Raw genomic sequence first — 72,089 nt, 5'->3', positions numbered from 1 at the left:
TTTAGCCCCCTTTCTGAGTTATAGACCCCTTTTCTTATTTTACATCCCTTTCTGTGTTTAGACCCCTTTCTATTTTTAGCCCCCTTTCCGAGTTATAGACCCCTTTTCTTAGTTTACATCCCTTTCTGTGTTTAGACCCCTTTCTGAGTTTTAGACCCTTTTCTTATTTTATATCCTTTCTGTGTTTAGACCCCTTTCTGAGTTATAGACCACTTTTCTTCTTTTACACCCCTTTCTGTTTTTAGCCCCCTTTCTGAGTTATAGACCCCTTTTCTTATTTTACACCCCTTTCTGTGTTTAGACCCCTTTCTGAGTTCTAGACAACTTTTCTTATTTTACACCCCTTTCTGTGTTTAGACCCCTTTCTGAGTTATAGACCCCTTTTCTTATTTTACATCCCTTTCTGTGTTTAGACCCCTTTCTAAGTTTTTGTGTTTTAGACCCCTTTTCTTAGTTTAAATCCCTTTCTATGTTTAGACCCCTTTCTGAGTTATAGACCACCTTTCTTCTTTTACACCCCTTTCTGTTTTTAGCCCCTTTCTGAGTTATAGACCCCTTTTCTTATTTTACACCCCTTTCTGTGTTTAGACCCCTTTCTGAGTCTTAGACCCTATTTTGTATCTTACAACCCTTTCTGCGTTTTAGACCCCTTTTTGAATTAACACCCCTTTCTGAGTTTTAGACCCCTTTCTGATGTGTATAGACCCCTTTCTGCGTTTTAGACTACTTTTTGGATTTTACACCCCTTTCTGCGTTTAGACCCTTTTCTTAGTCTTAGACCCCTTTTTGGATTTTACATCCCTTTCTTGGTCTTAGACCCTTTTTGACCCATGTGGCCGCCCATACATAGCAGCTCGCCGGAGTGCCCAGTCAAATGCACCGCGCGGCGGGCTGGATGCAAACTCTGAAAAGTTACATTTTCATCAAAATATCATCCTCCAATACTACTGGCAGCAAGAGGTAAGTTACCAGGATCTTAGCCGGATTCACTCCACCATATGTGGCGATTTAAAAGGTTGAAGCCACAGGGGATAGAATTAGCTCAAATGGATGACTCAGCTACTCGCTTCGGATTCAGATCAGGAGCACATTTTATTCGTGTTTCCCATTTTAGACAAGAAGTAAGAACTGCCACGATGATCCCTTTTTCCCAGGGAGCACAGCTCAGGAAGGGAGGGGGCGTAAGATCGTATATCCACACAATCAAGCAAAATGAGTTGGATGTCGGGAATATTGATTCTGGGATATAATCAATAATAGTATTCAACTTCCTTTGTATTATATTGTTCTGAGCAACACTAAAATGGTCATATTTCTGGAACTAAAAGTCTAATTATGATGGGGTTTTCAGCAAAATAAAGCTCTGAGAATGGCTCATGTAATACAATTGAAAACTGAATGTTGATTTTGATCTACATCAGATTCATTTAGCTCATTTTGTATCTCTGTTTTCTTTCAATTTACATAAATATCTCAGTAAACCTTCAATAAACCTACAAACTCGCATCAACTCTACCAATTCAATTACTAATGAACTTTTTTCTTTTATCATACTTCTTTTCCTTACTTGGATCAAGCCCATTATTATGGTCAAAATAAGAAGGTCATACTTACTTGCAAGTCTTGTTCAGATGGGTCTTTACTTTCCAATGTAGCTGGTTATATCTTACATGTAAAATCATCGAAAGTAAGCTTGTAAGTAGTACTTGCGAGTGTGATTACATCACGATCACCGACCGGTAGCCACACGGGTTACTCTGCCCCGGGCAGCGATTCCGTGAGCATATAGCACTTAGGGTGATTGCGTCATCGCAGACCCTGGGATTTATGCATGTGCTGTGGTTTTCATTGTGGTCTTTTGTGGTATCTATGGGTGTTAGGGTTCATTGCTCAAAGCAAACAGCATGTTACTACTTGCCAAATGGTTGATGGGTGATGTGAGGTGACATGAGCAGTAGAAACAGATCAGGTGATGAGTGATGTGGGTGATGCCCCTCCCCACCCTGTTTCTGCTGCTTATGCACCTCTGACCAAATCCTCTCAACAGTGGCGGCACAAGGATTTTTTTGGGGGGAGGGGCATTGGGGGAAAAGTGAATTTCAGGGGAAAAGAAATTGACGCGTAATTTGGGTTTTTTTTGTTTTTTGCCCCCCCATAGTGCCGCCACTGCCTCTTAAGGTGATTAAAGGCCTATTTGGTTCAAAAAGTGACCAAATTTCTAGTGGTCACTTTTTGAACATAATAGGCCTAGCGCCTTAATTCACCTTGAGAGGGTTTGGTCAGAGGTGCATAGGCAGCAGAAACAGGGTGGGGGAGGGGTGGGAGGGGGGACATCCACCTAAATGTTTCTCTTGTGGAGATGTCCCCCTAAAAATCCTGATAGAGGAAAAAATAAGGCAATAATTGCCTAGCTTTGCTCCAAAGCCAACCTATTTTCCATCCAATTGAAAGAAAAAATGAAAAACCATGCCATATGCCCTCTGACACTAATAGTAAAGACCAACTGCAGTGCATATTCCTTTTTAGCCTGAAAAACACAGTGTTTTGGGTCAAAACAGGGCAAAATGGTACAATTTGCACTCTTTGGGCTAAAATAGTCTGAAATTTGTAATTTTTTTAACTTATAATTTTTTAAACCGTCACAAAACATAAATTTTAATGCTTCTCCCACCACTGCAGAAGTGTCCTATGTGTTGCCTGCCCCCACCTGATGAAGGGGAAGCACAGAGCCTGTAGTATTTCGTAAAGGTTGTAATTGTAAAGCCTATAATGTATATTTGACAATGTACACACAGTACATACTGTCCCAATAATGCAAGAGTCAGATCTTTCACATTTAAACAAAGAGTAAAGCTGACAACATACCTTTGTTTAAGCTAAAAACTAAGTTTTACGGAGAATTTTATTCAGTGCATAGCACAATCAAAAGTTTAAATACTAGAAGATGAGTCATATCAGAATTTGCTTGGGCTAGGCATGCTTTATTGTCACTATGTTTGCACAAGCATACATGTTAAACTTGATTTGGATTTTTGCTATCCAATTCGCAATCAATGAAATACATTGGAATATCTAACTGTTGATGTCAATAATTGTAACAAACAACCTATTATTGTGCATTGGTGCATTGCAAGGTGGCAATTATCGTTTTAAATTATACTGAACTAGCGAACTTTGAAATGTATTAAATGCTTACCTAGATCTAAAATAGGGGATTTTCAAGAAAATATAAGTGAGCCTTAAATTTTTGCAAAACTCTATTTTCATAATCAGTCAGTACATTCTTATCGGTGACCATCAGTAAAATCATTTTCATTTTGACAAATTAAGCTAATTAGGGTTTATTTAATGTGTAGTCTGATATTCGATGCAAATTTAAAGCGGTGTGACCCAATCAACAGGCTCATACCCCATTTATCTTCATCAAAACTAAGATTTTTGTATCGGAAGAAAGCTCTTATTTTTCTCATTACCCCAGTTAAATGTAACACCCACGATATGTTTCATTTTGATGGTGTAAACAAATTTGTGGTGAATTGTGATAATCACAATGGAAGTGTATACGTATCATCACTCCTATGGGGCATTGCATGTTTGTTTCTCATGTATCAAAACCACTGGAGCAATACAATTCTATATGGAAACATTGTTTTAATGGTAGGCCTGAATGTAGGAAAAAAAAGGTCGGTCGGTCAAATTTTAATCTTTCATTACTGCATGACTTCATTCATGTTTTAAAACAGTTCAGAAGTGTAAAGAAACTGTGTAAATATATTTTCCTGATAGCTAAATTTCTGAAATTTTTTCCCACATTTTCAAAATAAGGGTTGATATACTTTTGTACAGTAAAAACTTTTTCCAGATTTTCAAGATAAAAGGTTAGTAGGTTGAGGACAACCAAACAGCTTTTTTGTTTTGGGTAAGATTGGCCCATGCCCATTTAATGAATAGCATGTCTGATTTATGATCATGAACACAATATAAAGATTAAACACTAATGCTTAGAAAAATAACCTCTATATAAATATCAAGATTATAAACAAATATTGCTTTAAGGGGTACTACACCCCTGGCCAATTTGTGCCTATTTTGCATTTTTCTCAAAAATTGTAGCACATTGGTGACAAGTAAGATATGTATATTATAGGGGCAAGGACTACAACTACTGTACTGAAAATTCAGCAACTCAAAGCAAGTAGTTATTGATTTATTGATCAAATATTGGTTTTCCCTCATTTTTGACTGTAACTTCACAACTATTGTCCGTGCTGAAATAAAATTTCCAGTGCAGTAGTTGCAGTCCTTGCCCCTATAATATACATATCTTACTTGTCCCCAATGCGCTATAATTTTGAGAAAAATGCAAAAATAGGCACAAAATTGGGCAGGTGTATACCCCTTAACTGCCTTCTCCAATGATTTTGATGGAAAATTTATTTTTGGCACTCTCTTTGAATAATGGTTGTCTTGTCAACTTCATGTGAAGGGGTATTAATTGTAGCAATTATATTATACATCTTTAATTATTCATATAAAATCTGTTTCTCCAGATTACAAAAGTTGTTGTTGTTGTTGTTGTTGTTGTTGTTGTTGTTGTTGTTGTTGTTGTTGTTGTTGTTGTTGTTGTTGTTGTTGATGATGATGATGATGATGATGATGATGATGATGATGATGATACATTCTTTGAAAGAGACAGAGGTGCCATTGAAGTTGGATCAGATAATAACCCTGTAAAAAAATAGTAAAAATACACTAACAACAAGTATTACATTCAATTCATTAATTCCTATTAAAATATTGTGCTGCTGAACTTATTCAATTCATCATTAGATACCAATGCCAAAAATGGAGACATCACAAGATCACATCCAGGGCCCAATATCACAAACAATTACATTCATATCTACAATTCTATACCTATTCAATTTGTGTAAAAAACTTTTATGAAAGAAATCACATCATTAACTGTTCACATATTTCTCATGCATACAATATGATAATAAACGAACCATATCATGCCACACTCTCCAAAAATGCACACACACATGTGAATAAGTTTCTACCAAAATGAATTTCTATATTCATGGTTACTATATCAAAATATTCCAACAGCGAAATAAGTACACACCTCTACTATTGAAAATGTTTTTAAAAAAATAGGCTGTGTACCAGCACTGAATCAAATACATAATTATTAGAAGGTTGCAAAGAAATTGTCTAGGTCCTGATTCCTGTTTATTTCTTGATTTTGCACAAGTTTATTATTTGTCTAGCAAAAATGAGCAATCCATTTAATTTGTTAAGCTTTAATGAGTAACCTTTCAAAATGTATTCTCATTCAGGATTTTGTATACAATAAGTCTATGATATCAAAACTATTTACATGTGTACACCCAGCATTTAATACACCATGGGTGCATTTTCTTTTGAGTTTTTAAATTAAAGAAACAAAGATTTTGCTTAAAACATATTTCTCATAATTAATCTATCAATCTGTAAATATAATTTTGTGCCTGCTCATCAGTGCCTGCTTGGCAGCAGGTTGCTGAACCCTAAAACTCCCAAGTACTTCAAATACTACTTTATATATGCACTGCGCGTGCATGCATCCCACGTGATGTGGTGATGCAATCACCTTTAGTGATATATATGCACACTTTCATTGGCCAGATCAGCGAAAGACCTGTGGCTACCAGTCGCCAACCTAGTGCGTGGCATGAGAGGGGTCTCAGGTTCAAATCCCACCCAGAGCAAAAAAATTCTTTGTTTGTTTTCTCTCTTTACTCCTTCCTTCTTTCCCTTCCAGTTGCCAAAAAGTTCTTGGGGTGTTAGGGTTAATAATATCGTCTGCTTGGTAGTGCTTGCTTAACTACATGTATACAGTACATCAAGCCGCCATATCATATACTACACCACACAAGTTTGATATAAAATTGGACGGATTGAGTGTGATACCTGAATTTATCGGTCGAGCTAGAGTTTTCAAATATCATGCGAGACGAAGTCAAGCGTGATATTTGAAAACTCTAGCGAGACTGATAAATTCAGGTATCATCTAAATTATCCGTCAATTTTATCATTATTATGTCTTCAGAATCTTTTTTTGGTCAAAAACATGATTTTTAGTAAAAAAACATGTCAAAAATGTGATTTGGTGAAAAATGTGATTTTTGATCAAAAATGTGATTTTTGGTCAAAAATGTGATTTTTGGTCAAAAATGTGATTTTTGGTCAAAAATGTGATTTTTGGTCAAAAATATGATTTTTTTGCTCATGGCTTGTCACATTTACAAAAAAAATCACACCAAAAGAGACTTTTACACATAAAGTATATGAACTATGCACTCTATGAAGAGGCTACAGATATGAAAAAACCCTGTAGCTCCAGATGACCGAGTTTTCAAATATCATGCGAGACGAAGTCAAGCGTGATATTTGAAAACTCTAGCGAGACTGATAAATTCAGGTATCATGCGAAATTATCCGTCCAATTTTATCATTATTATGTCTTCAGAATCTTTTTTTGGTCAAAAACATGATTTTTAGTAAAAAAACATGATTTTTGGTCAAAAATGTGATTTTTGGCCAAAAATGCGATTCTTGGTCAAAAATATGATTTTTAGTCAAAAATATGATTTTTGGTCAAAAATGTGATATTTGGTGAAAAATGTGATTTTTGATCAAAAATGTGATTTTTGGTCAAAAATGTGATTTTTGGTCAAAAATTTGATTTTTGGTCAAAAATATGATTTTTTTGCTCATGGCTTGTCACATTTACAAAAAAAATCACACCAAAAGAGACTTTTACACATAAAGTATATGAACTATGCACTCTATGAAGAGGCTACAGATATGAAAAAACACTGTAGCTCCAGGTGACCGATACACAAATTTATCAGACAGCCGGGTTATGTACAAAGGTATAGGATGCAAGATTCTGAAGACATAATAATGAAGTTGATCAGTTATTGCGCCCAAACGGACGGACAGCCAAACAACCAAGCAAACAGGCAGGCAAACAAACAGGCCTACAACCATTTGGGCGATAACATAAGCCCGACATACGTATGTGTGGGGCTTATAATATCATCCCTGGGCAGTACTTACTTAATAATATCATAATCTGCTTTGTTCTTACTATGTAATTGCAGGGTTTATCCATGGGAGGGCAGACATCTATAGAATGTAAAATGGTCAAAACTGCATTGTGGGATAAGTAAGTCTAAATTACCAGTCATTTACATACTACCTTGCAAACTTGTTACTCAACAACTTGAGTCATGAACATGCAAGTTATGGAAGTACAAACTGATGACAACTTTTAAGTTTCATTGTTTGCATATCAAGGGAAACAAATTAATTGATAACAGTTTCACAGACCTCAAAATGTCTGATTTTATAATTTTCTAAGCGTTTTAATACTAATTAATATTATATAACTTCACTATGAGTGACTGATCTCAAGTTGTTATTTTTGGGACCAAATTCAACTTGGCACCAAATACAATTAATCTGCTATCTACTGTAGATAGCACATGTTAAAGGTCACGGGGGTACTGAAATGGATCGAATTGAAATCAATTTGTTTAGAAATTGTTGATCCCCATCTGCATAATATTTGAGACATGAAATTAATATGATAATGCATGCAAACAAACAAACATACAGGCTGCTGGAGCTCATGAAATGGGCCCCTGGATCAGGTAAACTTACCTTGTATGTGTGTGTGTGTGGGGGGGGGGGGGTGGCATGTAGGCTAGGCTAATGATTTCACCAACATGGTCATAGACCCATGTAATTCAACACACATGCATAATTCATGCATTGCATTTGTGATCATGTTTTTTCTTCTTTTGTCATATCTGTGCATCTGTCTTGTTGTCTGACATAAATTTAGCCTACCCCCCCAACATAATCCAGGTTGATTTATAACAGTGCCACCATGCCGATGTTTTCTCCATCTCCAAATTGGCTGCCTGTCATAATTAAACTTAACCTACCTTCTCTCCCCTATCCACACACACCCCCCCACACACAAAAGGTAGGCTTACCTGTCCAGGTATTGACCTAACAGTGCCACCATACTGATGTTTCTCCAATCTTCAATATCGGGCCATAACTCACCTTAGCACTGGTATACTAGTAAATGTTGCTTTTTTCTGCAATTTTAGCTATAAATTATATGACTTACAATCAACAACACCTCATCAGTCAATATGCAAATACTAATCAAAACTTGTTTGGCACAGGGCTAACTTGCTCAATCAAAACGTCCTCCATATAGGCTCACACACGTGCGCTCCATTGTGCACAATACTTAGTGTTCAAAATGGCCTCTATTAAAATGGTTCTACCAACCTTACAAAGCGACTCAATTTTTCAAACTGATGTTTTCCTGACAGCATAGGCGTAGATCCCGGGGGATGGGGGGGGGGGATTAAATCCCCCCCCCCCAATATTTTGCCAGGGGGGATGGTCCATACAATCATCCCCCCCAATGTTGACGCCTGATAATGGGTTTCTGACCAAATTAACCTCATATTTGCCCATTTTAGCCCCAAAAGTGCAAATTTGTGCTCAACTTTTTTTTAATCAACTTTTACACCATATTTCATCAGTTTAGCTTCAAAATAGCAAAAATTTTCGCGCGCTTTGCGCGCATTTATATTATAAACTAATTCTGTCGCCAAAGGGTGCTGGATTGACTATACTTCAAGATTTTTTTCCAACTTCATCCCCCCCAATGTCAAAAAGAAATCTACGCCACTGCCTGACAGGCAAACAAACAAGCAAGTAAAAAAACAAAAATAAATATATTGGTGACCATTGAATTTTCAAGCTTCTGGAACACAAAGACTATAAACTTTGCTTGCCACATTTTCATTATAGACCCACTTTGTGATTTTACCTAGAAGCAGCCGGCTCGAGAAATACATGAAAAAATCTGAATAAAAACGCAGAATCTTTCTCAATCTTGGCAGATGCTTAGATTCAAGCCTACATTTTATACCTGGCAAATTTTTTCCAAAAATCTGCCCAATTTTTTTTTTATGTTGATTTATTAGTGCGTAACAGTATTCGCAATATAAAAACACTGCAAATCAGGACAAGAGCCCTCAAGTGACATTATTTGGTGATGTGAAATCTTCATAACATATGCTACACTCAGTGGCAGGTCCAGGCACCCCTACACCTGCCTATGCTCACCCCCATCTTTTTGTGTTCAATAAAATTGCCAGATGAGGTACTTTTGCTACGGATTTGTCAGTCACATACTCAATACACAAGAGATTGACTTATGAAAGAGGTACTGCATATTTTGTCATTATTCTTGAAAAAAACTAAATGACAACAAATGATGAACATTTGGTTTTTTCTTTCCATTACTATCATATTGTGAAATACCAAGTAGTAGCTGAGGTGTTGGTTCAATATGTTAGGAAAATATTTTACCTGATGACCCCTAAATAAGCTGTATTTTTGCTGGAAAGGGCCAAATTAGTGGCACTCAAAATAGACATGATGATGGTACAAATTCTGCAGGCTATAGCATAGTAAAGATAATGCAAAAAAATGCACAAAATGTAGAAACTATATTTTACAGGAAAATGAATGTATTTTTTTTAATGAAAAGTCACAGTGAGAGATTGCCCATTTAAAGGCATTTGCTGGTAAAATGCTTGTGTGCACTTTTTCAATGCAAAAAAGAAGTTTATTCTTTTAAATCTGATTACACTTAAAGCCCAAATGCCCCCTTAAAGGCATAGTGTGTAAACCATTCAGTAAAGCCACGATTTCTCCGTGATACGGAAAAACGGAAAAATTCACGGAATTCAGGGTTTGCTCACGGAAATTTGAAAATGCCACAAAGTAGTGAAAATCTGTGTAAAATGTCTAACTTTTGTGTTGATTTGCAAAAAAAAAAAAAAAAAAAGAAAAGTGATAATTTAGCAGTAATCAACCATTAAACAAGCCATTCTAGCATTTATTCTAGGCCTACGATGCAAGATTCTGTCCGATACAGCTATCGGAAGTACCCACAAGACAATTGATGATGCTTAATTTTAATGGGGATGTTGAGGGAGACTACAGTAAAAGGTACATATAATTATATAAGACAATACACTTTTAAAAACATGCTTGTATGGGAATGTATGCTCTTTTCAGTGCTTTATAATGTTAAACGGAAAATCACGGAATCATCCAATTTGTAACACTGAATTTAAATTTTGTAACACGGAAAAATCATGGCTTTACCATTCAGGGTGCCTCTTTAAATAATGCAATCAGCATATTTTGCATTCAAAAATAATGTATTTGGTATTTTTTTGGGAAAAAAGCAATTACAAGTCAAAGAATGACCCTTTAAAGGAATTTGCTGGGTAAATGATTGAGGACCATATTCCTTCAATATGTAATAAAAAAATTTAATCAAACCAACAAACATATTAATACCTCCAAATAGGACACAGTGTCCCTCTTAATTCAATATGTGCTGAAATCTACAATGGAATTCCATTACTGTTACTTGCTTATAAATTCAATCTATGCCAGTCTACCATGGCCAGAAAAAGTACCCGGTACATGTAAATAATTGCAAAATATTATTGAATATAATAAATAAAACAAAGATACAGAAAGTGAAATTGCAAAAATCACAACATTTTAAAGTTATTCAGCCATGATTTCAGAAAAAAACAGTTGGGTCATAGATTTCAAAAGTGAAATAAATAGAGCTAGAAATTCCCGCTTGGTACTCAATTTCTGCTAGCTACAACCCTGAAATACAGCATATAAAATGTTATGTACTGAATGACCCCATATTTTTGTAACTGTACATTTGACCTGAATGCCCCCTACTTTTAACATGTCCGAGGCACATCCCTGCCATTTCAAATAGGGAGGGGGGGGGACACACAGTAAGTTAGATCTAAAGTTTTGAAAGCAAAATTTGATTGTTTTCAATTGTTAAAAACCAATATGACTTACTGCTTCCTTCATAATCCCACTATATAACACTAAATATTCAATTTCTATTTTGACAATACTGTTTATTGCTGCATTATTATTCCATTGATCCATTTAACCATTTCTGACAAGTTTTGCCATTTTCGTGTGGAGCCAGGCCATGTGTGCCGTTCCGTAGATCAATATTCTTTTTTTCATCAGAAATCAGAGCATGTTTGTAAAAAGTGATATATGCATTTTGTAGGAAATTTTCGGAGAATTTCAATGACATTAAAATTTTGATAGGTCTGTTAGTTCTGAAGTTTTTAAAGTTGGCCAACATATAGAGAACTTGCACTTTTTTTTTCATTTTTACCGATAACTGAAGAACCGTAATACCTACTAAATTTGTAATGTTATTTTTGACATTTTCAGAAAGTTTCTGAAAAGAAATATGTGTCACTTTGTGCAAACAGATTTGGATTTTAGAGAAAAACAAGACAAATTGAGCAACAAACTGACAAACATTATTGTCTCCATTGGATAAGCATTGTGTGTGTTCAATCACCAGAATATAACCATTGTCAGATTGGAAATTCTATGAAGAAATGATTTCAATCTATCATCATCAACCATAACATAACAGAATATTATGGGGGTTTTCATCAAAATTTCACTAGTAATGAATGTGAAGAGCAAAGTTTAAAATTCACAATTTTCAACAAGAAACGCACATTTTTTGTTACCAGTTTTAACATGTCGCACTTGAGGTGTATTTTTTATTGTTCTTGTATGAATGAACATGTATCATGTTTGGTATCCAAATAAGTGCACAAATTTATTCTTTCTTCATATGTATTTTGATTTCCCCTTGGCAAATTCTATTGAAAGATATGATAGTTTAATGGTAACGCGACTTTTGGGACACCCTGTATATAACAACAACAAATAAATCGATCTCCCTTCAAATAATATGAGCCTAAGTTGCATCATTTTACCTAAAAATAAGCTGGAAAATGTGTATGTGTAATAAAGAAGCTTCAAAATGACATCAAAATGATTGAGATACATTGATTCTAGAGATATTGGCAAAAGAACTTTAAAAAATACTGAATGGTGTGACAGCATTTTCATAGTCCCCATATATGGTACATGACTTATATTTAGGGCTTTATTTCAATTTTGGCTTAGATTCACCCTACAAGCAGGGTTTACTTTAACGCAGGCACTTTTCCGACTCCTTCAAATCCATAGTCCCAAATTCTAATGCGTACAAAATCTTGAAAACGTACGTGTTCAGATATTGCAAGATTTGAATAGAGAAACACCCGATATTGTGCATTTATTCTCGGCTTTTGGCATTTAGGACCTACTCCCGATATGTAGGGCCCATCACATTTTGTCAGCATCGATCCATGTATGTTTGAGTGATTGCGAGTTTCCCTCTCAGGGGGGAACATCCTTCGCAAATTCTGTTCTACATGTCTTCACCGTACCGTACCCCCTCCTCCTTGGTTGCTGACATTGGCACCAAGGTATGTTTATTTTATCCTGCATGCATTGACTGTTTCTCCATCTATTGATTACTTTATTTGGTAATTTAGGTTACTTTTGTTTTTAGTGTACAGAAACTTTTTGTATGCAGTTTAATTAAATATATCCCCAGAATCACCATGTTATATTGTCATTTATGATATGAATGGGCATTTTTTTATCAAGCTTTGTATGAGAATTTACTAAATTTAATACACATGTAGCAAGTTCAGGTTTGAAAGAATCTACAGTGTTATCAAAATTCTAAATATGTATGAAGCGCGCTCACAAATATATTTCATTACACAGTCTGCATGTAATTTCTCAGAATATGAACTTTGTACAGTTAAACCATGGAAATTTCCATGGTTAATTATTAAACTCTACTTTCAATTTCTATTCACAAATCCTGGTATTTTCAGGTGACATTAAATTCAAAAAATTCTTTGACCTAGGTGCAAACAAAACATCAGGAATTCTGTGGGTGGGTGTCCTTGGTATAAAGTAGACAAAACACATTACATGGAAAAAAAAAGTTCAATCAAACATTTTATCTTTTAAATATTTTATCAAATGTAGCAGTTTTTGAGCAGTTGAAATTTGCCTGATGGAGCACTATAAAGACTATAGCAATAAAGAGACAAGCAATATGCAGACATTAAAACTCAAAACTTATCAATATTTTGATAGAATAGGCCAATAAGTTATGATTTAAAATAAAGCTGACCCTAGTACTGAATTCATCTCAAAACTGTTTTCTTCATTGTATTTCTAATTCAAATAGAGCACCCTCAAATAAATGACACATAACAGCCGTTCATTTTGCCATGTCTAGTAGGCCTGCAAGTATCATACAATGGTTGTGTTTTGGGGATTTTTTTCCCTTTTTTTCTCCTCAGTTGGATAAGTCATTCAAATCGTCATTTAGTATTTTTAAAATGAAAAATTTGGCAAAAAAAATGAAGAAAACAGCACTATTAACAAAGTTGAAGCCCCGTTCAAATACATGTAGCTAATTTATATACTGTCAGTATATAAATTACAGATTCATGTAAATGCCTTATTTTGTCTTAAATACACAGCTTTTGGCTGAACCACTAGCAGGCTAGCACATGTTAGCACATCTATAACAATGACCAAGGTACCAAAATCTGAATTTTTATGACTTTTACGATCGTCCAGATGAGCAAATCACTGAATGGGACTTAAAGGTGGGGAGTACAGGGTGGTCCAAAAAGAACTTTACCCAATTTCAAAGGTTAATTTTGCAGAGGTTCAGAACAGCTATTCACACTTTAAAGTCAGAGGGTCAAAATTACTTTGTCCACACATAATCCAATGGAATGTGTCGATTACCAACAGTATTGGGTTTGACATATGATTGGCAAACATCTTCAGCTTGTCATTGAAAATTGATACATGTTTTGCATGCATGAGTGAATTAGAATCCAAGATTTTAATCTTTACTAGTCATGGTAGATACTATTAGTTATTAGGTGAAGCGGAGGTATGGTACGGGAAATTATCGTGCGCGAAGTGTCATACTGGGTGAAGCCGAAGGCTGAACCCAGTATGACACTGAGCTGAACCTAATTACAAATTTATCATACCACTAAGTCATTCTAAATATTGAAATAATTATGTTTTTAAACATTTTAATTGCTGCTAAATAGGAAAAACATTACAAAAATAGATGACTGTTCCGCGTATTACAGATTGCGTGCATTTTACACGCCCGGTTTACGCGAATCGCCTTTATACGCGTACCTCGCCGTACACGCGTATCGGGCTTGCGAAATACGATCTCACTGACTAGATATAAAGCGTAAAATACGCACTCACTGACTAGATACAAAAATATATCAGGTTAGCGGTGTTCTTTGATGTTTCCCTTAGTGGTATGATAAAACAATGTACATGAACTTCTCTCTCATTGACAAAGAATTATGAAATTAACACAACAATTGCATTATTTATTTTTGAATGATTTTTTCACCAATACCCTAAAAAAAGATGTTCCTCAAGAATATACAACACAAATTTGAAACGTCTTTTGCAGTTGTTCGTCAACCCCGTCCTTTCAACATATTCAACACACTACTGTAGGGACTTTTCCTTCTGTACACATTTAGGTTTGTGCAGGACTCACACATTGTGGAAGCAAATTTGAAATTCATGCTGCAATTCCAAAAATCTCCCGGTTCTTAACTATACCTTTGCAAAAACGTCCTCCCTTGTGTTATAAATTGCCTCATCTTCAAACCTTGCAAATCTGTTTAGAAATCCAGAAATAAGCCATGTAGTCACAAAATGCACCTAGCCCTATTTCAAATTCACAAATCCAATTAAAAAAACCCCAATGTAATGCAGTTTAATTAGCTCGTCTAATGAAACATAATATTATCTCGCGACTGAAATTGCCTTCCGTAGTGAAGTCACGTTTCACTATTTTCCCGGTGGCGGAAATAGCCTTCCGTAAGGAAGTCACGTGATAGTTTCGCGGGCAAGGCTTCGCCTGGTTGCCGTTAGGTACATGTGTACCGGTTTTCATTCTATATCAGTCAAGCATTCGGAATCGGACGTAAAATTTTTTTCTCTCTATGTATCATGTCTATTGTACAACGAGGACGCCGATTTAAATCAGCAAGCTTATACAATACAGCTTTCTTCACATGGAATAAACTGTGACGGCAACAGATATTAAATCAAGATGTTGTCTGCATAGTTTTGTGTAAATTACTCGATAATACAAGTCAGTATACTGAGGTAATCAGGCGTTACGAGTGCAATTCGCTGTATGACGATAATCAAGAGTGTGTGCTGATATTCCGGGGCTGCTTATGCTTGAACATACATGTAATGGCAACGACCGACGGCTAACACAATTTCTGTAGTCGGCTTCAACGAGCAGAACAGGGGATAAATCGGTGAGATATTTGCTTTCAACAATTTGTCAAACTTTGCCGTTAATCAGTTTTATTAGCAGTGAATAACTGGGTTCTAGCCCATCTTTAGAAATTAGCCATGGAGAATAGCTCTAGATAACTACTTCTAAAATACAGGTTTACATTTCAATCTGACGTTATCTTGCTGTATATGGGTAGAAAACCTGGGTTAATGTTCTTAGAACAATCCAAATAGGCCTACATAATCAGATTGCGGGAGCACTTTCTTTGTCGCGGGACGGAAGTTGAAAATCGCCCGATTGGGCGCCCAAATCGCGGGTTTGGCAACCCTGCGTAATCTATTCATGACTTCAGGGACGCGCGACCTCTATGGTCATCAGTTCTATTCACCATGTTCATTGAAGTGACAAGAGAATTGAATAGATGCGTGTATGTAACATCAGAAAGTAATACAATTATTGGTACTCATGAATGCTAAAGATCGATGAATCATGCAGGTGGCCAACTGGCCATTTCTATAACACATCATAAACCGGGAAGAAGGAAACTTGTTTCTGTTCTGGTTAAATAAATTAAAAGTGACATTTATTAGTAAAATTCGGTTCAATTTTTGTTGTTGTTGTTGGTTCTGAATTGGAAAAATCTCTCTTGGTATAAAATGGCCATATGAGGGAAAGTTATTGTCAACACAAGGATATGTGCACTGGACACGTAATGCTCGAATTGGATAGTGTTCTGTGTTCCATTTTGACGAAACGAATCGTAACAAACAAACAAAATAAAAATAATAACAGTAATAATGATAACTTGAATATTGTCGTCAAAGAAAAAAGCCATTTTAATTGTGCATTTGACGCGATTGGCGGCCATTGGTATATATAGGTTTTCATAAATGAAATTTCAACTCAAGCAGGGATATTTTACATTTGGGAAAAAAAAAATCATGCTCAAAATTTATGTTCGGAATTGGAAAATCTCTCTGAGGATATAATGGCAATTTGAGCGAATTTTATTGTCAATTTCAAACATTTTATCGCAATCATTTTTTTTTTTAATTGTGGAAGCCATATTCGTGTTTCCGTTTTGGCATCAACTAGAATAAATTCATGAAGGAGTTGGAGTGTAGAATATATATGAGGCTCATAATATACAGACATGTATACAATGTATGACATAGGCCTACAGTATTTAGTGTAGGCTTTAAAAGTTGCAGACAGAATTTGCTTCCCTTTTCTTCTGTCTTTAATTGCAGGTCGTATGGATCTACGAGATGGGGGATAGAAGGAAGGACGATAGAAGAAAGAGCGTGAACTTCTATATGGGGAAAATTATGGGCCTACAACGGCTAACTACATTTAGTGCAGACAAAGAGACAAAGGATCTACATCTTCATTAAAATACAGTGTTTCCCTCAAATTGAGTAGTGTTGCATCTCGAATATTAACATATTATACAGTGCTTCGTGCGAGTAAAAATAGCATCAGCAATTGATTATGGAACTGAATTCTAACATGTCTATGGATGGGTAGGCAGTGAGGAATATCGGTTCACAGCTTGATGGAAAGGTCAACACTTTAATATCTGGTATCAGTGGAAGGAGCTTATACAATTCTTTGGCAATCTATCCAGGTTAAACAATTCAGGAAGCACAGTAAGGATACAGTTGGAGGAATGAAAGAATAATCTTGGGTGTCATCAATGGATCATTCAATTAATAAAAGTTTATACATTAAGCGCTGAACTGATCCGAAAGCAAGTAGCGAGTTTTATCTCGGTAGCAGCTAACCAAATATGTTATTGCATGAATTATCTTTGATATATTTGTACAAACAAGGGTCATTCCACATCGGACAACTTGACTTTGGCTAGTTGGACAAATAGCGACAAGCGTTATGGCAGAAATCAGATGGGATTGAAATATTACTCATCAAATCAGACGTTAGTGTGCGCAAATATTGATGCCTTGCCTTTTGATGCCTTGTCATTTATGTATTTTTGGATCTGTGTATCCATAAAGGGTGATGTACTAGCAACCTCTCCCCTTACCTCTTTATCGCATCGTCATTTTTAATAATAAGCGTGCAATGTGGCTTCTTCTTTGTGACGGGCCACGGATGTTTCTTCTGCTTTTATCGAAAACGCCGGTGGTTTTCTTTTTAACTCTATGGCATATGTTCATGTACATTGGTTTTTATGATGATATTGCTATAATTTTGTTTCAATATTACCTGCTTTATATAGTTTTGATGTGCTTATCATGCTTACTGTAGATTGATGTTGTTTTGAAAAGTAATTTTGTATATAAGGCCTATACGTTGTAAATCGCTATATCATAATCATGTTTGATGCTTGCTATAGTTTATGATATTTGATATATAATTTTGTATTTAAGGCCTATGCTTTGTAAATTGCTATATCATGTTTGATGTACTTGTAATTTGTTGTATAATTTTGTATTTAGGGCATGCTTTGTAAAGCCCTTAGCGACATCTGTTTTAGCGCTTCATAAATGTTTCTTTATTATTTATATATTATTGACTTGGTTCAGATAAATAAAACAAAAAAGATGAATTATGTTTACCTTTTGGGAAATTTAACAAATTTAAGGCAAATATTTTCTTACCTGTATCTATCAAACGAAGACCAGATCTCTTCACGATCATTAAGTTAAACAAATTTATAGTATTACAGGTCTTTCTTAATTGTAACTATCAAAAAGGGCTATTATATAGGCCTATAGACTTGGCTAGTTACTTAGAGGGCAGCATAAAATTCATAGTAACATATTATATATAGTTAATGGCTAAATGTAGTAGAGCGATTATTACGCAACAAATGGAAGGTAAATAGTTTCCTGAGTTGGAGCTATTAAATTAAGTCCAGAATTCATCCTTATTATCAAGTTATGGTAAATTATGCTCTTATTTATACCTATCAAACAAAGAACAGAAATTTTCACCGCAAGTTGGTAAGACAAAGTTGTGGTTTTAAATTGTATCTATTAAATGAAGGCAAATTAAATCTTTGCATAAGGCATATTGCATGGGTTCTTGCTTTTTTGATCGAAATTACTGTTGCATTTACGTTGTGCAATATGTACTGTGTGCATTGTTTGCTATTTTGCGTGTTTTATAATGTTTATATTTCTCAGTTAATTGCATCTTGATCAATCGTGTCCTTTTAGGCTTACGCTGTGCAATATATTGTTTGTCTTTTTAAACTAGTTTTAATATATTTGCTCGAACTCTTTGTATGTTCTAAAACATAACGATGGCTAATACATTGGTCAATTGAACCGTCAATCATTTTCTTCACCGCAAAGCTCGTCGGAAAGGTAGATGTCAAGTAAAACATAAACTGCAATCGGAGTCAGGCAAGTTCCTTGACTTGTCTACGGAACTTGGTTGGCAGTTTTTGGATCATTTTTCTAAAATGATCAATTTAATGTACATAATTATACATATATTACATTAATAAATTCTATTTAGTCTTTCCAATCTTCGTGGGTATTTGCCTACTAGAAGATTTGGCGTTGGTATATGCTGATGCCCACCATGTAATCTAAATATGAATATAATATGAAAATGAGAAAGGGGTCAGCCATTTAATTTCTTTTGATATATGTAAGTCCGCGGCTTTTTATATTGTCATCGTTAGATGCAGTCTTTATATTCTATCCATTGTTAAATCGAGTCTTTATATTTTCTCTATCGTTAGATAGTGCATTCCCTGTTAGGGGAACTTTTGGTTTATATGCGCAACTGGCTTTCGAAGTAATTGTTTGGGAGGCTCGGTCGGGTAATTACTCTGAGCGAAAAAGTTGACCATAAATCAATAAATATTAGTTGGCTGATTCCAATGAATTTTCTCAAAGCATTGCATGAATAAATTATGCGTTCTTTCTGAATGACTGATAAGTGTCCAAAAATTGGTGTGAGGCATTTCTTTATTTCAGTGTCTAGGGATAATTGTGTATTTGTTATATTAATTTCATAATTGTTATGTTAATTTTGTGAACATTATTACCGGTATATCTAGCATGACTAGCAAGGATTGAAATTTTGGATTTTAATTCAATCATGCACGTAAAGCATCTATCTCTTCTGAATGACAAGCCAAGGGTGGTTACTTACCAATTATGCCTAACGCAATACTGTAATAATCATACACATCCGTTAGATAAAAATATCTTGGACCCTCTGACTTAAAATTACCACCATTTTGTTCATTTAGCATTTTTTTCTTTCATTTTTTCACCAGATATTTTAAGAAAGATATACATTGCGAATATGTATTATCTGTATACCAATAGTATGAATAGCCATCTAAACCACATTAAAATTAATTTTTCAAATAACATTTTTTTGGACCACCCTGTATTTTAAATTTCAAAATTCAGGGCATGCATTTTCTGATTTGAAATTATTTAGTAGCCCCATCCCAATCTTACCCAACCAGACCAAATGTTCCCCGGACCAGACCGTACCGGTAAATATGTCCGGGGCCGGGAAAATTCTGGGTTTCGGGTGCCCCACAGGGCACTAATATGTATCCCCATATCCTTTTAGTAGAAGTGCCCCAAATATCAATTTTTCTTTTAATATGGTGAGTAGGCCTATATGTAAGTAAGCCACAAACAGAGCACACAACCAACACATCTACAATGTACATATTCCTGGTATCAAACATGGATGTTGAAAAAAACACCCTTACACCTACATGAAGGATGTAACTTTCACTATTAAACTGTCAAACTGCTGCAAACCATAGACCTTTCATATAGCAGTCTATAACATAAGGGTACATAGTGTCAATTGCATTTCACGCTATCAGTAATCCATTGCAGGTATAAACATTTGTGAGGACAGTATCGGTACTCCGTTGCTGGTGTGCCCTCATAGGCCTTGTTTGATAGTATAACTACTAGGGTGATTCACAAAAAATGAAATTGGTATTTTTCAACGGGACACCCCCTCATTTTGTTCATTTTGGTAATAAAATTATACCTGCAAAATATGAAAAAAATTCAAAAAAGTTTAGGGGGTGCTACTGGTCAATGAACTTTTGTACACAAAGTCAATGGGACTTTTGTCAAAAATTTCAAACGCTTATTTCAGGGCCTAAAAAGTCTACCAGGCTTGCAAAACTGAAGTAAATGTTCAATGATATACCTAACTTTGTGAAAACATGGGTTTTTACCAAATTAAAGTTAATAGTTGACTGTAATAATAAAAAATGTTTCAAAAGTGACAGAGGGAGTGTAGCTCAAGAAAAGAATACCCTGGGATATCCCCTGGAATCCCACCAGGCACCCCAAATTTATACCTTATTGAACTGAACTGTTGATAAAAAAAAAGATTAAAATTCTTCACATATTAGTTTACCCCAATGGTGATACCAGCTTTTGAAATCTTATGTAATAGTAACTATCAAAATCCATACATCTGTATCAGTAGACTACCCCGTAGTCCACTTGCCCATTGTGCATACTCTGGATATTGTATTTAAGCTTAAAACTCTGATTTAATTAATGTGTGCACAATTGATAGATTTTCACATCTGATCAGTCACCCTACTCCCTCTGTTTGTTAGCTTCCCAAGTGGACTACTGACATTGCCTTGCGGTTAAGATTTTTAACACGGGACTCTATGGAGAGTTAGGCCAATTTCTGGCCTAACTAAAATTGGGCATGATGTAATGCATCTTTAAATGGATCTGCCTTGTGATTGGTCGCCCGTACCTCGCTATGGTTTAAATCGTCTGGGCCCGCGCCATTACCATTAACTACACCGTAAACAACTGTCTGTGGTATTTGCGGCGCTTTTGTGTTGACGCGAAAGTTAATCTCTCATCAAACATCTAGCGCGTACTTGTGGTTAATGGACTGATAAACAAGTATGCTTGACAGTGTGTTTTAGAGAGCAAAGTCCAGGGGTAAAGTTCTGCTTACAATTCAAAGTTCATAGTCGAAATTTCGGGGTTCGCTATCAATAAACTGGTAGATTCCAAAATCAGAATTGTTCAGTATTAAAGTGAGCCGTTATAATTATGCAAGATAATGTTGCATTCAATTACTTTTATTGTCACTAATCGTCTGATATTTTTAACTCTTTATGACCATTTTACTATTGAATACTTTAATTTTAATAAACATCAGTATAATTTTGAGTTCAACGAAATGGGTTCATCATGACTAATAATAACATATTTTTAATAAAATTCGACTATGGCATAGTCTACTGTATCAGGGGTGGTCATTATGGCCATACCTGATGAAGATTTGTATTGTTTGAATTGAATGACCACAGGACACATCCGTCTTTTTCGCATTCGACCTGTGCTAGAAATCTTTCAGGTTTATAAATAGCGCCATGTGCGGTATACTTTGGTCACTTCTAGAGGGTTTCAATTCATACTTATAATTCGCTTATGACGACTGGGAGGAGATGAGATTTCAACCTGGGCTAAACCCTTCTGTTACCGTTGGGGAGTGCAATACGTGATTGATTAAAAATCAATAACTCGCAGCTTGCCGATTGATTGTAGATCACTATAAATCGGAGGAGCCTTTTGTAAGCTATTTGACCCCGATCTTATTGTTCGAATACAATAGCTACCTTCTAATTACGTTTCCATATCAGGCCAAAAGGATGTATGCTTTGTGTCAGATGTATGTACTGTACTTCTTTTGTCGTGGTACGAAATTCGAGACCTAAAGTCCCGAAGCTTTATTATAAAAAGTACAGATAAAACACATTCTTGTTTTGGATTTTTGAGACAAGAACTATTTTGTGTGCAAAATAACACGGATAGATCTTCTTTTGAGACTTGAAATTCCTTGTAAATCGTCAGTTTTACCTGAGGTTTCTTGTAAGTTTTGTTTCCATGAAAGTGGTCAAGAAAAAGTTCAAAATATCACATTTTTGGCCGGCAAATTTAAATTTTATTCAGGCTATCTTGCAGCTTCGACTTTAAAGTAAAGATATATATGGGACATTTCATATTTCCTTGAGGTGTTCTCTGAATGTTTATGTCAGAAAGATCATGGTTCAATACAAAATATTCACCAAAATAGTAACTTGCCAACTTGATATAATTTATTTTAAAGACGGTCCCTGCATGCATGCATACATGGCAGGTATGGTACAATATAGGGACGCACCATTTGATATCAAGGTGGGGGGGCTGAGTCGTGACAATTTTTAGTAGGCCTACCTCGGTGAAGCAATTTTTAGCGTCTCGATGAAGCAAACAGTTTACATTTTGTAGCACCTAATTATATATAAATTTCGCGTAGCACGAAAAACGTTCTTCTTATGTTAAAATGAGTTCATATCAGGAGCGTAGTCAGCTTTCGTGATCAGAGGGGAAAAATAAAGGTTTTGGGGGAAAATACAAAAATAATCATCAATTTGAACCGGTATTATTAATGCGATATGTACATACACTGGGTTTTTTTTAGCGAGACTGTAGGGCCTACATATAAACTGTTAAGTTTTCGAGCCTCCAAAAACCGGGCCAAAATGTCTTTATTGAGACAATGCCCGCCCGCGCGCAAAAATTTGGTATTTTACATTCATTTTGGTGCATGATCGGGGTAATTTTGGTGGGAAACAGGCTCCTTGCCCCTTTCTTTTCCTATGCCTTCCCGATTTCTTTCATTTTTTGTTATGCGGGCACTCTTTTCAGGGAGCACTCTGCCCCAGCTGGTTAGTACCGGTACACGCTTCTGGTTCAAATGGTGAGTTTTAGCATGTTTTTTTCATGAATGTTTTCAAAGGAGATCCATGTCTTGTGATTATTTTCTTCAAAATATAGGTTCATGTGAGGATATCTCACCAAAACCATACTCTGATCCATCCACTGACCCCACATATGGCTCCCATCATCACGTGGCATAGATTTCTTTTTGACTTTGGGGTGGACTCTGCAGGGGAAAATCTTTGAAGTGGAGTGAATCAAGTGTATTCACTCAAAGAATAACCTTTCACAAACAAATGCGAACAAAATACTTGCCAGTTTGAAGCTAAAATAAAATTATTATACTTGATGAAAACTGGAGCACCCTTGCCACCAAATTTTTTTTCAGGTCCGAGGTGGTGCAATGTTGTTGTTGTTGTTTTTTTTGGGGGGGGGGGGGGGGGCTCTGAGGTGAAGCAAATTTTTTTTATCAGATGGCGTGACAACTTCTTTTCCAAAATACTACCAAGCCCCCCCCACCTTGATATCTAATGGTGCGTCCCTTATATAGGTTTATACATATACAATACAGTGTTGTATTTTGTTTATTCGACATCGAAGTGATTACATAACTTGGGTCACGGCCGGTCGTTGCATCAATCAAAGAAGTTTAGTCAGACTGATTCGGGGGGACACTCCCACTTTGGAGGTGACGCGTACTAGTATGTAGGGCTGTTAAGAACCCCCTTTTCAGCGTCGCTGTCACCCACAGACCCTATATTTTTTACGAGCACATCATGCTCTGTCACCCGAAGACACCCTATTGTTCCATTCGATCTGTCACCAAAAGACCCGGGCCAAAAGAGTGCCGCACCAAGATGAGGTGCAGGGGAGGGGGTGATGTGATTCAATACTTATCCCAGGGTGTTGAATTATAGGGGGAAGCTTTTTCGGCGGGACAAGGGGGGGAGCCAATATTGGCACAGGTATAGGTATTTGCACCGTTTCGATATTGCGAATGTGATGTAGAAACATGTCAGGATAGGCCTAAATTCAAATGGTAGGCCTATAAAGGGGAATATTTTGGCATGTCAAAATATTTTGATGTATAGGCCTAGCCATGATAATCTTTACCTAGTATTAAAACCAAAAAGAAACTGTCTTTGGGTCACTATGTTTGAAAAAAATCGTTTTGATTAACAAAAGTTGTAGCTTCGGAAATACTAAAAAAATGCCATTTTGCCGAATTTAATAAAAGTAAATGAGATATGTCAATTTTTCTCTTGAAAACATTAGTCAAGTTACATAAAGTAGTGCAAAATATGGGTTCGAATTTGATTGCAAAGATGGTTTCTAGAAAAGGGGTAAATTAATTTTGTTGCAAAAGCCCTTACATCCACAAAAGGCACGATATAAACGAAATAATAAAATAAATAGGAAGGCTTGAAAATTGTACCAAACCTATTCTTTTAGTTTCTATTTATCAACACTTTATTCAAAACCAAAATGAATCAAATCGAACTAGTAATAACTGAACAATTTTTGAAAAAGCTGTTTTTCTCAAAAAGTCAAAAAGTAGATGTATAAAGGGCTTTTGCAACAAAACTCTTTATATATTAATATCATCTGTATTATTAATATTAGAAAGATTGACTATTATTTTTGTTGATATATTATAAGTACTGAATTTACTAGTATTACTATCACCAAGTCAATAGTAGGCCTATATTGTTATAATTCAATGTTAATTAAAATGTCAGCAGTAGCCTAGGCACATCAACAATATTTGGTGGGTATGTTCCCCCGGAATGTTTAGGTGGTGGTTCTTTGGGAGATGCAGGCGTACCAGTAAAAGGGGGTCTTTTGGAGCTGCGAACAAGTAAAATATGGGGACGTCAAAATCAAGGGTCTTTCTTGGCTTGTTGCTTGAAAATCCCAGAAATATGAGGAATGAACAATTTGGGGGTCTTTTAGAGCTAAATATTTATTTATCAAAATCAAGGGTCTTTCGGAGTTCTATTTTGGTCAAATATAGGGGTCTTTCGGAGCTGCGAAATCCAAAAGGGGGTCTTTCCGGGGAGCATACCCGTATGGTCATTTGTGTTAAGTGCCCTTCCCCCGTGAGTATAATGCATTTGCCACTTCCGAAATTTTTTACTGATAAGCATAGGAACCGCATAGTCAGAGGCAAGGTTCATTATTGATTGGAGATTCAGTAGGCTATAAAGAGACAAGTGCGGTAATAGCATTTCAAGTGTATACGCGCTTAATTTCGTAATCAATAAGAGCTAATGAACAAAATCATTTCTGACAGAACTGCTAGCACAGTTGTGTAAGCGCTCGACTGTGAAACCGGAGGTTGTGGGTTCGAACCCCGTCAGAATTTTAATTCAGATAATTTTCTTTTTCTTTCGTGAAGAAGAAATAATAATTGAATCCGTCTTATAAAATTTAACATAGTATAGTAGAATCATGTAGGCCTATGTGTTATCAGATAAGATATTCTGTAGATTACCATATCAAAAGAATTTCGAAGTTTTGTCAAGCAAGTTTCTAAGTGTGCCCCTAATCGTGGTTTGTATAGAATTGAGGTGATAGCTTTGTTTGATAATAACCAATGACAGAGCCGCTACGATTTTAAATTAAAAACAGGTCACCGCTTGAGGCGCTGCATTTAAGACGCAGCCTAAAAAGTTTATTACGGGACAAAATAGAAGTGAGGAAGGATTAGATTCACCATGGTTGAAAAGAAATGTATATAAATTGGGGTCACAACTTTATATTAGCCAAGTACCATAATATTTTGGCTGTTCCAGCAACTGCCTTGCCCCAAATGTAACAGTTTTCACAAAAATGCAATTTTCTGGAATCGGGTTAACATTTTTACAATTTTCTTTAGCATTTATTTTAAGGACATTACTCACACTATGATCAAATATTTTTGGCACAATCAGGGAAAATTAACATGGCTTTTTTGTGTTGTAAAGAAAATGGCTCATAAATCCCATTGACTTTGTGTACAAAAGTTCATTGACCGGTAGCACCCCTAAACTTTTTTGAATTTTTTTCATATTTTGCAGGTATGATTTTATTATCAAAATGAACAAAATGAGGGGGTGTCCCGTTGAAAAATACCAATTTCATTTTTTTTGTGAATCACCCTAATAACTACTGTGGTATAACAAAGACACACAACTGATTGTAGATACCAATGGCATATTATTGGATGGCCTATAGCATGTACATAGCATATCCATAATGTCCAGAACTATCCATGCCTTCAAGGTGAAATAAACCTACTCATGTTATGTCTGGTCACGGTCTCAGGCCTACTGTCTGCAGTTTTCCTGGGAAACAATGATTTTCAATGTGAGGGTTTAAAAGAATCGGATGTGTGAAAAAAATATCAGATCCGATAATTTTCACAAAACTTTGTTAACAAAAGGAAACATATTGTTGCAACTTTAATTTGGTCTTTGATATTAACTTGCTCCAAGTCCTTAAGGTTTCTGTAGATACATAAAAAGGCAGAAGTCTTGAATCAAGGCTAACCATTATCATGAAGTCAAAATAAGGCCATTTTACAATTTCAGCCAACCACCCTCACAAAATCTATGAATGGGTTATCCCATTTAATATCCACACTCCAACTGTGGAATGGGTTTCAAATACATGTAGTAGACAATTGGATAACTCAAATACTCACTCCAGTTGTGGAAGATATAGGTAGCCATATACAGGGGGAGTATGGCTTTTAAAATGATTTGCATGACTGCAATACTAGCAAAGGTCTCAATGCAATAGTATTGAAGTCAAACTGAATTAGCTCCTTGCAGGGCTCAAATTTAGCACTAGTCCATTTGCAAAATCCAGCCTGTAAATGCCTCGGTCAAGCTGTAAATGCTGACAGGCAAGTTGTAATTACAGCCAACTCAGTCACCACTGGTCCGAGCTGAAACAGTGGACCAGTTGTATAGCACAAGCCATGACTCCTATGCGCTAGCAACTTTGCATATGTTCTAATTGAACAGTCTTCAGTGGATTACTCCTTTTACAGTCTGCTAAATTAAATAGTTAAACTAGTAGTGGTTAAAGCCATAATGTACGATCTTATAATATGAGATTGGTTAATTTTTTTCAAACCTTTTTTTTTTGCATCTTTGTAATGTTTACACATGTCCCAACTTGCACCTAAATGGAATCAGCCAAATTTGTTGTGTTTGTAGGTCAACAGAGCAAAGTTCGACATAATGTCATAATTCAAGAATTATGACATTATGTCCTCCTGTAGAACTGTGTGTTAAATGGCCAACATAACCAGCAGGGTTTCTTTCACTTTACTTTGTTATTTCAGCTCAAAATTGACAGAAACCCTTCCCAATAATTATCACTAGCATTTTTTCAATATTTTGAGTATATAATAACAAATTTAAAATTTGAAGGAAATCGTACATTAATTAAGGCTTTAAGTTGCATGTCCTTTTGTTGACACTTGATGTCCTTTTAGATTTATTGATGGGTTCAAGGCAATACGAATGAAAGCATGCAGTTCCAGCTTTTGATCACAGTTAAGTGCTGGAATGTGTTTTCTGATTTCAATGGCCCTCCCACATCTGAGGAGGTAAAACTCTTCCAGTTGTCTGCCAGGAAATCTCAATATATTTGTGTTGAATGATTGTTTAAACTTAGTTTACCTTCTTATGCACTATCTCTAAACACAGACACTAACTCTAGACACACTAAGTTATGTGAATTTCATTTTTGATTTTTTTTTCACATTTACTCTCTCAAGATTCTCTTTTCTGTAAAAGAATTAACAAGCCAAGACTAAAATCTTTTAAGATTTTAAAACAATCCAGGTCTTAAATCTTAAGTTATTTATTTCTATGGTTAAATGTTAAGCATACTCTCACTCACACCTGTTGGGATTAGCATTGAAATTATGACATTCCATCTACATGTAAACTAGTCTATGATGGTACTATGTATAATACTTAATACATGTAGGTAAGATCTGTAATTGGCAAAAAATATGTATTAACAGACTAGTATCTAGCCAGGATTTTGCACTGGGAAGGGAATGTCCAAAATGGTTTGTTTTTCAAAATTAAATTTGCTTACATGCAAAAATAAGACTTACCCCCTCCTAAAAAATTGATTTCAGGATATTTTGAACAGTTGGTTTCTTTGTTAATTTTCTTTCTAATTTCTTGGGTACATTTTAACATTTCCCCCTGAAAATTGGAACTTTTTGTCAACTTTTATTGTACCCCTGCACAGGCTTAAATGTTACAAAGATGAAAACATAATCCTCCTATGAATTAGATTAGAGTCTGTCAGTCTGTGCTATATAATGTACTCATATTCATGACAACATTTAAAACGTCACAGAATTCAGCTTTCAAGCTCTCATGAAATGATATTGCCTGCAGTGGATGCACTCGTATTGTGACTATTGTCTATGTGTACCTACAAGGCGCAGTGGTTAGAGCATTGGACTCATGATCGTAAGGTTGTGGGTTCGAACCCCATCTCGGCCATTGCTTCTACTCAACAGACCCTAGAGTAATCATTGTACCGTCCAAAAATGGACCATCAGGCTATGATGTTTCCAAATAGACGTAAAAGTTTGTAGAAATTGACCCTGTGTCAGCTTGGTGAAATGGTGATGGAAATCGCCCCTGCCGAGTTCCTCCGGGAGTTTCCGATAAGACAGACAAGACAGACAAGACATGTTGGTAGAGTTGAGTGCCCTTAATAATATCAATACTGTCATCATGGCATGAAATTTATTTTTGATATCAAAAAAATTCAGCAAATTTATCAAATTCTTTAATAAATGAATATTTTGTATGCATGTTAATTTCTCAAAGTGTAGACTTTGTGATCCACAATAATGTGCTCAAACTTATGTAATTAAGGAGAAATTTAGTTTTGCTGCAAAATGTTTAGTACATTCTTTTCTCGTTAAAACAAAATAACCAGATGTTACTGTGAACAATTTTGGAATTTATTGTTTAAACAAGGAAAAAAATTGGTCAACAACATGGCTAAGCCAAACAAAAAATCTTACTGATAATGCAAAAATGGCAAGAGTTTAATTACAAAATTTTGGCCCCAAATTCTACCTTCTGGGAAGCTACTAAAAAGATGGCTTTTGGTTGACTCAGAATGCTGTATACTATGTCAATCAGTAGACGACTATGAACATATATGTTTATTTCATGCATGCATGTTAAAAACCTGTGGCCAAAAATAAGCAACCTTGTTGAAAAGAATTTTCAACTTGACTTTTGACATCAACTTTGAAACCATAATAATTGGAAATCAATTAATTACTAAGAATGGCAAATTGCTCACGTTTATAAACATGGTTATGACCATAGCGAAATATACAATATTAAAATCATGGTGTAACCATAGATTAGATAAAAATCTTTTCAAAAACGTTAACGTGTTTATGTACTTTCAGGCAGATCTAAAACATCATCTTGAAGTGGAGATCTGTCGGAGAGGTTGTTATATTAATAGGTTAAAACAATTAATAAACTGCAAATAATACAAAAATCGGTTTCAAAATTTGTTGAGCTATTTTCACATAGAAAATAAATATGAAATGAAAACTGTTAATTATTCGCAAAAAAGAAGACAACATTATGTTACATTATGTGGTTGCTATCTACTGAAGACAGCATATTATTTGTGACACGATCTGGTCTGTGGAGGCCAAAGGCGGCAAATTTGAAATTGAGATCAAGGCAAAATATGGAGTAAAAAACAATAAAATACATAAGAAAATAGACATCACAAAACTTCATAACTTTAGAACCAAGTATGCTCGACCTTTGGTTATTTTAGTATATGATAGCCTGATGATATTTTACATTGTGTGAATGCTGTTATCTACTGAAGATAGCATAAATTACATTGTGTGAATAATATCTACTGAAGATAGCATGCTCCACCGACTGACCCAAAATTGGCCAAAATCAGGGTCGGACCTGTAAAAAAATTTGTTTTTTCGGTTTTAGTTTATAATTTGAATGGTATTTTTTATTACTTTTTCTGTGTCTAAAATTCATTTCAAATCTAAATTTGGCCATCAATATTTTTCTTAAGAAGAAAATCATTTCTGTAAACTCATTATAACATTTATAACTGTCCATTCCTGCATCAATGTTCTAATTGAATCCATTTCCATGGTGTATCTTGCGTATTGAGGGTCTGAAGTGAATTAGGGATTCAATCATGTTTCGCCATTGTTCATCATCGATTAACAACGATGCGTCCGCGTCGTCCGAGTGGTTTACTTCGCGAGGGCAGCTTTAGCTGCCCGAGCGAAGTTAACCACACAGACACGCCGGACGTGAGTTGTTAATCGGTGATGAACAACGGTGAAACATGATTGAATCCCTTTCAACAACGAAACAAGCTAAAGATGTCTAATTCACATGATTCTTTCATTCGGAATATCCGTTTGTCATTGCCACTCAACCTTACAAAAAGATCGTGGTATTTCTCTGTTGATATCATCAATAAAACTAAAGAATAAAGTGGTAATATTTAGCTGCTACCGCCAACATAAGAGAGTTCATGTTTACCCATATGTTCCAGCCATGACAAATTTTACGCGCTCATGCGTGACGCGTATGTGTAATCTTGCGTTCGCGTATACGCTACTGAACTGTGGATTCATCACGGATTAACAACGGTTGGCTCCTGTATAAAGGTATAGGAAGAGTTGTTGAAGTATCTTTCCACATGACCAATGCTCATTACCTACAGACCTATAGAGTAGTGAGTCATTAAAAAATATATATTTTTCTGACCGACGGTGGGCCCTAAAAATCCCACTGAAGGGCAAGCAAACAATTTTTTTGGCCTAGTGTTATTTAAGTGTTTACAAAATATTTGGCAAAAAATGTTTGCAAAAAATATTTTACAATAACATTTTTAAAAAACATATCAAAAATATTGTTGCAGTCTGTTTTCATACAAAACTTTTTAAAACAATTTCTTAACCTTTATTTTACACGACATTTAATGTTATCAAAACCAAAACATTTTTATCAAACCAAAACCCAACATATAACCTGTTTAAAACTTTTTAAAAACATTCTTGTGTTTGCTGGGATTCTGCTATCTTCTGAAGATAGTATATATTACATTTTGTAAATGCTGCTATCTACTGAAGATAGCATATTTTACAAAGTACATTGTGTAAATGCTGCTATCTATTGAAGACAGCATATTTTGCATTGTGTGAATGCTGCTATCTACTGAAGAAAGCTTATTTTACATTGGGTGAATGCTGCTATCTACTGAAGAAAGCTTATTTTACATTGGGTGAATGCTGCTATCTACTGAAGACAGCATATTTTACATTGTGTGAATGCTGCTATTTACTGAAGACAGCATATTTTACATTGGGTGAATGCTGATCTACTGAAGACAGCTTATTTTACATTACATGAATGCTGTTATCTACTGGAAGGTAGCATCATATTACATTGTGTAAATGCTGCTATCTACTGAAGATAGCATATATTACATTGTGTAAATGCTGCTATCTACTGAAGATAGCATAAATACACTGCCAGCCCTCACCTTGAATTAAAGGGCTATCCATCAGCATCATTCTTCAAACTACCTAAGTCGTATTATAGCTTATTGCATGTTGCAGGACAAAATATCTAAAATCAAGGTGTGGATCTTTCCTTGCATCACAAACCCAGTGAGGGTTTTTTTTAAATTTAGTTTTGGGTGGGGATATGTGACTAGGTCTCAGGAAACTTACCCATAATTTTCAGGAATTTTATGTTGAAAATTAAGGTAAGACACTGTAGAGTGCCATGAAAGTGTTGTAATAATAATAATGTAGTTTTATTAAATTATCATTATATTATGTACACTTGCCAGTCAACATTAATGGGTGAATTTTCGCGGGTAAATTTTCTGGACATGTGACCAATGTGTATCAATGTGAGTGTAACCTTAAGCCTGATCGCTGACCCCCGGCGGTGACCTCGCTATTCAAGTCCTAGTCATTTTGAATGAGAATAGTATTCTTGGCTGCAATTTTGATAGAAATTTGTGCATTGCAAATTTATTGAATATTCAGCTATCTTAATTTCTCCACAATATCATCGAAACGTAATTTCAAAAATATCTACCTATGGTAAAAAATATTTATCTACAGAAATTCTTACCATAACATTATTAACTTGCGACAAGTAACTTATTTTGCATCAAAGCAGGAATTCTTTCTATTCAAATACATTGGTAGACCACCCACTGTGCTCAGGATCACATTCCATAAGGCTAATATGTATAATTATGCCCATGGGTGTCACATATCCAGGAAATTTACCCATTAATGTCGACTGCTTGCCCACAATTTTTATCCTCCCACTCTTGCACATGCTTTGTGCATAACTTAAAATGGTGAAAATTATGGACAGCCCCTTTGGGTGCATTTTCAAAAAAGTGTGCATATTTGGACAACACTAAATGGGAAAAGATCTAGTATATGAGTTGTGATTTTTGACCACCTTTTGCCAAATATCCCATAAAACCCCTTGTACACTTGTCATTCAATTTCAATTGTGTGTGTATATCTACACCTATTCAATGGACACTCAATCAGGATTTGTTGCTGTCAAATTGTATGGTATGAAAATGTAAGATAGGTAGCTTGCAAATAGAACTGGCTCAGTTCTCTGGCAGAGTAATTTTAACAATTACTATTCTGTTGGTCGGCTTGATGCCACAGATTGGAATTCTGGCTCCTGATTGGCCAGATATGACTGTTCCAAGTTACTCCCTTGAGTGAAAGATTACCTTTCGAGTGAATGACCAAGTCAACAAAATTTCTCTTTACAGTCAAATTACTTATTGTTTGGAGTTGTTTCTCATATATATTGTCAACAATAATATGCTACAATGTACTTGAAGAAAATTTAACACTATCAAGTCCAAAACATTTTAAAATTGGAAAATTCAGGACGACTCCATAGATACCCCATGAAATGATTCACTCCAGTCGACTGACAGAATAGCATTAAGCACAAGTGGGCGGTAATTTCCCAGGTACATCACAGTCCAGTGAGCAGCAAGCATGTTAAGGCTACACGATCTATTGTTGGTCGAAGCAGCCAAAAAATTGATTTTAATTATCAAAATCAATATATTATTGAAAAATAACACTATCATGTTTTGCAAAAGTTCATTCTACAAATCATATACTTTGAAAAATTACTTGATTTATTGTTGTGAATAAGTTATGTACATTTTACAAAAGTGATATTGTTTCAGCCCTCTTTACAACATAACTCAAAAACCACAGGCCCTACAATAGTATATCTGTGATATTTGAATTCTTCTACACACTCGCTATGAAATGATCAATGCAATTTTTTGCCATTGAAGCTCACTACCATTCGCAAGATGATGTGAACTACCAAATCACAACATATAAGTAAACACAAGACACAAAAGGCACCCTAGCTAATTGTGGATAGGGTCATGATTGCACTACTTGCACTACAATGGCGTTTAATTAAGCGAAGTCGAATTAAAACCAGATTGTCAATGGGGAGAAAATTTTTGGCCAGGCGTATAAATGGGTTTTTTACCCTTGTGTATAATATGGGTTAAGCCGTTGATCCACTTGGGAGTTACGCACATCAGTGATTTCAGATATGCGTTCACCCATGTAAAAACAGGTGCAGGGTTTTGATGCAATCATAATGGTTGTGTTAAAGGGTTTTGTTGTTGCTATGATACAACCAATCACTTGGCATAATTGTAGCTGGTCAAATGCAAGTGGGTTTTTTGACTCATTCATATCATGTTTTATCATCGAGAGATCAACTTCTATTGAAAAACCCACCCTCCACGCCCAATAAATGTACATGTTAAGTGAAAGTAAAGTAACAGTGAGTCATGTATAAGTTTACAGGTTTTAGTGGAAAGTAAGAATAATCAATTGGTTATAAGTTTTACGTAACTTTGAAAACATGTTTAATGCTAAATTATGCGGTTTAAATTAACACAAACATTAAATGTTTTATCAGAGCGTTAAACGTTTTCAAGTTAATCATTTGAAACAGAAATATCATAATAAATGTCAAATGTTCACTTCGAATTCATGCATAACAATATAAGAATTGAAGTAAATATAATCAAGCCTTGCAGGCTTAATTGAATTGAATTTAATGGCTTAACATGTTTAATAAAACATGTTTATCATAACAAGTGGGTACACGGATAAGATAATAACTCGCAAGTCAGCAAGTGATTATAAATGTGAACTCAAGTTTAAGTCTATAAAAAGTTTCAATCGTATATACAGAAATATCACAATAAATGTCAAATGTTCACAAAATGAGGTAACTTCGAATTCATGCATAACATAAGAATTGAAGTAAATATTATCAAGCCTTGCAGGCTTAATTGAACTTAATGTAATGGCTTAACATGTTTAATAAAACATGTTTATCATAACAAATGGGGACATGGATAAGATAATAACTCGCAAGTCAGCAAGTGATTATAATTGTGAATTCCAAGTTTAAGTCTAAAAGCTTACAATTGTGTATACAGAAATATCACAATAAATGTCAAAATGTTCACGAAATGAGGTAACTTCGAATTCATGCATAACATAAGAATTGAAGTAAAGATTATCAAGCCTTGAAGGCTTAATTGAAATTAATGGAATGGCTTAACATGTTTAATAAAACATGTTTATCATAACAAGTGGGGACACTAAAGATAACTCGCAAGTCAGCAAGTGATTATAATTTTGCATTCAAGTTTAAGTCTAAAAGTTTTCAATTGTATAGACTTGAGCCTTAAACACTGCATAGAGCGGGCGTGTTAAACTAAAGATGTCTCCCAGCGCAAAACACTGGAGAAAAATGGTTCACAATGGAAAGGAGAACCAGACGTATAGAAACAAGGTAATAAGTCAACAAGTTCAAAATAAGTTTGATATGACTTTGAATTCATAGCAAATTCTAAAGTCTGAAAATATGTAAGCTAAATAATTCCACAAAAAGAATGTTTCTGTTGGCGTCAAGTAGGCACTTTATCATAAAATCAAAAAGTAGCCAAAGTTAAAGAAAAAGCACTTTACCACTGTCTACCAGGTTTACGGCATAAAAAAAAAAAAAAACAAAACAAATCAAAAATGGTTGTTGTTAAAGACATAAGCCTGGTACATGTATGTCAACAGTTTCCTAGGCATTGTGGTAAATACATACCAATTAACTGTACCTATCGGAAATAAATACATGAAATGATTGAAGCAAAACTTTTCATGTCCATAAACGAAGACGCATACATGCAGTTATTTTCGGCTTTCAATGATATTCTGCATTAATTATATGCATTTATGACAAATCATGGCAAATGACATGGTCATTATTTGAAATCTGCGTAAAGTATTGAATTGAGTGTAAAATACACACGATAATGATTCCATATGGCGATGGCCTTTCAATTAGCGCGTGATAGTTTTGTCTGCGTTTTGGGACCTTTTGGGCTCAATTATAGGCCTATGGTATAAGATATATAGTGCTAATTAGCGAATATTAGAAATATGATGAACCCCGGGGATGATGAACAATGGTATATGGTAACTTGTGCCCTTAATTAGCGCAAATTATGGTCATGTTTGGCTTTGGGGCATTTATCATAGGGAATAACATGTGCCCGGAAATGGCTGCGGATTATGGTCTTGTCCGGGTCATGGGTCACTTTCCCATGGAATCTAGAAGTTGTTAGATTACTATAGTGCTAATAACGTCATAAGAAATAATGTGCCTTTAAATACGCGCAGATTATGGTTGTGTCTGGTGTCAGGGCATTTTTCTTTGGTATGAGATACTTAAGAAATCCCATAGAGGATATTCTTTATAAATAAACCAAATGATCTCTCGGTTGGTATAGAACATGACCACCACAAAAAGTGTTGTCTCCCATGTTTGTTGTTTTTGAGTTCATTGACAATGGATCAGTATCCAGGGTCCAAACGTCTGAAACCGCATTCAATCAACAAACCATGGATGTTTTTCGCCATTTTGTGTGTGTATGTGTATATTTACACGCATACGGCATATTTAATGCACAATAGAGGGCATATCTCGCAAGTTGCAAGTGCATTATACATGCAATTGTGGTCGTTTGCAGATCTCTAAAACCGTGGATGGCCCCCCTTTGCAGAGTGGTCCACAGTTTAATGTAGGCACCGGAGTTTTGCGCGAACCGCGCAAAAGCGCACATTTTCGCGCATTTGGGTGTCCAAAGCGCATTTTGGGTTCCATCGAGAATGTTCACGATTTTGACCCATCGATAAGCTTAAAGTTAAAACTTACGATTTTATGCCCCAAATCGGCAGCATTTACAAGAAAATTCACGCAATATTGGTTCTAACTTCACTTATGTACATCAAAATATAACGATCATTAAACCAAGCATAATGTGGGGAAATTTACCCTTGCTTTCGACATTTCGATCGACGATTTGTGATGGTCGCCATCTTTATTTTTTATTTTTCCAGAAACTGGAAATGAACCCGGAAATGAACCGGAAGTCGGTCGTAATTGATTGACATGCCATCATTTTACCGATGTTTTTTCGTGTTTTGCATTGATAACAGGGGATCACGCATTTTAGCGCATTTTGACCTATTTTTTGGCGCATTTTCGCGCATTTTGAAAAGTGGCCAGCGCATTTTGCTGTTTTAAATCGCGCAAAACTCCGGTGCCTAGTTTAATGTGAAATGTCATGTGTGTGTCTGAGGTGTGTGTCCTCGTTTGTCGGTAAACACACCCCCACCCTCTTCACCCTCTTGTACTGTGTATCAATTGGGGCACTTACCTAAAACAACCAAAAGGGGACAAAAAATTCTAGTCTAAAACTAAAACCCACCAGTTGGGGACATTTGTGTGTCAATGGGGGACATTTGTGTGCGTCAATTGTGGACACTTGTCTAAAACCTACAATTGTGTACATGTTCTATAGCCCCTCATAACCGGGGACATCTTAAATGCATTGTTTGGCACTTTTAGCCATAGTAGGGTCCAGGGAAAGTCTCTAAAACCAGGAACGTCCCTGGTTGTCAGATGTCCCCGTTTGGTGGGTTTTAGACTTTTAGACCAAACCTATTCATAGGCGTTTACAACCCCACACTATAATGTCAATGTTTTTCACAACACCCAAAAAAACAAGTTTCATCTAACCAGCACAGATACCCACTACAAGAAACTTTCACTGCCAATTTTACCAAAAGTATTTTTTTGCCAATTGTAGGGCATACACATATAATTGTGTGACCCTTAAGGGTATCCGTAGGGAGAACACTTTGTTTTACGGCCAGGTCTGGCCAGGTGCATGTTTGTTCGCAGTCTACAGGTGTAACTAGGTTGTTGTATATTCTATAATTTTCCTGGTGTGTTAACTGTGATTACATCTAGACACCAGTTTATTTTTTATTTGAACGGGACCCTAATTTAATGAGAAAAACGCCGAAAAGAGAGGCCCGGCAAAAGCCGATTTGCAGACAATTTTGTAGCTACAGACAGCTCGTATTCCATATAACAACTACGGAAACCAATCAGTGCCAGAAGTGTTGATTTATATTTCATCCACTTAGGTTTGGCTTAACCCACTAAAAGGTAAAACTTTAAGGCTGATCATTTTAATTATAAATGTAGTGTGTGTGTAAAAGTATATTTCTCAAAATGGAGGAGAGCGCCTATGACTATTGTCCGTTCTGTCTACATGGTCTATGATAATTATTTTCTTACCGAAATATATTCACTTAACACAGACCACGGTTGCCAAACAAATGAGGGCAAACCGCGGGTCAAATCATTGAAAAGTCGCCCAATATTTTTTTTATCAACCGTTGGAATGAAAAGAGGATATAAAAATATAACAGAGCATGTCCTATAAACATGATAAAGAATTATTTAAAATCGTACAAATGTGAAACATGTAATATGACATATACTTAAGGGATCTGGAATGAGCGTTTTGAGCGTTTCGACAGTATTTTTGTGGGAAATGAGAGCACATCAGACATATCGAATTGCATTCTGAATACGAAGAATGTCTTTCTCATATCAAATAATTTTCATTTTTTGAAATTCACGATATAATGCAAATTTTATGACAAATTATTAAAATTTGATATTTTTCAAATTTTTGATATATAACAGTCCTCGAAGTAAATTTTATAAATCTAATGACATATTCTTAAAGTGTATGTAGCTGGGAGGAAAAGCCGACGATCAATTGAAAATTTTGACCTTTCATATTGAAGATATGGATTTTATTTCCCAAAAAGACCTATTTTTTGGGGGGGGGGGGGAAATCAATATCTTCAATACGAAAGGTCAAAATTGATCGTCGGCCTTTCCTCCCAGCTACATATACTTAAAGAATGTATCATTGAATTTATAAAATTTACTTCGAGGACTGTTATATATCAACAATATCAATTTTTAATGATTTGTCATAAAATGTGTATTACATTGTGAATTTCAAAAAATCAAAATTATTTGATATCAGGACATTCTTAGTATTCAGAATGCAATTCGATATGTCTGATGTGCTCTAATGTCCCACAATAAATACTGTCCAAACGTTCATACCCCAGCCCTTAACATAAAACAAAATAAAACGGTCATGATAATATGACATTAAGGGCGAACACCACTAATGAAGCGTCTTGGTTGAAATGCACGTGAAAATTAATGTCTTTCTTTGCTCAATTTGAGGCCTTTTTGGCTCTCATAGTTGCCTGATGTACCCCGTTACATTTTATTAAGAAACAAGGTAGTATAGTTTCTCTCCATTGATTTTGCAATAGCGTCTCCAGGAGGGGGGCTCAGAGGGCTTTCAGATTTATGCGGTGGGGGGGGCTTAATGGCTAAAATCGCCAAAAACCGCCTGATTTTACATATCCCTCTAGCGTTGGTTGTCAGTAGATTGCAGTCACTCCTCATCAAGTGTTGACAAAGACAACAGTGGTTGTTGAAACGTAGGCCTACACAGTAAGTGCATTTTCTTGGATCAGATACTACGAACTCTGGTTTACTAGTTTACTCTACCGATCCTGATGAATTTGTTCAATCAATAACGATATCTGGGGGACCAATCACAAGCCAGATTCATTTAAAGATGCATTACATCATGACCAATTTTAGTTAGGCCAGAAATTGGCCTAACTCTCCCAGCCTATTCTCATATTAGTACATGTTAACCAATGGATACGAGAAAAAGATAGTATGCATTGCCCATTGGGGTAAAATATATTGTCGTCTCACATGATATTTTAGTAATTGATGAACAAGGAATACTAGCATATTTTTACACTGTACCATGTTTGTAGCGGTTCCACACACGTTAGGGAGCGTTTCGATGAATATTGGGAGCCACCGAAAATCAAAACATCATGTGACTGCACTGCTGGTGCTGTATATGATGCGATGATAGGAGCTATAATTTCATGATTTAGTCATGACATTTCATGATTTTATGAAAAGGTAAGAGTCAATGTAAACCCCGGCCAAGATGTGTCGGGTTTTTTCTTTTGGCGTACTCCATATAATACGCTATAATTGTATGGAAACAGAATGTTTCGTCGATCATTATTCGTGGTCATCATGCCAGTCAGTGCAGGCAGTAGTCATGTGGTAGTAGTACGTACGTGGGTCAAAATTCGGAACCATTTTCATCGTTATGTTTCCGAATTTTGTCCCACAAAACGCTACAGTATAACATTTTGACCCATAAGTATAAGTAGAAAATGTGTTTAAGATTGCAAAAAAATGAAAAAAAAGCAAAAATGTAATTATAAACATGAACAATCATAATCACCAAAATACGTTCATCATATGTTCATAGCCATAGCATAGATTATAGTCCTAAAACATCTGCATTACCATGTATGTCCATGCAGCGTAGTTTCATGTTATTGCGTAGTATAGTATAGTAGTACAGGGATCTATACGATGATTCTTTTTTTGGGTGGATCACCGTATAGGCATTTTACACGTAAATTACATGTAACCTGTGCATGTGTGCACCATGCAATTGAAAAGCAGACCGGTACTGCACAGTGCCGCTGGTTACTTTGTTCTCGTCTGAAGTTAATTTTTTATTACTTCCGTGGTCCGGGTATGCGCTGGTGAATTGTGATCGCATAGACGTGACAAGGTCGCCTACTACGCACCGCGCCGACGACCAATGGTTCAACCGGCTTGTTGTCAAGTGCGTCAATCAGCGTGATTGTTTATTTCTTTTGTGTGTACGCTCGTCTACGCTTGGCGCACAGCTTGGACCACGGAATTGAAGTGTTGGATATGGGCGGGATGGATAAACAACATCTATACCCGGCTTTCCGGTCCTAAACAATGCAAGCCCTGCAAGCCCTGCTAGAACAGATAAACATCTCAAAAAATCTCTAATCCTCCTTAAATAAAGACCATATTCAAAATGGGTGATTGTATTACAAATCTGTAAAATGTGTTGAAAGCAGCATTTATTTCTGCACATTTTACACCTCATTTGTAGAAATTGACTAAATATTGATGTCACAGTGTACATTTAAATCAATGTAACCCAAGATTTGAAAGTTGCAGTAAATTGTATTGATTTTGTCTTCAGCATAATGAAAGGAAATCTGTGTAATGATATCTGGGGCGTAGGTAAGTGCAACTTTCAAATCTGGACCTCACTACATAAATTGACCGGAGACGTTTTATTGTTTTCTGGGCTATTGTGTCAAATGAGGTGTCAAAATGCGCAGAAAATTCTGCTTCCAACGCATTTTACCAATGTGTAAATGGCCATTATTTAGAGGGGGGGGGTTAGTTACTTTTTTGAGATGTTTATAAGATATACGCATGCATACTCGCGAGCTATTTATGCAACGTGCGAGCAATGTAGGCTATGTTTGTGCGCGTCCAATCACCATGGACTGAGCAAGTAAACATTTTCTCACGTAAGGAACAGACCTAGTTTTAAGTAAAAAATTATGGTATTTTTAGTTGTGGCGGAATATTAGGGGGCTGGCATTTTCTTTGGAAGGGGGGGGTCCCAAAAATACTGGGGGGTCATAGAATTTTCAGACCAAAAATACTATAGGGGGGTTATAATTTTTTTAACACCCAAAATAGGGGGGGTTATAGAATTATTAAGGGCTGGTGACTTAAAATTTTTGCGCGCTGCGCGCGCATTATTTAACTTCGCAGTCGAAATGTGCGTACAATCTATGCAAAATTTTTACACGTTCTGCGCGCCTTCTTTACACTTACAATAAAAATTTTACCGCGCTCCACACACTTTCCTCACTTTTAAGTTTTGACACGCTCCGCGCCTTAGTTCCGGCAATGAATAATTTTTCTTGAGTCTGTGTAGTTGGAAGGGTGGGGGGGGGGGTCATAAAATTTTTCGACCCGCGATAGGGGGGGGTCGTAAAAAAATTTTGCCCGCGATGGAGGGGGGGTCATAAAAAATTGACTCCGGTCCACCGACATATTTGGGACCCCCTTCCGAAGAAAATGCCATCCCCTTATTTTGCGATAATGACAAACTTATTTGCATATTCTGCCTATAAATTTATCAATAATACACTCTGCAGTTTAGTGCAAGGACCAATCAACTTCATTATTATGTCTTCAGAATCTCTTGCATCCTATACTTTGTACATAACCTGGCTGTCTGATAAATCTGTGTATCGGCTGTCCGATAAATTTGTGTATCTGTCTGTAACCTCTTCATAGAGTTCATATTTCATATATACTAGTTTATATACAAAAGTCACCATGTATGTCTCTTTTGGTGTGATTTTTTTGCCGTAGTATGACCACTTTTTTTGACCAAAAACACATATTTGACCAAAAATCACATTTTAACCAAAAATCACTTTTTGACCAAAAATCAAATTTTGACCAAAAATCAAATTTTAAGCAAAGTCATGTTTTTTACCAAAAAAATGTTTTCTACTAAAACTCATGTTTTTTTACTAAAAATGTTTTCGACCAAAAAAAGATTCTGAAGACATAATAATGATAAAATTGGACGGTTCATATTTCAATTACTAGTAGTTTATATATACAAAAGTCACCATGTATGTCTCTTTTGGTGTGATTTTTTTTGCCGTAGTATGACCAAAAATCAAATTTTTGACCAAAAATCACTTTTTGACCAAAAACACATTTTGACCAAAAAACACATTTTGACCAAAAATCACTTTTTGACCAAAAATCAAATTTTTACCAAAAATCACATTTTTTTACCAAAAATCACATTATTTACCCAAAAATCACACATTTTGAGCAGAAATCAAATTTTAAGCAAAGTCATGTTTTTTACCAAAAAATGTTTTCTACTAAAACTCATGTTTTTTACTAATATTAGATTCTGAAGACATAATAATGATAAAATTGGACGGGTACTTTCGCATGATACCTGAATTTATTGATCTCGCTATTGACGTATTATTGGCGTATTATGCAAAATATAATAATACCTTTAAGAAGAGTAAAACTACATGCAAGCATATTTTTAAAGTTAAGTGGTATCAGTATTACACATACGTACCACTGTTTATGAAAGCTCAACGTCCTTACAAATGTGGTAGTATTTAGCTATAGTATACAGCTTAAAAATGTAAAAACTATAGCCAGGGGCAGATTTAGAGGGGGCGTGCCCCTCTATTTTTTGCAGATTGGCGCCTGACTCTGTGTATTTTTGCAGAGCAGCGCCTGACTTTGTGTGGGTGCCAAGCTCGGCGCCCCTCTATTGAAAATGTCTGGATCCGCCCTGATAACCTTCTAATATGAGAATTGTCCTCTCTAGGCGAGATTGAAAAAAAAAATAGGGCGGACTCGCCCAGGTCTCCAGATATACGATTTTTACCCCTAGCTCATGGTGGAAGCATTGAGGCTGACACTTTGTGTCGAGAACCGCACACCCCAAGAACTGCAAAAATGAAGTTTAAGCTGTGAATTTACAATATTATTTTATTTCAATTCAAAGCATATATATTCCATACATATGATAGTGGGCAGTTATTGAATTGAAGCCGTATAATAATAAAGATGATATCATCACTGCTCTTCTCCACCCGACTCAATAGCTCAGTTGGTAGGGCATCGGTCCGGTGATTCAACGGTTCCAGGTTCAGTTATGTATGAGGGCGGTCAAGTTTGTAGAACAAGGTATGCTACTTTGTCGCACAGTAATGAATTGGCCTCATTTGAAAGCTTGTTCCTTCAAACCATTATTGCAGCAGTATTCGATGTTTGCATCGATGTATATATATGGTTAATAGGACACGGTACCCTGCAGAAGAAGCCTATCTCCTTGAATTCTACCAAAAGGGTCATCATATAATTTGCTCCCTACGGAGGTGAAAATGCAAATGAAATTCAATTTAATGTGCAGTTGCTGTAAATGCTGAAGAAGTCGGTGGTATTCAACAAAATAGTCCTTCGAGTTCAAGGATGGCATGAGCGTCCTTGAAGATCATCCAAGGTCCAAAAGATTTCACACCACCAAATAGTAATATATGGTTGTGCGCCCTTGAATTTCAATTATCAGAAAAACCCATGCATTAATTCCCAATTTAAGCATTAAAATGAGCAGAAATTTCCATACTGTTAGCCAAATTTGGATTGATCATGATTAATTATTAATTCCTGCTAGTATATACCACAGATGGGAGAGATGAAGTATAAAATGATTATAAGCAGCCTTTTCTTTACAGAAACCCTGGCACGATTTTGCCTGTAAATTAGGTAATTCCCAGACATAGGCTTCGAGGTCCAGTCATAAAAAATAATGACGGTCAACCTATATTTTTACCCACCCAGAGGGATCAGGCTGGCTAATTTCAACTATCATAGCTGTCGCTAAGAACCGAGTCTTGGGTAATTCCCAGACATAGGCATCGAGGTCCAGTCATAAAAAATAATGACGGTCAACCTATATTTTTACCCACCCAGAGGGATCAGGCTGGCTAATTTCAACTATCATAGCTGTCGCTAAGAACCGAGTCGCTCCTGCAAAGAATAAATGAGGTTTTAAAAGGCAAATTTAGTACATATCTCTATATGGGGATTTATTTGGTGGTGTGAAATCTGCATTGGCCTGTGTGTATGAGTCTAGCTGGAGCAAACTTTGATTGAGCCCTGTGCTGAATAAAGTTTTGATTATAAGCATTTGCATTCATTGTGAGACACTTTTGATTATGATTTATGTAGTTTACTAGCTAAAATTGCAGAAAAGGCACCATTTACTGGTAATGTACCAATGGTAAGGTGAGTTCTGACCCATGGGAGATTGTGTGCATGTTTAATGTGTGCACGTTTTGTTTACAATTGAATACCTGAGTGGAAGAAGGGCCCAACTCCAATTTTGTACAAAAATAAGTTAGACTCAGTATTTTATTGCCAGCAGATTATTCTTCCTTGTGTGTGAAAGATGAGCCAAAATGCCCTCTCTAAATAGTCTTCCATGTACACTTAATCATGGTTTTCATGGAAGAAAGGCCCAACTCCATGGAGTTGGGCCCTTCTTCCACGAATATTGGGTTAAAGGGGAATTTCGTTCATCCATGAAATCTGCTTTTCACTGCAATAAACTTTCCGTGCTAACATATTACATGCTTCTACTTGTGCAATTAATGGATAATTACCAACTTTCTGTAGCTATTTATAACACATTTGCTTACGGAACTGGCACTTGCATTTTATTAGTGGAAGAAGGGCCCAACTCCAACCCGTATTAAGATCTGTACCGTTGCCATGGAAACATCATATATAATTTTGAATGTATGTAATATTGTATGTTTATGTATTACAGGTCCCCTGAAATTGACAACATTCTGCCTATAAAACTTTTCCAAATATTAAGTTTTTTCTTAATATCTCAAAAACAGTTTTGATGGAGTTGGGCCCTTCTTCCACTCAGGTATTCAATTATAATGTATGCATGATATGGATATCAATGCAATGCGCAGAAAGCATCATGAACTTATCGTGAACTTGTGCGCTGGAGATCATGAAATGAACGCCAAGATCAGGTAAGCTTACCTTGTACATGTACAAGGTAGGTTAAGCTTTAATTAAGATTTCACCTAAAAAATTGCCCCATGTAATTCAACATTTATAACTCATGGTCATGTTTTCATGTATGCTTCTGCGTGTCTGCAAATTCATGAAAGCCTAAGAAGCTTTTAATTTCATGTTTGTTTGTTTTTATGTTTGTTTGTTTGCATGCATTACATGCATGACTATAGACCTTGGATTGATGATGAACCTCGACAATTTGCAGTACGTGGCGAGTGCATGGAGCAGAGGTAGAGAAACACACAAGAGGATCATCCAGAATGTCATTGTGGTTGTTGGGAGTGGACTGCTGCACCAATGTGCATGAGGTATGGTGCCATGGTAATCATAATTGTCTGTCCGCACTAGTCCTGTCAGTCTCCGTTTGCACCCCGTCCTTGTCTGTTGTCTGTAGGCGTCTTTTGTTTCTGCACTGAGGGCAATCATGTCTTACGAGCTTTGCTCTTGTGATTGTCCTACCATCCTTTTCTTGATATTTTGTTATTGTTATATAATATGATGGTGAAATAAACTTGAACTTGATAATGCTATCTTCAGTAGATAGCATATCAGGTACACAATTCTGCTTGAAAATAGATTTTAACCAGCTTTCTTGCTCAAGTTATATGCTAAATATATTAAGTTAATTTACAGATAGTCTGAAATAGGAAACAAGACACATGCTACTGCCTTCAGATTTCACACCACCAAATAGTACCTTATAATTATATGTTGAAATTGGTTGAGAATTAGAGAAACGATACTCCAAAACCTAAAATAAAAAGTTGCACTTTTGTGTTATATTAATAATGAAAGCACAATGCTAGATTTTTGTGCTAATCAATGAAAGCACGTACAGAGCTAGTTATCTTTTTTCAAATGCTTTATGGCATGCAATGTGGCAAACTGCAACTTTTAAATTTGCATCTTCCTTGGGTTTTTGGATCTTTGTGTCTTTATTTCTTGAACAATTAATGCCAATTATGACATGCCTGCCTTTATTTAGGATAATTATAGGGGATGAACGTAACTGGTACCTTAGTTGTTTGGCTTACTGTGTAATGGTTGTGCACCCTTCAGAAAAACCCATGCACTCCCAATTTAAGCATTAAAATGAGCAGAAATTTGCATAATTTTAGCCAACTTTGGATTGATCATGATCAGTAACAGGGCTGTCAACTTTTTGGAATTGCTTGGCGTGAGACAGGGGAGTACCGGGATTTACCGACTACAATGTTCATTTTGACCCCATGATTTTATATTTGAGCTACGGTGCCGAGAATCTGAAAAGTGCTTGGGGGGACAACAAATTATTTTGACGATGTGTGAGATTTTACTCATTTTCCAGCTTTTTGCGTGAGATTTACTACCTTGACATGAGACCGTGAGAAAGTGACCTAATGTGTGAGACTCACGGCCAATGCATGAGAGTTGACAGCCCTGTTAGTAATATTAATTCCTGCAAGTATACCACAGATGGAAGAGATCAAGTATGTTTTAATGATTTTAAGGGGCACTAACTACACCCCTGCACTGGAAATTTTATTTCAGCACAGACAACAGTTGTGGAGTTACAGTCAAAAATGAGGGAAACCAATAATTATTTGATCAATAAATCAATAACTACTTGCTATGAGTTGCTGTAGTAGTTGTAGTCCTTGCCCCTATAATGTACATATCTTACTTGTCACCAATGTGTTATAATATTTGAGAAAAGTGCAAAAATAGGCACAAAATTGGCCAGGGGTGTAGTGACCCCCTTAAGCAGCATTTCTATACAGAAACACTGGCACGATTTTGCCTGTAAATTAGGTAATTCCTAGACATCATAGACTTCGAGGTCCAGTCGTAAAAAATAATGATGGTTTGGTCAACATAATTTTACCCACCCAGAGGGATCAGGCTAGGGCTAATTTCAACCATCATAGCTGTCGCTCCTGCAAAGAATAAATGATGTTTTCTGATTTAAGCAAATTTAGTACATATCTCTATGGGTGTTTATTTGGTGGTGTGAAATCAATTAAAGGCTTGCTGATGTCACCATGCAGTTATATGATATGGTCATTTTCACGGTAAAGGGTGTAACTTTGGATTTTTAACATTTTAATCCGGAGTGTTCTAATAAAGCCACAGAATTCCATGATTTTTGGCCACATAAGTCATCTAGTTAGCAGCTACCTTGGGTAGCATAATCAGCTTTGGGAGTTACTGCGTTCAGTTTTAGCAGGCTTAAATGTACTTAATATTGCCATTTTGAAAAACTATAAAAAACAGTAACATTTTGTAAAACCCTGTGTTTTCTTCAGTTAGTTCATGGATAATTTTTCTTATCCTGAAAGTACAGTCATATGTTCAGTAAACACTGCCACATTAGATTTAATTGTGAACAGCCCTGTATTTTTGAGAACCGGACTTCGATATTTGTCGTTTCGGAGGCTTCATTTTCCGTTAACAATTGTTAACAAACTTTGTGGGTGTAGCTTTGGTTCATAATTCTTGGTTATTTCTTCACTTCTTCTTGATTCATAACAGTTGTTATCGTAACTTGAAATGGGTAACAAAAATTAGTCTATTTGCAAGCTTTTAAAATTTTTATAAAATCTTGACTTCAAAGAGCCGTTTTTCCGTTAACTTTTTTGAAGCCTCCGAAACAAACTGTTCAGCAAGCTTGTGCAAATATAAATAAAAGAGCTCATCCAATCTATTTATCAAAATGTAGCAAAGTAGATCCTCAAGTCACATGTTTTTAAATCGTGGAGATATATATCACCGTTTGAAAATGGGACCCAATACAAACTTTCCGTTAACAATTGAAGCCTCCGAAACAAATGAAGCCTCCGAAACAACAATAAGATTAATTATCATCTATGCATATCTAAATTGGTGTGTTTCATACTGATATCTGCATTGTAATTATTACTTGATATGTGCAGAATGTCATAAATTAAAAAATTTTTGACATTATGGTTAATGTTTGAAAAATATACTGATACCCAAAAAGCCTGTTTCGGAGGCTTCACATGCAAAAAACACCATACTTAACAAATGGGTGAAAAAATTAACATGTGATAAATCTACAATATCTGCCGCATAGAATCATTGATTCAATATACACAAGAAAATAACAGCTTAGATGATCCCAACACTGTTGTTTTCAAAAAAACTACTTCTGCAATGTTTAACAATTGTTAACATGAAGCCTCCGAAACAAAAAAAATGACTTGCTGTGATAATTTAATTTTTGTCACAACTGAAATTCAATACTTAGAACCAAAGCATGAAAATTGGTAATTGTGATATTTTTTACCTATTTTTTTATGTCAACTTGTAGTGGTTAGCCAAATATTTTACTTTTATGATCACCTGTGTTGTTAACTGAATTCCTCCGAAACACAAATCGCTTGAATTGCCAATTCTAAAAAATAACTCCAATTTCTGTGAAACTTGGCTGGGAGGTTCCTTTCATCAAGTAGTATTTGTACATGAAGTTAGACATTCAAATTATTTTAGGAACCCAATTAAAACTTAAAAAATATGTTTAAGGTTTGGAAATTTCCATTGTAAATGACACTTGATGTTAAAATTTTCAAAACTGCAATTACAAACATAGCAAAACATGGTATAAAATTTAACTTATATCTGTTGACTTACTTTGGAATGGGATTTCACATGTATTCCAGCTTTCATGTCATAATTTTCTGAGGTTATGTAAAATACATTTTTTCTTAGATTTTAACCAAAATGTTATGGAAATGTCAATTTTTTTATTAGAAATCAAAAGGTTTAAGCCTTGAAACATTATTTTACTGGAATTTAAGTTGCTTCTATGCATGATTTCAGTAAACAGAAACATTTAAGTGGTTTGAAATTTTGACCCAAAAAATCAAAAGTTACACCCTTTACTGTGAAAATGACCATATACATTCTGGTACAGGGGCATTGATGATGAATAAAGAACCAAACAAGAAAGATGAGATAACTCTGATGAAAGTGTTTTCAAAATAAATCTAGATGTGGGTCCCAAAGTCTTCATGCAAAAAATGTATACCAGTTGTCCTAATCAGGTGCACCCTCCTATACACTTAGAATGAAGAAGTTGCATCTAAATGTAACAAAAGGTGATAAGACGTACGATCACTGGAATTATGGGCCAGATTTTGTAATTATGCACATATTAAGAAATGAAAGCTGATGAGACTATTATACCTGATATATCCGGTATAACATATTCATTCCAATAAGCACCCAGGGCGCTTAACAAAGTCATTTTAGGTGGTTTACCTAGTTTACCTAATTTTTTTCGTAAGGGGTGTTGAATGGAGACAAATTTACGTATGTTTTAAAAAGGTCCTGAGACGTTCTAGTAGCTAGCATTTCAGATGTAGAAAATGTATTGCAAGTTTACACAGGACTTGTAGTCCTCCAGCTATTTCACTGTATCGACAACTTTTTGTCACTTCAACATACATGGTATTCTTTAGCAAATTGGAAATTTCCTGGGTGGGCGCTTATTAGGGCATGGGTGCTTATTGGAACGAATACGGTAATAGTCCCTGATAAAAAGGCATGAGTTTTCATTGCTCTAGTTCATTTAACCGAAATGTGGCATATATTAAATGTAGTACTTAAAATAAAAAACAATACCACCACCCTTACCTAAATACATACCCTTCAAATAACCTTCACATAGTCTTTCATATTATAGTCTTCGAATTCTGTTTGAATGCTATACATATAATAGCCTTCAAATCATATACAATGCAGTTGAATACAGCAAATAGTATTAGAATATTATAGAATAGTCTTCGAATACTATTTAGTCTTCGCATAGTCTTCGCATAGTCTTCTATAGAGCCGAAATATGCAAATGAGTTGAAGACTATTTGAAGGCTATACTGAATAGTATTCGAAGACTATACAATGAATAGTATCCGAAGGCTATATGAATAGTATTCGAAAGGATTTTGATTGAAGATTGAATATGTAGATCTGAAGATTAATGAAGGCTACCACATCAGCCAGGGCATTCCCAACATGGATCTTTTAGGGGTCACAACAATACAATCAATGAACACAACAGCACAAATTGAAATAATTGAGCTAGATGGCCAATTTAATTCTTCTCTACCTCACCCTTTTCACTCTTAAGTATACTTGAATATCTACTTTCTGTATGCATCATGTGTCCATAATAGTGCACTAGCATGTACATGTGTAGCTGTCAACAAAACAATTATGATCAGTAAAGTGCACAATTTAAATATTTTGACTCTTTCCAAGCATATAACTTGATAAGAATCAACATACAGGTTTTGTATGTGCTCTACTGATCAGGATCTCTATCTTTACAATGGAAATTATCATGCTTATACCTACAGCAAAAATAAAAGAACATCCCACGTGATGCAATTGCATCATCATGCGAGCACACATATGGACACGGCCCGGGCCCGGGGTACGAAAAGCTTGGCCGTCCAAGGTAAACTCCTGTGGCAATTAGTGATCCCTGTTGCACGCTTGTCTGCAGCACCCAAGAGGTCCGTGATTCAAAACAGCACCTGATGAAAAAGTTTTCTCTCCTTTCTTACTATATTTCCTTTCCCCTCGCCAAAAAGCCCCTGCTTATAAATTCAGTTAGGGTTAATGCCCCCGGTCCTTTCTATGCGTATTACATTGATCCCCATAAGTCACGGCTATGTCCCGGTAGTGTGGCGACCAAATAAGTGGTCCCCGGCTGCTAAGTCCCTGCTATTGCCTGGGTCCCGGGGGATGGGGATTGCAATTGACAGGTGCGAATACATGCATGTCCCTTGAATAACATGGATTATTTATGTTGCATCAGATTCTTAACATTTGATTATCTAGCAATAACACTATATGCTTAAATTATCAATAAAATGAATGACTGCAATTAAGCTACCTTACATATGTATGAAAACATTAACAAGGACCATGGTTTTGTATGTGCAAACTGCAAAATTGGAAATGTATGTGGAATACATATATGTATATATAAGCTTACATTTTTACTCCTTTTTTGTGCACAGCTGAATGTCCAAATGACTTACCTGATGATTACAGCACATAATAAGTTCACACAAACCATTTAAACATGTACATACAATGTACAATACCCAAAATGATGAAAAAATCCCAATATTTCCTCTATAAGCATGCAGCCAGTGCACTTCCACTCAACTGCCATTTTATATTTGAAATAGTTTGACCTGGCCATGACCTATAATCATTTCTACTTCCTGAATGGTATTTGAAGAGTATTTGAAGACTGTAATAGCATTCATCATGTTCATGTTTTGTAAGGGTATATTGAATACTATAATACTATTCAACTAGTACATGATACTATTCAACACTATTCGAGATAACTGAATCGAATAGTATTTCAGCTTGAATGGTGTTGAATGGTATAAAACTAGTAAAATACCCTTCGAATATTATTCGAAGAGTATTTGAAGACTATAATAGTATTCATGTTGGGCAATAGCAAAGCTGTTCATACCTAAGAAAATTCACTTTCCCGGTATAGACCATTCATCAGGGACACCTGATTATTAGGCCCTGATTCATGTTTTATAATCAGTATTAGGCTTGGATATAAGAAGACATGAGGAGGATCTTACTTGTTATGAAGATTTTACTAAGCTTTCAAAATGTTTTGTATTTCAGAAACAACAAGCTATTTTTGATCTGGCATTTACCTGTATGGTCATAGGGTGATCTAGTCAGCAATTTTCTGTGAAATCCCACTGACTCTTGCTTTCTCTGCACTGGCTGCCACCAGCTGATCTTCAAGTTGCAGGAAGTGTAAGTTTCAAAGGGCTAAGAAGCTCTCAGGTCAAGAAAGAAGGATCCTTTCAAAGACGTATGTTTTCAGGATTAATCAGGGATTCCTGATTTGCCAAATTTCCATATATTGTCAGCCAATTTTAAGACTTTTAAAGCCAAATGCATGTCTTCTTTCCTGATTTTTGTGTGGATTTTCAGGGTTTATTCTTCAGGTCTATTTACTTTTACATCAGTTAGTCATCAGGGAAGCATTTATTGGTGCATTTTTATTGCAATTTTCAAACTGCCTCAAATGCTTCAAGTTTACTTTTATGTCTAGCATATCAATTTTGTGGTGTTTTCTTGCCTGTTTAGCGTATAAACATGGTGATTTAATTGTGACTATTGGAGACTTTATTGATAAACAATTCATACGTTTCCATGCATGAAACCATTTAAAATCTATGATGAAACACATCACATCTCCAGTGACTGCCCTGCCCAGAGAAAAATGGATAGCTGAGCTGTTTAATCAGCTGAGTTTTCCATGGTCAGGTCAGAGAGATTAAGGGAATGATAAATTAAACTGGTCTACTACAGAGTGTAAATTGGGGAATGAAGTTGGGTCATTTGGTGGCCAAATGACATAACTGATGTAGTGACATTGCAACAAGCATAGACGCATTATGCCATGCAAGGCTTCACAATTTCCTTTTCGAAAATTGGAGAAAATCACTGATATCCACCGATGGTCTGAGCATGCATGTAAAAAAGTGACTGCTGTGTGATTTGCTATAATTTTCAAGTTGTCACCGAATGAAAATTAGTTGATAAACTTAAAATTGCACCATTTTTGGTAATTAAGCTTATACAGGGTGTAACAATAAAATTGGTACAATTTTGAAAATAGAATGACACGTACAAGTATGCCGCTTAGTTTTTGGTTTAATATTTATATGTCTATCAAGATAATTTCTTTAGCCATCAGATAAGCTTTGTTCTAATAAAACCGATAGAATACAAGTGAAGATATGGCCAATTATGTAACCTAGTCTAAAACCGCTTGGGCCACTTTTGTCTAAGTGTTACAAAAGTGACTGAATATATTTGAACCATGGACCAGTTGGACGGCGCTCAATTGTGATTTGTTTTAAACAATGGGGTATTCAAAGTGGTAGAAATGATTACATAATAGAATATCTCGTTGATATTTTGAAAGTCGCATCTAAGCACTGACATTTATACAACCTAATTTACTAATTCCCAATTCATGTTGGAAGAGCATATTTTTATGGTAATGACATTCGGTAGCACATGGAGTCAACCAGAAACCATACGATTGTTCATAGCTCAACTCACTCCTTCCATCAAGGCATACAATTACATATAACTATGAGAAGTATGTAGAATAAATGCATAAATGTTGGCAATAGTGGTTACCTAGAACAGCTCGAATCTCAGCTGAACTAAGTTTTATTGTTTTGTACTTGTGGATGCAAAAATGTTCTCAGGGTTATGAGAAATTGTATTTTTTATAAGATTAATTGAAAGAAATTTCATTTACAGACTTCATTTACAGATTTTAAAGAAATATCATAATTACTTATTAAGTTCATGTTAAATATAAGAAGAAACACCACTTATAATTATTTCGTGCCAGTTATTTGATTTTTAATGCACGATAAACATATATATGCAGCTCAACAACTTTCTCCTCCTCACTTATAAATGTATTAATGGTCTTGCACCTGTCTATCTTCAAGAACTCATACAGCATTACACGCCTCCATGTAGTCTTCGATCGTCAAGACAATTTCGTCTAACTAGCTCCTCATCTTCTACTCAGTATGGTCATCGCTCATTTTCTATTGCTGCCTCTGAACTTTGGAACAGTTTACCATTACATGTGAAAACCCCAAATTTTTGATCGCCCACCACGCGAAAACTATAAGGGCTAGGAAACTAAAACTTGCAGGTTTTTCTAATGGCTATAGGTATAACATTTGAGTGAAATTTAAAGAAATTCTGAGAGGGTAGTGCAGGAGCCATCTGTTGAATTGACATGGACTGACCCTATAACATTTGTGCCATAACTCTTTTTAGATTTTTTCTGAGAAGTCAAAATGCAATTGTACAAATTTTATTGTTACACCCTGTATATTGTTGCCATGTAGTAAAAAAAGCGCAGTGATTTGCAGTGCCCTACGCACAGGCACAATGCCTAGACCTTGATCCACAAGCCTCAGCACACTTCACAGGTTGTTGCTGACCACTACGGTTCCCCATCATTCCATAAACCATTAAACAGCAAATCAGGGACTTCACTGCTTCAAGAGCACATACCCTAGACATTCCACAATTCACCTTCGCAACCATGCAGGATCAGCTCCCCGAGTTTCGTACAGGTTTAATATACAACAAGACAAATTAGCAGTAAGTTCCTGTCCAGGGGAATTTCAAGCTTACTCAATTTTTCCATGTGAGCGTACTAGACACCGCCAGGGTTCGAACCCGCAGCCTCTCGCACCATAGTCGCACGCCTTATCGATTGAGCTAACTTGACTGAGATGAGTAATCCATGCCCTCTGATACTGTCTATAACCCTGACCCTGCTCATAATCCTCACCCTGCCCATAAACCTAACCGTGACCCTACCCATATCCCTAGCCCTAACTGAATCATAAGCCTAATTTTCATCAGTGCTAACCATAATTTTCACCAATAACCCTATGCAAGGCTCGCAACCCTAATATTCATCATCAGAGCTTGTAACCCAAATTGTCATTGTTACCTCTCTAGGCTAGGCTTCATTCTGTTATTTTTTGTGATAACCCAAGGCCAATATCTTTAGCTGTTTACTCATAATTGCAGTCATGTTTGCAACACTAAAGTTGTCTTCTTGTGCTTATGCAATTTGTTTGTATTTCTGTTATTTGTATGTAGATTATTAAAATGGCTGGGGAAAATTCCACCAATCTTGATTAACATCAGCATGTGGGTGAGTGCACAATTTTCAATCATTCAGTACAATTTGTCATTGCTATCAGGAAAAAATTATACCATATTAATTAGCTTGTTTGCATCTAGCCAAAACAACTTAATGGAAAAATTATGTTTTGAAAAATGGAAAAGTATGTGGCATGTTACTTTAGAAATACATTAGGAAAGGCTTAAAAACAAAACAATTAGATCCTGTTTCATGTTCAGTCCTCATGTAGGGGCCTTGGTTTAAAAGATTTTCTATGAAAAAATAACTGGATCCAACTTTTTACTGAGCGTCAATCTGTAATATTTCAGAAACACCAATCTATATGGCCTAATCTACAGTTTTTGGTAGAAAAGAATGGCAGTTGGTGACATGTTCAGAGCGTGCACAGCATTAACATGGAAGTGGGGTTCTGATTGGCTGATTAAATCATCTGACAATCATAACAACAGACCGATAATCTGATTGGCCAATTACGTGTCAAAGTGTTGGCCTGTGCACACAAAGCTCTGCCTATGTCGCTCATTAACAGGGTGCTCGCGTCAATCATGGGACTGCCGTTCTTCTCTGAAATCGAGTGTATAGAACTCTGTGTATGTTTTCTTTGCACATGTTGTCCAAGAAAGAGTTCTTACCATAGCAATGTGTAATATTTTGGATATTTTAAATTTAGATCGAGTAAAAATATAAGTATAAGTTTCAGATATACTTTTCAGACATTTTAAAGATATTTTGATTTTCCCTGTGCTAAAATGTATGTCTCTGCACTGCTGGATGCAGTTAAGTTTGTTTTATTTTCTTGTTCCTTTTTCAGTTCAATGTTGCAGTTTGTCATCAGATTGTGTCTGATGTTTGCTCACTCCCCACATGTAATTCTTTACATGTTAACATTTGTCCTAAATGCATTTGCCTGCACCAATCTGGGATGATGGATTGAAAGGTAATAACCTTTGGGTAAAAGGTAGGTATACTATTCATTGTATGACTGTATATCAGTAGAAAATTGATTTCAGTGTACAACTTTGAAGAAAAATATAGGGATAGCAATAGTCAATATTCAGTCTTAGTGATTATGTCATACCTTACAGTAGTTACTGATTCACGTCTGGTTTGCACACCTGTTAGCAACCCATTGACTTTGTCTTGTGATCATTTTGATTGTGGTTCCGAACACAGTCAGCGTGAACCAGTTGACCTGTCAACAATCAATTTTGATGTCACAATAAGATGGCAAATACTGCAACACTGCATCTCAAAACATCCAATTAAATGAACACTGTTGGAATTAATTGATTATTTTGTTGAAAAAACTTGTCACATTTTATTCATAGAGTTGAAAATGCATATATATTGGGAGCTTAATTCCCCAAATGATGTCACAACATAGAGGTGCCGTGCTGTAAGATTGATGTGATTTATATCGTTCCCGATTTACCACTGAGAATAATCTTTGCAGCTAACTACCACAAAATTGCTATTTATAAATACATGAAGTAAATTAGTAAGGGTGCCATAATTTCTGAATTATTCATGCACTACATGTAAATACAGAAGTGTACATTTTGGAAAGGCAAAGAGTCAACAAATCTATATAATCACAGATTTGGTGTAAGAACAACAATTGTGGACATATTTGGTGTAAGAACCACCAGATGCCTGCTGTCACACTCCAAATTGGAAGTGAGGCCATTTGAACCATTGGAAACAGTCCGAAATCTTGGAGTTGTCTTCGATAACAGCATGACCATGCATGCGTAACCAAATTTCGTCACTCACACACAGTGTTTCATTCCACGTTTGGAATATCTCCCGCATCAGACAATTCTTGGACTTTGATACTAGTAATGACATTATTCGCTCACTTATCTTATCCAGACTTTATTATGGCAATGTTCTCCTCATGGGTGCCAATTGTTATGGCTCACCTTCAGACTCTTCAAAACTGGGCTGCAAAAATCATCTTTTGTGCAAAGAAAAGGGACAATGTATCGCCACTTTTATATCAGCTCCACTGGTTGTCTGTAGAGGATAGAATAACTTCAAAGCCATGCTGTATATTTTTAAATGTCTTGCCGGCATTGGACCAGAATACCTGACATCTTGTCTGGAACTTAAGAATCATCGCGAGGGCCGTAGATCCGCCTCAGATCGCACACGTTTGAATGTGCCGATCATACGCAGTTGGACTTTCAAATCCGCTGCCGACAAGGCATTTACCTACAATGCTCCTTTGATCTGGAACAATTTACCGTCTGAGCTGTACGTGCGAAGTGCTCAAACAGTCTCTGCTTTTAAAACAGGCCTTAAATTCACCTGTTTCCACAAATATTTGTTTTTCAATTGTTTCTTGTATATATTTTGCATATGTTTTGGTTTTTCACGCTGTGATCTTTTGAAATGGTGTGTTACAAAAGCTCTCATGTATGTATGTATGTATGTATGTATGCATCATGTGACGCTTTCCACTTGCACAATTTTTTTGAGATGGGCTGTTTTCTACCATAGTTCTACCGATAAATATTTCAAATTCTGCTGTAAAATTAAATACATACGTCAATGATGGAGCTATTTTGTTCACAAAATGTAATTTCCACTCAGTAATGAACATTGGAAAATCAATGAAATCACATTTTGCACTTTGATCAAAGCTCGCTATAGAATGCTACAACTCTCATTCTTTTTGCTGTTAATTGCGCTTACTTCCGGTAAATCCACAACTCCTCCCACAGTTTGATAAAAAAAGTATCAAAGACAACAGACAACAACCATAGGAGCATGATACACTCTATCAGGCTAATTAAGTACTCACACAGTTAATATTTTTAAGGTCTTGCTCGATCATTTCTTTCAATGCTTGCAGGACAGAGTGGGGAGTCTGAGGGGATATGTCTCCCACCCCACAAGTTGGATTTTTTTTCAAAGAGAAGTCTCATTGAAGCCATTTGACACACATTTTTACCCCCATATTGAATAACACACCTCAAAATGTGGGTCTAACTTACATGATGCATGGGTTTATGAGGGAGGATGAGCCCCCTCCAAAGTTGAGGGGGATGTGCCCCTTCAGAAATTAGCCCTCAAAAATCATTTAATTATTCTTGGTTAAAGTAGCACAGACCTCAAAATGTTTTCTGAAGCTTTCAAATAAAGACTATAGTTGTGTTTAACTTAATTATATAAGTTGCCAAATTATGGGTCAGGGGGTATGTGATATTATTCTCTCCCTACCCCAGAGTAAAACACATTTTAACTGAATTTTTGCCCACCAGGGTAGCACTGAATACTTGTTGTGTGTATATGGCACATTTTAAGAAACGGTGTGTTTTGAAATTTGTTGACAAAATTATTATCCATTCACATGGTTATATTTTTCAGATGCAGATTGTTGTCTAACCCAGCAGTTTTGTCAAATTTGGATCCAGAAGGTAAACTCCTGCTTGATTGTAGTGCTCATTGTTTTGGATTGATCATTATCAGCATCATCATCTTCTTCCATCATATTATCATCATCATAAATTTCATCAACAGCAGCTATAATAACATCATCATATATCTGCTGTCATGATCTTCATCATCAACATTGTCATCAGCATCATCATCATCATCATATCTTCTTTGCCGTCATATCATTATCATAATACCATCATCATCAAGTGGTGTGTGCGTTAATTACAGGAATAACTCGTCTGGCATGTTATTTTGTCCATTTTGTGGTTTTGTATTCACATTTATTAACATACTTGTTTGGTCTGTGATATTGTAAGCTTTTTAAAATTTCAAAATCATCCTGTTCAATACACGGCCGACAAGGAAAATTTGTGATTTTATTAAATTTGTGGCGCACAGCACCTGATCATCAACAATTTCATCAGCATCATTGTCATTATCTTCATCATTAACATCATCATCATATCATATTCATCATCATCATCATTATCAAAATATTAACTTGATCATGTAATACTTGAGCAAAATGTGAACAGTAATAGACATGGAATACAGCCGAGTGTTTTTCTAACTGGGTGTGAAAAAAGTTGGGGGAGATTGTTACTGCGCACAGAAGTATCTGTACACTCAAAACAAAAGCAATACCTTAAAGACACTAAGTAACCTAAATTACCAAATAAAGTATTCAATATAGATGGAAGATTTTGTGTATTTTGATACCTCATTTGGCATGATACGACTTTATTTTTTCAACTTACACCAATTTGAATGAAAAATAGCATTTTAAAAGTGGCAACCGTATAGGCTTTTCTCTAGAAACATGCTAACTATGAGCACAGCGAGTAAGAGGTGAAAAGCCTGTGGGAATTGCCTTAAAGAAAGAAATAGCCAAAATTTGTCACTTCTGAAATGCTCTCTTTTTCCATTCAAATTGGTATAACTTGAGGGGAAAAATGTCACATAAAAATTACGAATGAGGTGTCAAAATAATGCTGAACGAAATTATCCATCTATTAAAGCCATAATGTACGATCTTATAATATGAAATTGGTTAATTTTTTTCAAACCTGATTTTTTTGCATATTTGTAATGTTTACCCATGTCCCAACTTGCACCTAATTGGAATCGGCCAAAGTTGTTGTCTTTGTAGGTCAATAGAGCAAAATTCGACATATTATCATAATTTAAAAATTATGATAATATGTCCTCCCATAGAAATGTTAAATGGCCAAAATAACCAGTGGGATTTCTTTCACTTTACTTTGTTATTTCAACCTAAAATGGACAGCAACCCTTCCCGTACAGTTATTAATAATATTATTTCCACATTTTGAATAAAGAATAATAAAATCAAAATTTGACGGAAATCATACATTAAGGCTTTAACTGATTACATTATTTGATCATTTATGTTTAGTGTCTTTAAGATGATGCCGTTCCCTTTGCACAGACACTTTTTGTTCACAGTACTGATCAGTACAAGAGTGAAAATAAGAGCTCTTTTACCAGGACTCAATTTGGGAGAAAAGTGCACGAGTCCTGGTTCAATTTACTCTGTCAGGACTCACTTTACTCTAAAACAGAACTCGTTTTTATAAGCAACAGTCAGTATTTAAGCCAAAGGTCATATATCCAGTGGCATAGTTCAATAGCCTACATTCAACAATAATACTCAAATTCTGATCTCAAAATTGCAGAGAACACCCATATTTGGTTCACCATTTCTATTTTATGCATGGCATGATAGGCTAAAATTCAGACAAAAGTGTGGCCTAGTAGGCCCTATCATGATTTTCATTCTCAAAAGGGCTTTAGTGGGCAAGTAACAGGTCTGCCAAATGAGGCCCCTAGCCTGTTGCTAATCAATATCTATGAGATGTACAATCAGCATCCAGTTTCCGAAATTGGGTAACTTGTGTTAGGCAGCTGGTCGTCGGTCGCATTACATACAGTTCTATTCGACGCAACATGCTTTTTGAGAAAATCTCAATTGAAAATTCTGTTGTTGGATTTGGCTTCATACTTAATTATAATTATATTTCTTGATAGAATTTCCATGACAGCTAGGGTATTCTTTATAAAGAAGAGACTTGAAAGTTTCATTTTGGTGAAATTAACATGTCCATCTTTCAGGTAACATTGTTTGAGACCTTGTATGATGTTAAACTCACAGCTATGTATGTGAAACAACTTTGTTTACTCTGTGACTATACCTAAATACATACCCTTCAAATAACCTTCACATAGTCTTTCATATTATAGCCTTCAAATGCTGTTTGAATACTATACATATAATAGCCTTCAAATCATTACAATGCAGTTGAATACAGCAAATAGTATTCAAATATTATAGAATAGTCTTCGAATACTATTTAGTCTTCGCATAGTCTTCGCATAGTCTTCTATAGAGCCGAAATATGTAAATGAGTTGAAGACTATTTGAAGGCTATACTGAATAGTATTCGAAGACTATACGATGAATAGTATCCGAAGGCTATATGAATAGTATTCGGAAGGATTTTGATTGAAGATTGTTGCAGGCAGTTGAATGTGTAGATCTGAAGATTAATGAAGGCTACCACATCAGCCAGGGCATTCCCAACATATAATTACAATGGAAATTTTCATGCTTATACCTACAGCAAAAATAAAAGCACATGCCATGTGATGCAATTGCATCATCATGCGAGCACACATATGGACACGGCCCGGGCCCGGGGCACGAAAAGCTTGGCCGGCCAAGGTAAACTCCTGTGGCAATTAGTGATCCCTGTCGCGCGCTTGTCTGCAGCACCCAAGAGGTCCGTGATTCAAAACCCCACCTGATAAAAAAGTTTTCTCTCCTTTCTTACTAAATTTCCTTTCCCCTCGCCAAAAAGCCCCTGCTTATAATTCAGTTGGGGTTAATGCAGCGGTTATTTGCGGATCCCTGCCTCCCGGGGCTAATGGGGACGTAATTTTGGAAACTGTCCCAGCTAAGTCCTGGCGGGGCAGCCAATATTTTCTTGTACATCCCCAGGCAACTAGTCCCTGCCCCATGATCCCGGAGCAACCACCGGAATAGATCACAAAACATGCATGAATTCTGATTATAATAATAATATCAAAGAACCTATAGATTCGCCCTAGCTGGTAAAATGACCAGGTAAATGGGTACAGATCAGCATTTCCCCCATGCACCCCGGGCCATGCACTTACGACCCTGCACAGTCTGTAGAACTCTTTAATAACATCCTGGGTAGATCCCACAGTCCTTTCTTTGCATTACATCTGCATATACGTCCCGGCTATGTCCAGGTATAATGTGGGGACCAAATAAGTGGTTACATCGATCCCCGGCTAAGTCCCTGCTATTTCCCAGGTCCCGGGGGCGGGGATTGCAATTGGTGCTAATACATGCATGTAAATATCATCCCTTGAATAACATGGATTATATTTATGTTGCATCAGATCACATTCTTAACATTTGATTATCTAGCAATAACAATATACTTAAATTATCAATCAAATGAATGACTGCAAGTCCTTGCATATTTATGTATGCTTGACTGTATGAAAACAAGAACAAGGGCCATGGTGTTGTATGTGCAAACTGCAAAATTGGAAATGTATGTGGAATACATATGCATATACTATATATATATACAAGCTTACATTTTTACTCCTTTTTTGTGCACAGCTGAAGGTCCAAATGACTTACCTGATGATTACAGCACATTATAAGTTCACACAAACCATTTAAACATGTACATACAATGTACAATACCCAAAATGATGAAAAAATACCAATATTTCCTCTACAAGTATGCAGCCAGTGCACTTCCACTCAACTGCCATTTTAGATTTGAAATAGTTTGACCTGGCCATGACCTATAATCAATCCTACATCCTGTATGGTATTTGAAGAGTATTTGAAGACTATAATAGCATTCATGTTGGATAAGGGATATATTGAATACTATAATACCATTCAACAAGTACATGATACTATTCAACACTATTCAACACTATTGAGATAACTGAATCGAATAGTATTTCAGCTGAATGGTGTTGAATGGTATAAAACCAGTATAATACCCTTCGAATATTATTTGAAGAGTATTTGAAGACTATGCTGCAGTCTCACTATGCTTTTCTTTTTATGTATTACCATGGGATTCGTGTATTGCTTAAGAGCAATTAAGCTGTGAATAGATCTGTATGTGACACATCATTCACCATATAAATCTGTATGTATTATATACATACTAATGAATGGATAAAAGTAGCTTACGTCGTTATTATACTAATAAATAGCGCTGTATGTGAAACACAAAAGCTTAAAAAACAGCAAATAGACGAAAATCAAAGTTTTATAATCTCATTAGTTAGAAAGAATTGAGGTCCAAAACATTGCTACACACCAGTTTTCTCAAAAAGTCAAAAATCTCAAATAGAACAGTATATGATGTGACTGACGAGGTGTGAAATATACCTGACTGGGCACTTTAATAACGCATCATCATCAGTCGGCTACGGAGCAGGTGACTACAGGTTTTCTCCAACTATTGTGATCTTGGGCAAGCAAAACCATTTTGTTTGGCTGCAGCATCGATCAGTATCTCACAGGAGGTGCTGGACATACTCTAAGTACAGTGTGCGTGGCCATCCCGGTTTCCTCCTCCCATGTGTTGGAATATAAAGGGCATTTGTTTGTTTTCATTTTCTTTCTCTCAATTTTTTTCTTCATTTCTTCCTCTTCTTTCTCCTTCCAGCCCCTCTCACTCTCCATCTCCTCTCCTCCTCCTCTCCCTCACTCTCTACCTTCTTTCTGCCTTTCTTTCTGGCTGCTTAACTTTCTATGCAGTGGTGTAGCCAGGACTTTGCCAGGGCAAGGGAAGGCAACTTTCAAGGGCAAAATTTGACTAAAGTAGCCATTTTGGGGTCAAAAATGAGATACAATGTAGATGGCAAACAAGGTCAAAGGCTGTATAGGGGTTCATAGGCTACTGTTGAACTTTGACTTCCATTGCTCATTCAATAATTTAGAAGGCAAATTCTATACCATTTTTTTTTATTCTTATGTCATGAAGAGCAATTTGACATCTAATTAAATTTGTACCCATGTACGACCAAAAATGTGACATTTTACCCCAAAATGCGGTTTTTGTACAATAACTCCATAATAGATGGCACGGTAGATAGCACAATACATTGTTTTAATCTTTTAATCAGATGAGTAATTTGGTATGTCTTTCAACAAGATCGGAGCATTTTTAATTAGTGACCCATGTATGACTTCTAGCTAGTCATGCTAGTGGTCACCAGGAGTTACATGTAAATCAAAAAGGCTCCACATCTTAAAATCAACATTTTATTTTCATTTTCTATTATAATTGTTAAGAACCACAAAAGTGTCCTAGAGGGGTATTTATGGGTTTGCTTCCCTCAATTCAAGCCCCAGGTTCCAGCATTGTTGTTTAAGAACAACCTTTTCAGCGGGTACATATTAACACACCAATTCGCTAATCTACTGGCTTGCATTGGAATCTCTGTACAGCTCTGTACGCACATGCACTTCAAAACAAAGTGACAGAAATTTGTTTTTGAATGTGTACATGTGTGAAATAATCCCAAAGCAAATCTGTTGGTGGATACTCATCAGAATTGTTAATATTATTTCATGCAAAATTTTGAAATTTGAATTGTTCAATCCTCAGAGTAAAAAGATAAAGATAATTGAAATTACACCCTCAGAAAAATCACCATTTCTGCACTCTACAAAAATGCATGGGTGTAGGGGTGTGGGTGTGTGTGTGGGGGGGGGGGGGGTTGTCTGTTTGGGGCATTTGTAATCACCTCCGAACCTCATGTGGAACCGGGACCATCCCAGCTTTGCAAATAACAAAAATACAAATTCTGAAGTGTGTCTCCTATCAGTGATCAAAAATATGTTTTGGATTGATATGTTAACGGGTAAATGTCGTAAAAATTGTGTATTTGTTTAATGACCCCAGTTAACCAGGGAAAGTCAGGAAGTAATGTCCCTGTTTGCATAGTCCTAATTAAACAGGGCCCAGTTTGGGGATGCTTTCACATATAGTTTGATCAGCTCGTAATTGGTGGGCCTAATAACATAGTGGATCTATTTTATTTCAAGAATAGTCCTGTGAAATCTTGTCAGAAGTATCATAAATTATTCATTTAAGTTTATTCTACTTTATTCAACACACAATATAGACTAGACAGGCCAACAATGTCATCTTACTTTGGGTCTGCTTGTCAGCATAGTGGTAAATTCCTGCCGATTAGGAGCTGAGCAAACTATAGACCTGTGTTTGTGTGTGGGAGGGGGTATATAGATGAGTATGTGTTTGCTACCAAACGAGACAGTATTTGTCGTAACGCACCTCCAACCGTGTGCAGGCACCTAAACATGGACTGTCCATGGTCTGGCGATAGGCACAGATTGACGGAAATGATGTAAAAATGCTATTTAGAGCATGTCATTGCTTGGCGGTTAACCCCTTATAGTAGGGATGACCAATGAACCATCAACTTGATTAGAACACTCCCATAGACATGCAGGGAGCTCAACTGTGCACTGCTTGCACAGACATTTCTAAATTGAGCTCATTCTTTTATTTTTCATAATTTTTCTGTAAAAATTGGAGATGTTAATGCCAATTATGTTTTGTAACTATCCTGCAAATTACAGCATCATAACTTATTTGGTTTTTCTGTAAGTGTGAGTCAAAATTGGTCCATCGCCACAGTGCGCTTAATTGCCAGTGGCCCAGTGCAGCACTGCTCAGAATGGCACAAAATATTCAGATGAATAAGATCAGGTGAACACCTTGACCTACTGAGCTGTAATTTGGCAGAGTTGTTGTTATTACCTCTATCATACCCTCTGTAAAAAGGAAAAAAAAACGGACAAGTAGATCTCGGGTTAAAAATTAAATCACCAGCTTCCCTTTGGAATTTCCAAACACCTTTCGAATCATGTTAAATAGACACCTTTCTGAACATAAATGTGAAGTTTCATGCTCATTTGTTGTATTATTCACCTGATCTCAACCCTAAACATTTTCTTATATTTATACCATCTGCACTGACTTGCTGCTACTTGCTGCTATACACGCACAGGAGCTGTACTTTTAAAATACGCGCCTAATCAATAATGAGTCTTTCACTCCATTGTTAAAGTACTGTGCTCCCTGTAGCATATGGAGTGACCAGTCCCTGGAGTGTGATGGTTTTGTAGCACATGACAGTATTCATTCAAGCCTATCAAGATCAAGGTCAGTTACTAGCCACTTGCTGAATGGCTGGGCATTATCAGCTATCAAAGAGATACCTTATGCTGCTGCCAATCACAATAGAGGTTAAACATTTTGTTAAAACCCCAGAAGTGATATCAGGACAAAGCTGTGCATGTTGGTACTTGATTGTTTGGATTCCTATGTTGAAAATCCCTTAGTTGTAGTACATTAGTATTTTCTTATGTGTACAAATGTAGTGTATATTGTTGTGGAAAAAAAGTTCACCTGGACTTTTGATTTTGTGCCACTTTGGCCATTATGGATGATTTTTGGCAAATGTTTTCTAAAAGCATGATTTCAGTGCCTCGGTTTGAAGAAATACTTAATGCTATTGACTAGTAAAGTGCCATTTCATAAGATCCCCCTTTGTTACTTTCACAATATGCTTGTTTCATGTTTGCATATATATATTAAAATAAAGAAATATAAAAAGGTAAATATATGCTTATACCAATTTAATTTACCAGTCTATATTTAGACTTTGTCAATTTATTTCGTTCCAATGACCGGTCAAAATGGGAAACTTTGAAAATTCATAATTCGAAAAGTTTTTGACCGATTTTGACCATTTAACCACCAAAATACTTCTATTGATGAGTTCTTTCCAGAAAACAATCTTTTTGTAGCAAAAGGGCAACATGAAATTATGATGGTCATCCCTACTTATAGTGCCATCTCATAGTGTGTATGAGTATGTCCATGGTATGTCGATTCACTGCAGGCATGTGTGTCCTCGATTGGAGGCGCTTACAGGCAGGGGTGGGCATATAGTATGCGATGTAAGTGTAATGCTTTCTGGGGTGTGTGGTGTGTACATTGTGAATTGAAGTTTTTATTTTCATTTTTAACATGCTGCATGTATCTTTGTTGTTTTCAGGGGACAATCCTGTAGATGTGGCTGGAGATCCAACTTTTCTCTATCCAAAGGTGTAGCTTTTCAGGTTGCAGCAACATGCTGAAGATGGTCTAATAGCAACCAGGAGTCAATTCAACTGTATAGCATTGGAGAGTTCTTGGCAAGACACACATTTGATGGCATATGAACATGGCCTGCATTTCCTCTGCACCAGCTAGCTTAGTGGCTTGTGGCATCAGATCAGAAAGAAACTAGTACACCAACCACAATACACATGGGACACAAAAAGTATCCCTTACAAATTTTGTATTGTGATGTTAGTTTAAGTGTAGAAGGTCAGCATTTATCTCTGAGCATTCCGATGGCTCAATATCTCCTGCATCTTGCATTTTTCTCGATATCTCCTGCATCTTTCATTTTTAAGACCCAGTTTGCAGATAAATTAGTATAGTGTAGGCTCATCACTTGTTACGTCTGCAGTGATTATTGAGTAAACTATTGAGTTCGCAACATTTAGGAATCATCTTCATCATCATACAAGTGTTTATTGTAGTTCTACTTTGAATTTACTCACCATGGGCATTATGCGAATCAGTTGATGTAATCTGGCAAAGATGTACATTGAAGGTCATATGATATCATTCAAGATGGGCTAATCAACTTCTTACTATAACTTTCAAATGCCTTGAAGAAATTACACATGTAAACATTCCCTTTAGTTTCACTTTAACTCATTCAAATCATGCCCTAGCACTACTAGGAGTCATTTTATTTAAATACCCTATTTGTTCCAACTTTGAATATTACTGCTGGCAAATGCAATTTCCATTATAGAAGCCGCAGCACAAGTGTTATAACTTATACTATTTTCTGTATTTAACAATTTTATCTGTATTTTTCATTTAAACTTGTTTATTATCTGCTAACAATTAGGATGTGATGATCACACACGTGGCTTGCTATCCCATGGCTTGCTATGTGGTGAAAAAAAGCTTTATTTCAAACTCGAATGGTGACCCGCAGGTCAAAATGCTAGAATTGTACATTAACCACACCTAAAAAACACAATGCAATTTGTAGGCAGCAGCTTAATCAGCGCCAATATTGCAACATTGAAACAAACAACTTTACAAACATCCAACTCCATCCCATCCCCCTTAGACAGTGATGATAAAGTGCCTTGCCCAAGGTCACAGCACGTTGACACAAGGGGGCCTCGAATTCGCAACCAATAGATTATGAGTAGGTACCTTTTCTCTCGGCCACACATGCTCCCCATGTGTGGTGGTTGGCACCCAAGGGCGCTGTGGTATAAAACAGGGATGGGAAACACAACTTCTCTCTTTGTCTTCTTTCTTCCTCCCTTCCCTCCACTTAGGCAAAAAGCCACTTGAACTTTAAGATTAAGAACCATTGGTGGTTACATGTAGCCCTTTCCTAAATCTTATGCTACTAGACCATACAGACCATACACAAACCACAACCTCAGCCCACAAAGCCACTGCAAGACCATGCATCCCACCTTATCCGATTGCTTAATCCTGCTAAACTAATGCACAAAACTGTCGGCTGGGCAACGGTCACATGCGTGGCTTGCTACCCCTAGTCGGGTGGTTGGCATCCGAGGGGTTGGTGAGTTTGGTGGTTTCAAAACTGGGTTGGGGAAAACAATTTTTTTCTTCATCCTACTTCTTCCCTTCCTTCCATCCACTTGGGCAAAAAGCAGTTGGGTTAAAAAAAAAGATATACCACTGGCTATACATGCGTCTTCAAACAAAGAACACCAATGCAGCAGTCAGGTCTCAAAATTCACAACTTGCAACTTCATTTATGTTAATAACCAGAAAAGGTGTGGAAATAATGTGGTTAAGTGGTCTATGGATCTCTGAATGTTCATTTAAATCTAGTAATGGTGCCATTATTTAAGCCAATGCAGGAGTTCTGATTATCATATATTTATGCTGAAATTGCAGCTATAAAGGTGTGGTCCATTGTGTGACTGATATGAGGACAGTAACTGTTAAATGTTAAGAATGTGCATTTTGGTGGAGTTCAAGATATTAGTCCTCAGAAGTGCTGAAGATTTTTCATGTCTCACATCAGACAAAGATGATCTATAGACAGTACTTGTAAACAGAAATATGAACTATGCATCAAGCGTTTAATGTAAAAGTAGACAGCATGTGTACCAATACACAAACAACAGATTTACCAAATATTCATGCATGGATTACTGTCATGACAAATTAACTTTTTATGGAAACAATCTGAAGTAGGTATTTTCTTGTAGTTCACATGATACCACATGCTTCTCTTTTATATGTATTGTATTGTACATGTGGATCAGGAAGTGACCTAAAAAGCCTAGCATTTGCAGCTCTGGTGCATAATGTTTAATTTAAACAATCAAACTTAAAAGCCACAGTTAGTACAGGGTGCTATTGGAATTTTTCGAGTTGGCATCTAGTTTTCCTACATAATAGTGAAACCAATGTTTTTTTAACATCCTTACACCTTTAAAAAGGATAAAATTCGAATTGATTCCATTTTTTTCTATGCCCCCTATACTTCCCACGGGGGGTCGAGGGACATAATGGGGCGAAAAGTATATGTCCTATCATGCTGCAATATACCTCAAATTGTTCCTCTCATTGCTACGAATAAAAAAAAGTCAATTGTCATTTGTCATAATGCACTAGGGTGCTTAGTTAAGGATTTTAGAATAAGGTCAAATGTCAAAATATCTCATGCACAGAAGTCAAATTTTCAAAATGCACCGATTCAATCGAAATTTGCCTTAAATTACTCTTCTCGGCAAATAGGAAAATAATTTATTTGAGAAATTTATAACCTCAGAATCGGATGAAATTATGGGTCAAATGTTATGCTTGTATATATTTCTATTGGACTTTGGCTGCATGAACTCTGAAAGGGACATGATGACCAGGGTTGTAGCTAGGACATTTTGAGTGCTGGGTGGCATTTTATGAAAATCTTGCATACATGGTAATCTGTTGTCAAAATTGATCAAAATCTTGACTAATTCAACAAAAGTTTGCAATTTTGGACTATGAGTGGTAGGTTCCAATGGCAAAATTGCTGCTTTGTGATGGGCTCCAAAACTGAGTGGTGGGCTCTACCACCCACTGTAGCTACAACCCTGATGATGAAAATACAAAAATGCACTTAAAGTGAAATTTGAGATCTGACCAATTTTTAAATTTTAACCTAGTGTATGTAATTTTGGACATTTGAACCATTTGACCTTAACTCCTGAACTAAGCATCGAGAAAATTATGACAATTTACTTTTTATATTCCCGGTGATGAGAGGAATAATTTGAGATACATTACAACATAATGGGACTATTTTGGACGTTTGCCCCCACTATGACTATGACCCATGAAAAAAATGGAAACAATCAAATTCTTATCATTTCAGGTTTAAGTATGCCAAAAACATTGGTTCCACTAATATTTAATATTAAATTCCAAACTCATAGTGCCCTGTACAAAATGTACAATTTCTATCTCATTTTAATTTTGATATTCTCTACTCAAAAGCTGAAATATTAGAAATAACTGTCCATTTTAAGCCAAAATAACAAGGTAATGTGAAAGAAACTCCACATGCTATTTTGGCCATTTTAGGTGGAATTCTATGGTGGACTTAATGTCTGAATATGACATGTCAAAATTACTCTGTTGATCTGAAACACACAATGAATTTGGCTGAATCCAATTGGATTTAAGTTGGACATGTGTAAACATTACAAATATGGCAAAAATTCAGGTTTGAAAAAATTGAAACTCATTTTAAAAGATAGTGCATTATGGCTGTATGAAATGTATGAAAGGTAATAAATCTTTTGCAGTCTCAGCACTTATTGATAATAGAATCATACTTTTTCATGGTCTTCTGGTATAAGAAGTATTTGTATACCTCCATATCAAAATGATGCACTTGTCAGCTGCTACATGCATCTACTTTCACATGATAGCTATGAATAAATACCAGAATCATCTCAAGTGGAGGTCACTTCAAATCATCCCCAATTAAGAACAGTGTTAAAGAATGTTCTCCATGTTACTTGGGATGATTTGAAGTGACCTCCACTTTGGAGGTGAGTGTGGTATTTATTCCTAGCTATTATGTGAAATGAGACACATGCAGCAGCCGACAAGTGCATCATTTTGATATGGATGTACACATTTTCACTATTATTAACATACTCAATATGTGGGGAAACCAACCATTATTACTTCAAGTAAACTTTGGGTTGATGGAATTAACAACTTTCAATCTGAATTAAGATTATTTTAAAGAAGACTTACCATCTAGAAAATAATTTTAATGACAATTATTGGTAGAGCTTCTCTTTGTAAACCAGTGCTCATACGTCGATGATTGCAAAATGTTGTTATTTATCCTGAAGATAGGATTTGTCAGGTGTGTGATATGGGTGAAGTTGAGGATGAGTTTCACTTATTATGGAGGTTTTTTAAGTGTTGGGGGAAATTTCTGATCAATATTGTAACATAATCTGATATCTTTGTTAGCGATACTGTTACATTTCTAGTCATTACTTGTGTGCTTTGCTCCACAGCAACACCCTCAATTTTTTTCAAATTTCTACTTTTTGCACCATTGTAATGTGCCATTGGTGTACATAAAGATTAAGCCTGAAGTGCTTTGGTTACAGTAAAATTTAACATTGATGGTAAAACCGGGTATCCCCAGGTTTATTCTGAGCTCACCGATCGAGTGCTGAATAAATACATCGCCTGCGTGTATATATTGAATTATTGAAATAGGCCAAAAAAAAAAAATTGTTTGCTTGTCCATATATAGATCACTTTCAGATGTTGGGTCGGTGGCTCGGTCAGGAAAACATTTTTTTTTTTTATATCTTTTTTTCATGTACCAAAAGTATAATGTAATGAAGCACTATGTAAAACACTCACTGACAACAGAATTTCAACCAAAGATTCAAGGTAAAAATTCAAGGTAAACCCTACTTTATTCGACACGTACGTGTCTGGCAGACTTAAAATACTGCATTTTTAAGTTCAAAAGTGTTTTTTATACTTGTAGACGCTGAGAATCATAATGCGAAATATTGAAACCCTCAGCCAGGTACGACTGGACAGGAGAAACATGCAGGAAATGTTTTTTACAACATTTCTTTTCAATCTTTTTCAAAAAGTTCATGACATTTTTGAGAAAATTGGTTTAAAAAAACTTGTTCAAAACAAAAAAGTTCTACGGTCGGGATTGCCGAGACAGTCGATCGGACGAGGACAAGCAAACAACTTTTTTTTTTGCCTAAGTGACGTACCGTATAAACTGTATGCATATATCGCTATTCATTGTATGTCTTGTCTGAACATCCCATCAGCTGCGTGTAGCTCCGCCAATAATCATGATAAATAATACACGCATTGTAGGCGCTGTACATCAACTTGACACGTAAACTTTGTGTATATTGCTATTAGTCTTTACGTCTTGTTTGAATT

At 36.0% G+C, this 72,089-nt stretch overlaps 1 long non-coding RNA gene across 5 annotated transcripts; it reads left to right on the top strand.

Moving 5' to 3' along the window:
• The first annotated feature begins 39,315 nt into the window (after positions 1–39,315).
• Positions 39,316–69,832, top strand: LOC140167869 (uncharacterized). Of its 5 annotated transcripts, none has more exons than XR_011861077.1 (7): positions 39,316–39,623; positions 45,386–45,523; positions 51,882–52,019; positions 54,924–54,978; positions 55,781–55,906; positions 58,342–58,391; positions 66,595–69,832. It is a non-coding gene; the product is annotated as an uncharacterized lncRNA (long non-coding RNA). The 5 variants fall into 5 exon arrangements; XR_011861078.1 differs by having other exon boundaries at positions 45,386–45,536; XR_011861081.1 differs by lacking the exon at positions 45,386–45,523 and adding an exon at positions 44,349–44,405.
• The last annotated feature ends 2,257 nt before the right edge of the window (positions 69,833–72,089 follow it).

Source organism: Amphiura filiformis, chromosome 13, assembly GCF_039555335.1.
Source record: "Amphiura filiformis chromosome 13, Afil_fr2py, whole genome shotgun sequence".
Taxonomy (NCBI): Eukaryota; Metazoa; Echinodermata; class Ophiuroidea; order Amphilepidida; family Amphiuridae; genus Amphiura; species Amphiura filiformis.
This window is presented reverse-complemented; position numbering and strand designations above follow the sequence as displayed.